Raw genomic sequence first — 72,089 nt, 5'->3', positions numbered from 1 at the left:
CAGGCATATTCACACTGGGACCACTTTAGAGTCCCCAATTAATTGGACATGCACACCTTTGGAGATTTGGGTGGAAAACTGCATGTTGTATAACTGAGAGCAGATCTGACGCAGGATAGTAGATCCACGAGACAGGGGCTACCTATTATTTGTCAAGCAACGGTCAAATAATTTAAAGCACTGGAAAGTGGCATACTTGCCTTATTGACACTGAATAGCAGCTAATGGCTTTTGAGTGATGCAATTTTCCTTGAAATCACAATTGTGGCATTTTCTGTTAAGTCAGAAAGGAATGTCACATGCACAGAGCAGACAGATGCATGAATCACTTAAACTGGCTACACGGTCCACTGTGTAATTTATTGAAAAAAACTGTGAGTCATGATGTAATTATATATACTTATTGCTTTATTATTATTGTATTTATTGGCTGATCCACTAGGCCATGTGCCTTAGTAGTGTCAGCTTTGCATCATTAACCATAAGGTCATCGATTCATCCCGTCAACAGACAGACTGACTGAGCAACTCATTCAAACCCACCTGTACTCCTCTTGTAGACATATGGAAACAATTGGCTTTACCTCTGAAGTTCAATGGGATGGTGGAAATTTTCATTTTGAAAATTTGGTCTCTATAGCAGAATAAGTTGTGTTGATTTTACATGGACATCTGTTTTACATTCAATGCGTTAAAACCATAGGCATCCTTAAGTGGACTGCAGCCTAAATGTCAAACATTCCTGCATTCATTCTGATGATCCATGAGCTTGGTAAACTTGTCACTGACACGACAATTATGAGTACTTGTAGCCTTCTTCTGGACCAGGATTGGTTCCTGGTGCCTGCACAGTGCTATCCAAATAGACATGGGCACCTGGTAACCCTGTAATTAGAAAATGAAAGGATGGAAGTTTACATAGCAAAAAAGAATGAATTCAGGCACTGGAAATTGCTGCCATATTAATTATTTTTAAACGTGTTTACACCGGACAACAGCAAAAATGTGATAACATCCATTAAAAAAAGAAAAACAAATCTCAACATTACTTGTTTTGCATAATACATATGTTAGTTTCCCACTCATATGCTCAAAACATGCAAAAGTCATGCTTCTTTGCTAAAATATTGTTAAATAGTTAGCTCCAGAATAATCACAACAAAACATAAACAGGAAACTAAAGCATCATGGTAAGGACTATTTGAATTGAAGACCCATCTATCCCTCTGGTTTGTTGGTGAAGAGTCCTGCCTTCAACACAACTTCAAAGTAATTCCCATGAAGCTTCAGGTTTCTTGAATCCTGGTTAAAATGATCATTTCAGGCCCTGTTTTAATGCTGGATGGACTTCATCTGATATAATCAGACAGAGTGGAAAGGCAGGAGGGGGACTGGACAACTGTGTGAATAAACAATGGTAAAAAAGTGAGCAAATTACATTTCATTTTTTAGAATGAAAATGTGCAATCTAGACTTTGTACTGCTGACTTACTCATCCACATTGCTAACAGAGATAAGTTACATCCTCCTCATAAATGTATATTAACTCAGCAACTAAAATGATTCACTCTGTTAACAAAACTCTAATGATGAAGGATTCTGTGCCTAGAATGCTAGTCACTTCAACCAGTTGAATTTTGGTTTCAGTGAACTACTTCAGCATATTCCAGTTGTGGACACAACAAACTGTATCGACTCTATCCAAATGGTAATGCCTTTAAATATAAACCTGTAGCACAATGGGGCAGATCTGATCACCTCTTATTGCTATGTATAAATCTGTTATCAGGTGGCAACAGCTCTCTAGTTTCCATGCCAGACGTTCTTACATGTGTTTGGGAGTATGTTGTGGTTTATTATAATATTTATAGTTCCCATTGTCTAATTTACCCTTGTAGAAAATTATCTATCTATCTATCTATCTATCTATCTATCTATCTATCTATCTATCTATCTATCTATCTATCTATCTATCTATCTATCTATCTATCTATCTATCTATCCTGTTTAAACTACCTGTTTATGTCTGACACTCAGAGTAGATGCTGAGACAGCAGCCATACCACATGCATTTCAGAACAGGTAATCCACCTGAAGCTAAGCATGCTCAGACCATGTCAGTACTTGGATGGGAGATCAGCCAGGAAAAGTTGGGTTGCTGCTGGAAGAAGTGTTGTCAAGGCCAGTAGGGGGCACTTACCCTGTTGTCTGAATATGGATCAAACTGCAGTAACAGGAACGAACACTGTACTGTAAAAACTTCGGGTTGAGATGTAAAATCAAGGTCCTTACAGTGGTCATAAAAGATACCTGGGCCTCCTTCGTAAAGTGTATCCCGATGATCTGGCTGAATTTCCCATCACAGCCAAGTTATTCTGGCCTCTTAATCATCCCCTCTCTCCAATAAGTTCACTGTCTCTCACCCCTTCACCACGTAACAGCTAATATGTGGTGAACATACTCGCACAAAATGGCTGGCGTTGCATCATCCAGGTGGATGTTGCACATTGGTGGTGATTGCAGTAGGTCTGCACTCAGTATGTAATGCACTTTGAGTAGAGTGAAAAGTGTTATATAAATTGTAAAGACGAATGGACAATTTTAAAGTCTTGGGGCACCTTGCAGCCACCATACAAAAGAAAGAGCTCAGAAAGCAAAATAAAATGTGCAAAAACAAGTCTTCCTTGGATGATTTCAATAGGTTGACTGTCCAAGGATTGCAGGCATTCTGGAATGGCGAGGTGGGTCCAGGTGGAATACCAGAAGTGATGTCAAAGGTAGAAAAGTGACAGTCTTCCTTTCTGCAGAGGTAAGAGAAGAGAGATTGTTATTATACAGTGTATTCTGATAAAGGAATTTGCCAATACTCTTTCATCATGTCAAGAGTGGTCAAGTAATGAGCCTTTCCATGCTGCTCAAGGAATTCATCCACTCGTGGCATTGGATAGGCATAGAACTGTGAGACTTGATTTAACTTCCATCTGGTTTAGGGACCAGTACAATGCGGCTTGACCAGGCACTAAAACTTTCTTCTATTACACTAAGATTCAGTATGCATTTGATCTCAAGCTTAACTTCTGCTTGTTTGGCTTGTGGGAGGTGGTACAGGCGTTCTCTGAAAACAACTCCTGGTGCCCTAATAATGTTGTGTGCAATCAGGGAAGTTTTTCTGGGTGGCTTATTAACTACTTCCAGGATGGTTAAGATAGCTTCCTTGAGCTCTTGTCATTGTTGGAATGATGAATTTAGGTTATTGTGGATGTTATTGTGGATGAAGAAGGAGCAAGGATGAGAGGAGTAGGGATCAAGATCCCTTTCCTTCCATGGCTTCAGAAGATGTAGGTAGTAAACTCACTTGGCTGATTGCTGGTTTGGTTGTTTAACCAAATAGTCGACCAAGCCCTTCCTCTCCTTAATTTCATATGGACCCTGACAAATGGCTAACATTTTAGAGTGAGAAGTGGGAATGAGGACCATGACGCAGTCTCTGGCATGGAACTCATGAAGTGTAGTGCCATGGGCATAGTATTGAGCTTGGGCGGATTGGACACACTCAATGTTTTCTTTCTGTTCTTTTAGAATAGGTCTTTTAAAATGTATTGCATAACTGTGCAATATTTTCTACTATATTAGTGGAAGCAACTGCCTCTTCTTCCTAGCCTTCTTTTAATATATCCAAAATACCTCTGGGTTGTAGTCCATACAATAATTCAAATGGTGAGAAGCCTGTGGAGGCTTGTGAAACCTCCTGATAATTGATGAGTCAGAACTATCGCATTCAAGGCAAACTTTAGGGAGTCGTCTAAATTGAAAACGTAATGTTGAGAGGAGATTGGTGGTTACCTCAAGGGTGGAGCAATGTCTCACACCTCAATAGTCACCACGTGACCCTACTCAACTACCCTCTTTTCATCATCAATTACCAGACCCAATGTTTTAACAGAGGTGGAGAGTGCTTTTCTGCCTTTAATTTTCTGATCACTCCTGCCTGAGAATCACTGGATAGGGAGGGCTGTGCCTAACAGCTACCTGGATCTTTTGAGTTGCACCCTTATAGATAATGATATACAGAGAAGACCTGTACCATTTTGTTTCCCAATGAATAAAGGTTAGACTAGACAGTGGAAATTTTGCAGCCAGAATCCATGAGTGCAGAGACTTTGAGCCCTTTTACCACCACCACTACATCATGTGGAAGAGGCAAAGGATTAGCAAAAAAACAGTACATCTTTCCTCGCACCCAATTGCAGTCCATAGGTCATCAAAGAGGGGTCAGGTGGGGATGGTATGTCCTAACAGCAGGGAGAAGTCATGTGCCTCTCCTTTGGGTGTACCACCAGTTCCATATTGTGAAGGGTGGACTCCAGATGTCCCTGACGGGACTTCTACTGATCAGCAGACCATTCCAAACACTTAGCTTGTAAGGCAGTTTGCTCATGCTTAAGGGCTGCTATGAGTGAATCAAGATTTTTTGTGTTTTTCACCTCTAGACCAGCTGGGCGAGATAGTTCTGGTCACATGTGACCATTTCTGTGGTAGTTTTTGCTGATTTATTTTCTGGCTTTAGCCATTGCCCAACTCTACTCCATACAAGAGTTTGGCTATGCACTTCAGCCTCAACAAGCTGGGTCCATTGTTCTCCCACCTTTACCTTCAGTGCCTGGATCTCAGAAGCCACAGCATGAATTATTGTGACATCATGGAAGCCGGCTATACTCCTACCAACTGTGCCACTGTTAAGATGATTACCCTGTGTAATTGAAAGAGCTCAAAAAGCATGTAAAGATTTACAGCGAGTCTTCCTCAGACGATTGCCTTAGGTTGACTGCCCAAGATGGATAGATAACAGCTCTTCTGGATTCCATCCATTTTGGCAGGAAGAAGCAGATCCATGTGGATGGACCCCAGAAGTGATGTCAATAGTGGAAAGGTCTCAGTCTTCCTTTCTGCAAAGGGAGGAGAAGAGAAATAATTATTATACAGTGCCATCTGCTGTCTCGGTGGTAATTACCATCACCAAGCTATTAAGGTTTCCCACATGCGTGTGTGAGAAAATGTGAAGAGTTATTATTATTCTTGATTCCCTGCTTTTGTTTTGTACGATGGCTCTTTCAGGCTGAACCCAATAGGTTTATACAGGTCACCCAGTCACTAGATGCTTGCTAGATGACATTCCTCCTGGCATTCTGGTCTTGCTTCATGAGTGGTTGCCAGCACCCCATTCCTGGCAATAATCTGTTTCCTTTCATTTGAACACTTTTTTAACACTCCTCCCTCTTTAGATTATTTTTTGTAGGTGACCCTACAAAGAGCTCTATTTTTCTAAAACCTCAAACCCTATGTGATTGTGATATTGATCAATGAATCACTACAGTAACAGTAAAGCTACAGGATCATCATATGAAGTTCTCAATTTACTGGTCAATCTATAGTTCATACAGACAGGAACTGAGGAAGACAGAAAGAGCTTGGGGGCACATGTGACATAAATGATACTGGGCTCATACTGTGTGACCAGGTGAGGAGGTCAACAGTCTGAAAACAGCTGCTGCTGCTACTCCAGCTGAGAGGTCTGAGCCTCTTGAGAGGTCTGTTTCCTGCAAGGTATACTTAGCAAGTCTTACTGGGAGGAGCCCCATTGACATACCTGGACACACTGGCCTTGGAGCAATTGCCCACTGGAGAGGGACAATGTTGATAGAGACATAAAAGCTTGTCCTGCCCTGCTTAACCCTCAACTGCAGAAGCAGATGAAAAGTAAATGAGCAAGGTTAGAAATTTTAAACTGGTATATGGATTGCATAATAAATCTCTTTGTGGTAATACCATTATATGAATACCAAGATTTAAAGGTAAAGAACAAACTACTGAAAACTCATTTAGCTATATAAGTAAAAATAGGTTCAGTCCAAAAATGGCCAGTGCAGCCTTATTGAAATTGTCAGTTTCAGATCACAAGCACCTAAGCACTGGGCCATTTAATCTTTAATCATTTTTCATAAATTTCTAGAATCTAGCATGATGCATTTAAAAATGATTTACTGAAGCTGATTCTAGGTATGATGTATGGATGGTAATTTCAAGATAATAAAGTCATCTGCATTTTAAACCTCAAATATATATTTGTCCAGGGACTGAGCAATAATGGCCATATTATTTTGTAGGAGAAAAAAAAAACAATTTGAACAAAGGTTTTCAAGGTTACTGGTAATAAAATGTAAAAATGCATGCATGACCACAGACCTGAAGATTGAAGTCGCCTACGTTTGGATATATAGGCAGAGCCTGATGGTTCATACCTGCATATAAATCACACATCTGTGGCAGGAGATTTTTAAATGAAGGATGACTTTCCTGACTCATATTTCGAAAAACCTTCACTATGATGATCTTCTAGTAAGACTGATTTGTTTGAAAGAGGTTATGATCCATATTAAAACTACACTGTGGAATCTTTAAAACTGTTAAAGTTCAACCCAATCCACCCCTCCCCGACGTCACACCATAATAATTTAAGCTGTTACCTATTCACGATTTGTGCAGTATAGAGATACTATGCTACAGCTTCACCACCTCTCTGACCTTAATTTGATGTGTGTAGGGTTTCCTTAGTTACTCTAATTCCATCCCAAAGTTGAGCACATAAGCGCAGCTAGTGCCTGATATGAGTGTGGATGTGCATGAGAGAGTATGACCTGCAACAGACTGCCTTCCCATTAGGTTTGGTTTCTGCCTTGAATCTGATGATGCATTAATGTAAAGAAAGTAAAGCACATAACATAACATAAATACATAGAAGTAAAGTCTGTTACTTTATATGTGGATATGGCAAACACTTTAACACATAAAAATCAATTAGTTCAAACATATGGTGTAGATGTTTCAATCCCTTAAATAAACTGTTCCTAACTTGAGTCATAGCATGGGGATCTTCAAGTGGATTTTGATGGGTGCCAGATACTTCCCAGGGCTCATCAGGTGGGCACCCCCCTTTCTTAGATATTTAATTGATTTAAGCCCACTACATCTCTAAGGGCTCAACCATGCACCCTCATGTCCCAAGTGCACCTTCCTTTATGTTTAGATCATTTTACGACCTCTCATTTATAACCACTGGCTGCTTCACTCAGCTGTCTCCGAAAGCTATTTATTAGCTTTCCATTGGTCCTGGCCTTGAACTTCCAACTACTTTAGCAGTCTGACCATAGAAGTAGCCACAAATTCTCTGCAGTGAGCCTGCTGAAATAATCTGCACCTTCTTTCCATGCTGCTTGCCATCCGTGGTCTACTCCACCTGTCTTAAATGTTTTCACTCTTATGCTTCACAGATTAGATCTTTCCAGGGCACTGTGAGCTCTGTGATTAATGCAGTCTTCAGGATGCTAGACACCAAGGTCAAGTCTGTTCTGAGGGTGGTAGATGCTATTTCTGGTGGAAGTATTAGTCTTTTATCAATGTCAACAATCATATTTTAATCACAAGCTAGTTCTATAATGCTTGACATAAATTGTGCTACTGTAGGAAGCAGAGACTATCCTTGACGAACAAAGAAGATCCTAGTTGCTCTAGTTGAACGGGGCACTAAGTTGTTTAGCCTTTGCTTCTCTACAGTGGATGCCCTTTATCTTGCGCAAGAGTAATCAGATGAAATTATAATGTGTATGGCAAACCTTCTATAATATTTATGTTTCTTCACTGGCATTAGTTTCTCACATCACAATAACTATTTAATGAATTGTAACAATATGCTATAAGGACCATAAATGTAGATGACTAAATAATTTGCAGGACTCGAATGAGGAAATCAGATCCCATGGTAGGTTGTGCACCAATATAATAACCATTTTATAAGTAACAATGACAACCATGTTATGGGATGCTATGCACCAATATAGTTAATCTGAGTTCATTTCTCCTGAGAGATTAGTACGGATGGAGGACACCGGGGGACATGCAGTGTAGGCTGGGAGTCTGTTAACTGTTATGTGATATCATAGAGATCTGTTATGTTATAGTTTGGCACCCTGCTTCTCTTCATTATGGGTACATATCTGGGGGAGAAGGCTATGGACCATAACTGGAGAAACACTCGTGGTTACTATGTACTGTAGAGTTCTAAGAGGATGGCTCCAGGATTTCCCTAGGACATTGTTGATCCCAGAGGTGTCAGCTGGCCTGCCCCCAGAAGTAGTTCCTGGCCTAGTTTTAAAAGACTCTTCTGGCTAGTCTTTTGCTGAGACTGAAGTTGGGAAGATTAGTGCTGGCAAAAGCTCACTTGGTGAGAGTGAAAAGAGGCCAGCAAATTGAGAGAAGGAAAATGAAGACTAATTTAAGGTACTGTTTGGATGGGCAAGGGGACTTGCTATCCTGTCTAACAGATGAAGCTTCAAACCTTGTTTAGGTAATCTCAGGCTTTCTAGTTTGCTGTGTTCTTCTGTTCTTGTTTATACTGTAGTCCCCAATACCATACACTCCTCTATATTATTATTATAATGAATCATTTTCTTTAATATATGGTATCTTGGCCTTGGTGACTTTGTCTGGGTTCAGGTTAGCTCAAGAGCATGTCTACAACCACAAATGCGTGTGATTAAAAAAATTGTGAAAAACAGTTTTAAAATGAATCTTTTATAGAAAAGGCAGATAGAGATGGTTAATTTCCACCAAATTATACTTTATGGGCTTCTCAGACCAGTGTTAGTGTTATTTAGGGTCTATAACACTGGACCTTATTCCAGAAGAGTGACAACCTTTTTGCTGCCTCATGTGACCACCAAAGCACTTCACCTCTCAGCACTTGAGTTGGGAAAATATGTGTTGTGGCCACCAGGGGATGCACCAGCTCCCTAAACCCAACACAGACAGACATCAGGCACAAGTACAGCAACACACAGGCTTTATTTAGTGGGGAACGCTTTTCAGTCATTCCCACCTACTCAGTACAGTACAACAAAGCACACCAATATATGCAGTACTTTGTCTTCTCTTTGTCTTTCTGCCCCCACTCCTCCTCTGGCAAGTGTTGTCCTCTCCCTCCCAACTCCCTATTATGCTGCCCCTGGGAGTACTCCTGGCGGCTCATTAGCATGATCCAGAATCACTCCCAGGTGTGATGGAAGCCCGACAATGTAGGGCTCTGCTCCTCGGAACCCAGCAGGGCGTGCCAGACTCCAACTCGCATGGAGCCCCGTGGGAAACTGAGGCACCACTGCAACCCAGGAGGGCTGCCATCTAGTGATCTGGGGGAGGCAGTACCCTGTGTATATCTGCTCCACCAGACCTTCTTTTAAGAAGGCATCCCAGCCAGGTGAGGGCCCTGGCCATCTGTCACAGTGTAAACAAATTTATTCTGATTTCTGTTAGCCACTTTGAGCACTGGCAAGGCACTCTTTAAGTGTAATATCTGTATTATTTTTTTCTCACATTACAGTTTCTATTATTTGCTTTGATGAACTGATGCACTACTCAAGGTTGGTTCTGATGTTGTGCGGATACTCTTAACCCTTACAACCCTGAACTGAACTGAGCAAGTTTAAGCGTTATATTATTCTCACATTTGATTCAGCCATTACACATGTTCTTTAACAATTAAAAAATTATTAAGTGACATGCATTATAATACTATTACACATTTTTAGACTATTAAGTAAATGTTCTTTGAAGGAATGTGAAGAGAATGTATGTGTTCTTCAATGACATCTCAATCGGAAGCTCTCTGCTAGGCCACCCATCAATAAGCGTGATTAGAAAAGCTATTTACAGATACACAGCCCTCAGCCCACTATCTTCTCTTGATTAGATAAATCAGTTTCAGTGTAGCAATGAGTCATTTGCAAGACACTCTGCAAATTTAAGAAATTTATCCTCCAGATATTGCTACTGTATCTGTTTTACTGTTACTTCAGGATAGCACACTGCGCTATAAAGCTCTGGCTAATTCATATCATTTCAAGTCGAGTTTATTTTAATGTGTATGCAATACAATAAAATTCATATTTGTTGGTTGCCTCAGAATAATTGTTAAAAATATAATACAAAATAAATAAATAAATATCTTATATTTAAACGTCACCACGTGGAAGTGTGCGTGTCTGTCTGTCTGGCCCGGAAGTGAGACGTGGAGTCAGGGTAAGGGCTCTGCCTCTGAGGAAACAGAAAACTCGCTTAGCCGCTAATACAGAAGCAAGGCAAATAAGTCTGCAAAACGAAACCTCAGAAGAAAGACAAAGTCACTTAGCCACTACCATCAGCAAAATGATATCCCTTTTACTTTTCCTACTGCCACTGATGCACAACCGATGAGAGTACATTGGCAAAACGAATCCTCCTAGGAGAGAGATGCCCAGAGTAGTTCCTTCCAATTAGCTGACATCTCTGCGTTTCAATTTTTTTTTTCGACGATTTCAATAGTTTCTAGGACGCCAGGCTTTTTACGGCACAGTCTTACACAGCTAGTATAGTATATTAAGCATGCAATATATACTACCGGTCAAAAATCTGGACACACCCATTAATTTTCTTGTTTTTGATAGAAATTGATACCTTTTTTAATAAAATACCTTTAAATTGATTTTAAATATTATAGCTAAGACAATACTAAAGTTTCTAATAGCTATTGTTGCTTGAAATTACAATTTTTAATGTATTATTCAATGGCAAACAATGTGAAAAATGTTCATGGAAAAAAGGAGAAAAATCTCAAATTACTCGTGTCGCATAATCTACACGTCAGTTATCCAGCCATATGCACAAAATGTGCCAAACTCATGCTTTCTTGCTAAAATAGTGTTAAATGTTTACCTCTGGAATAAACATGGCACATCACAGACAGGAAACTAAAGCATCATGGGAGTGACTTTGAATTGAAGACCTGCCTCCAACTCCAGCTTATTCATTGGTCAAGAATCCTGTCCTTTGTTCAAAAAAGTGACTCCCATTAGGTTTGATTTTCCTGTTTAAGAAATGTGCTGAATATTCCAGAAGTGAGTATGCAACAATGTTTTAGCGAAAATCTATGAGTTTTATATGCTTTGTACTTACGACTTTTTAACTCTACTGATATGTGGATTTTGTATCCTGAGTAAGGTGACATTTTTTTCTCTTTTTCCATGGACATTTTTACAGTATTTTTAGTTGTACATCATTGTTCACTCTTGGTTTCTATTATATCCTAAACTTTTGTCTCTACACTCTGCATGAAAACAATAGATTCAATTTTTTTCATGGCCACCACTATAAACTACATAGAGTAAGTAACATATAAAAAATATCATTTTTGGGTGGAGTATTCCTTTAAGCTAACATTAGCCATTCTATTAGCTACAGAAATGAACCCATTCATAAACCATCATCAGACCATAACTTACGATATGTAGATGCTTCATTGATTGTTAATTAATGCTGGAAAGGCATATATTTTTTATATTTTTAGGAAAGCCTTTCAATACATTTCAGTTCATTTAATTACCATGCCTCTCTATTTGAAACTAATCTAATATCCATTTTTCAATTGTTGGTAAATTGACCTGTTTAAAAGTTATAGTCGTTGTGCTATGGTGAAGGAACATTTTACAAAAAAGTGAATTTATGTAGCTAGCTTATGAAAGCTGGGTGGAAGAATCATAGAAAATTAACATCAGATGTAATCTGACTGTCAAAATCAAGTTTGTTTCACAACTGTGACAGTCTTATTTGTTAATTTAATATGCATATCACATGTCATTTGGGAGTTTCTTTTGCCCTTTGCCCTTGCTTATTTCTGACATTAGGCATAATATCTGGTGTTATCCTGGGTGAAGGTGCATTATTGAGCATTTAAAGCTTAAAGGCCTCTTCTTATTCCCGCTGTCTTATGCCACACTTGTTTATATTATAACCTTTCTGATAAATTGTCCATCTAGGCAAATTTAAAATGAAATGCATGTCTACAGATTGCACAGACTGACTGATCACCCAGGTGAGTTTTTGCAACTTATAGATCATTAGAGATGCCTAAAACAGTACCCGCTGATAAATCAATATTGTTTTCAGTACATGTTGATGTGAAAGCTTGCCTCCACTTGGTGAGCTGCAACCTTGCGGAAAGTCCCTTGCCTTCTTAATTATTTGAACCTTTTCTTTCTTTTTCGTAGTTTGTCTGTAAATTCCACTGTGAAACACAGTGTCTTGTTATCCTCTGCTTGTTGTGGGCAAATGATTAGTACTCCGTCTTTAAGACAAGCGTGCTGTTGACTGGGGAAATTTCTTCTGATTGCAGCAGTAAACAGAGCAGACTGCAGTAAACAAGGGAAAGTGATTAGGCTCCCCATAGGAACTCCTCTTCCAGCTGGAAACATGCAGATCCAAACAGCAGAAAACAAACAGCAAATTAACAGGCAGTCACCGTGCCTATTTGTGGGTTCTCAGATATCCTTTTCTGAGTGCCAAGTCACAGACTGAAAGCACTCTATATGTGGCAGTCCTGCACAAGTTCTGCTCTCAGGACAAACGCTGGGTTTGGCATAATAGCTTGAATAAACACAGATTAATCCACATGAAAATACATTCGACTGTATCATTTCACTACCTGCTTGCTGTTACCTATTTAGGTCTCCTTGATTATCACAAGGATTGTGCTTTCTTTCGATAAAGAGGAATGCAGGAAAGCATGGATGTAGCCACAGTCGACTGTTTGCATTCAAAGAAGTTCAACACCAAAAAACTGGATTTCACTGGAGAGCTGGGAAATGATTGATGGAAGTTTCGCACAAACGTTACTCTCTCCCCCAAATCCTGCTGGGCCATGCCGGCAGGAGTGAACTTGAAGGACCAGATGCTTGAATCCTTAGGTGACAGATTTAATTTTGCCTAATAGAAACCCCTTGCTTACACACAACTGCAGATTAAATGCCAATATTTGTTGTCAACAGCAATGTTGCATCTCAGCTGAATGGGAGCAGCGGGTGTCCACAAGTGCCATCACTGAAAGGGGGGAAGGGTGTTCATTCACTTTTCTCTAAGCTGTAGCAGCTGGAAACAAGATAAGAATGGAGATCCTGGCAAATGCATTTGTTAAAAGAAAGGAAATCAATGCTTCTTTATTTCTTTTCCCCTTCACTTCCATTTGTGATGTTCTTCAAATATAACATTTACAGAAGCCCATTGAGCACTAAAAATAAGAAAGTATGAGAAAAACGGTATTATCAATTTAATTCATAATTACTTCTAAGTTATGGTAAAATAAAAACATGTACAAATCATATATACATCTCATTTTCTATCTGCTTTCAGTCTTTTCACAGGTATTAGCTATCAACACTCAACATACTGGCACTCCTGTTTCATTGCTATATGGAGTTTGGAGGCTCTCCTTTGAACATTATGAGTTTCCTTTGGGTACTCCAGTCAACTTAGACATGCAAACATGCTTGCTTGGTATAAATGTTGCATGGGCTTTCATTTTACAGCATCCCACTTAAGATGAGCTCCTAAACACTTGCATGAACAATATAATTAGTGACACTGCATTTCAGTGGGTGAGTGTGCGAGTGTATGAATGAATGTGCCACTGCAATGAGCTGGTATCTCACTCAGCATTTATTGCTTGTGCGAGCTCTTCCTAAATAGGCTCTGGATTACTTGAGCCTGCAATAAAAAAAAGGTTTTTTAGAAACTTACAAGTGCAATCTTCTTCTTTTTTCGGCTGCTCCTATTAGGGGTTGCCACAGTGGATCATCTTGTTCCATATCTTTCTGTCCTCTGCCTCTTGCTCTGTCACACCCATCACCTGCATGTCCTCTCTCACCACATCCATAAACCTTCTCTTAGGCCTTCCTCTTCTCCTCTTCCCTGCCAGCTCTATCCTTAGCATTCTTCTCCCAATATACTCAGCATCTCTCCTCTGCACATGTCCAAACCAACGCAATCTCGCCTCTCTGACTTTGTCTCCCAACTGTCTAACTTGAGCTGACCCTCTAATGTACTCATTTCTAATCCTGTCCATCTTCATCACATCCAATACATATCTTAGCATCTTTAACTCTGCCACCTCCAGCTCTTTCTCCTGCTTTCTGGTCTGTGCCACCGTCTCCAACCCATATAACATAGCTGGTCTCACTACTGTCCTGTAGACCTTCCCTTTGACTCTTGCTGATACTCGTCTGTCACAAATTACTCCTGACACTCTTCTCCACCCATTCCACCCTGCCTGCACTCTCTTTTTCACCTCTCTTCCACAATCCCCATTACTCTGTACTGTTGATCCCAAGTATTTAAACTCATCCACCTTTGCCAACTCTACTCCCTGCATCCTCACCATTCCACAGACCTCCCTCTCATTCACACACATGTATTCTGTCCTGTTCCTAATGACCTTCATTCTTCTCCTCTCTAGAGCATATCTCCACCTCTCCAGGGTCTCCTCAACCTGCTCCCTACTATCGCAACAGATCACAATGTCATCAGCAAACATCATAGTCCACGGGGACTCCTGTCTAATCTCATCTGTCAACCTGTCCATCACCATTGCAAATAAGAAAGGGCTCAGATATATATAGAAAATATTTCAATAAATTGGAAAAAAGAAGATATTGTAAACAGATGGATAAACACTGTTTCAATATTGTAGCCAAACTGTTAATAGCATAAATTTAACTTTTTTACTCACTGGATTGATTATTGCTATTTTCCTGCTTTAAATCCAAATGATAATCCATAAAACACATTTAAGACTGTACTATAGTAACTTCTAAAATGTAACTCTCCACAATACATTTTTCTTAAGGAATTCATTGGAGAAATCCATAGCCATGTCAACAGCACAAACAACCCTTCAGCATCTTTTCGACATGAGGAATAACCACAGAGTATGAACTTCAAATATTTTGCATTTTAGGCAGTAGGAAGATTGATGAAGTAACTTGGGCACTTGAAACAAAATGCAATGACTTGGTGAAGAGGAGCACTTCTGTGAAAGTAGAATGTTTAAGGTTGATAAAGACATACACTGAAGAGAAGAGTCTCTGGAATTATTACAAGAGACGGAAAGAGCAGGAGAAATTAACATGAACCAGAATCATAGTCAGTGTTAGGGAAAAAGTCAACACTGGAAGATCACAAACAACACAAGCAACTGAAGAACAGGGTGAAATTGAGAAACTTAAAATTGAAAAATAGATCAAAACCATAACAAACCTACTTAACATTAAAAACTAACTATCCCTATTTGTTTTGTGATGTATCCACCTGAAGGAAATTATTTGACTTGTTCTGCAACCACATGTCTACCAGGGGTGACACAGACGCGATGGCCGCAGTCATGTGACTTGTAATTTACATGTCATTAATAAGAAATGTAATGGAATAAATATTTTTAAATCTTTCACAAATAGTCAAAAAAGTATCATGACTGTAGACAGTTTGAAAAGAAATCATAATGCTGTGGAAGAGAATTTAGAGGACAACCATCTAAATTTATGCAAATCCAAATAAATAAGAAGGCATACAACTTTGTAAAAGCAGTTTAACCAACACTTTAAGAAGCAAAATAGTAATGAAAGCACATTAGTAGATGTAGGAAATTATAAAAGTAACAGGAGACAGCCTTGAGGAAGCCTGGTATTTAAAACAGTTTCTTCTGAAAACAAACCAATAAGAAAAATATGCTGAGCTTCATCTATTATAAAACCCTGAATCTCGTAAAAATTAAAAAAAAGAAAAGCAAACAACTTTTCATTCTGAGTCTAATTAAGTATCTGTGGCAGAAGAATGTAAATTAAACAATAAACTAAAATCTATTTAAAACAAAGGCCACACAATTTTCTGGCTGCTGGAAGTTCTCAGAATTATCAGCATCAACTTTGTGAAAGTTAAAAACCTTGCAGCTAATGAGAATGTACATTTACAGCTCAGAGGTGGCAACTGCTAGGGACACCTCGATGTAATATTACCACTATACCTGGGTTGTGATTATTTTGCAAATTATTATTTGCCTTTATAATTGACATAACTAAAAACTGAATGCATATGGGCACAAATGTGTTAACTCTTTACATCTAATCAGAAATATCCTTAAGTTAATTAATACAGTGCATCCGGAAAGTATTCACAGCGCATCACTTTTTCCACATTTTGTTATGTTACAGCTTTATTCCAAAATAGATAAAATTCATTTTTTTCTTCAGAATTCTACACACAACACGCCATAATGACAACGTGAAAAAAGTTTATTTGAGGTTTTTGCAAATTTATTAAAAATATAAAAACTGAGAAATCACATCAGTACATAAGTATTCACAGCCTTTGCTCAATACTTTGTCGATCCACCTTTGGCAGCAATTACAGCCTCCAGTGTTTTTGAATATGATGCCACAAGCTTGGCACACCTTTCCTTGGCCAGTTTCACCCATTCCTCTTTGCAGCACCTCTCAAGCTCCATCAGGTTGGATGAGAAGCGTCGGTGCACAGTCATTTTAAGATCTCTCCAGAGATGTTCAATCGGATTCAAGTCTGGGCTCTGACTGGGCCACTCAAGGACATTCACAGAGTTGTCCTGAAGCCACTCCTTTGATATCTTGGCTGTGTGATTAGGGTCGTTGTCCTGCTGAAAGATGAACCTTCTCCCCAGTCTGAGGTGAAGAGCTCTCTGGAGCAGGTTTGCATCCAGGATGTCTCTATACATTGCTGCAGTCATCTTTCTCTTTATCCTGACTAGTCTCCCAGTTCCTGCCGCTGAAAAACATCCCCACAGCATGATGCTGCCACCACCATGTTTCACTGTTGGGATGGTATTGGTCTGAGGATGAGCAGTGCCTGGTTTCCTCCAAATGTGACGCCTGGCATTCACACCAACGAGTTCAATCTTGCTCTCATCAGACCAGAGAATTTTGTTTCTCAAGGTTCTGAGAGTCCTTCAGGTGCTTTTTGGCAAACTCCAGGCGGACTGCCATGTGCCTTTTACTAAGGAGTGGCTTACATCTAGCCACTCTACCATTCAAGTCTGATTGGTGACAGAGTGGCCATTGGGTCCTTGGTCACTTCCCTGACTAAGGCCCTTCTCCCTCGATTGCTCAGTTTAGATGGCCGGCCAGCTCTAGGAAGAGTCCTGGTGGTTTCGAACTTCTTCCACTTATGGATGATGGAGGCCACTGTGCTCATTGGGACCTTCAAAGCAGCAGAAATTTTTCTGTAACCTTCCCCAGATTTGTGCCTCAAGACAATCCTGTCTCGGAGGTCTACAGACAATTCCTTTGACTTCCTGCTTGGTTTGTGCTCTGACAGGAACTGTCAACTGTGGGACCTTATATAGACAGGTGTGTGCCTTTCCAAATCATGTCCAATCAACTGAATTTACCACAGGTGGACTCCAATTAAGCTGCAGAAACATCTCAATAATGATCAGGGGAAACAGGATGCACCTGAGCTCAATTTTGAGCTTCATGGCAAAGGCTGTGAATACTTATGTACATGTGATTTCTCAGTTTTTTTATTTTTAATAAATTTGCAAAAATCTCAAGTAAACTTTTATCACGTTGTAATTATTGGGGTGTTGTGTGTAGAATTCTGAAGAAAAAAAATGAATTTAATCCATTTTGGAATAAGGCTGTGACATAACAAAATATGGAAAAAGTGATGCGTTGTGAATACTGTCCGGATGCACTGTATCACTTAAATCTTTTATACATTTTTGAAAATCAAGTATTTCAGTCTCTGCAATAAAATGACAAAAACTTAGTTACAGCAACACGCACACATACATCATCTGAACATAGCAGTCAGTGATGCTATATGACATACTATGCTTTTAGCAACTATTGTAGTTATCTGTTCAAAAAAACCTAAAACATTGGTTTGGTAAGATCTTCCTCTCATAAACCCAATCTGGCTGTTATTTAGTATTGTGAGTACTGAACTGGACCATTTTCTGGCCTGGGTGCCATAATGGATGGATAGTATGGAAGGAGGCATAACCTGGCTGAGATGGAACTGAAGCAACATCTCTTACAAAGAGATAACTTAATGAATAAAGTGGGGGAGTTGGTGCATTCTCTCCCAGTATAATAGATGGCAGTACTCAGCTGTCGTGGACCAAGTAGAGACACCTGCAGGGCTGTATGGGAGTCGTATTCCTGAGGGACAATCCTGTTGGAATCATCTCTGTTGTTAGTCATTAGCACTAAAACATAAGTAACATGATAATTATATTTGAATACTAACCCTCACCTATTCTGTTTCTTTTCTCGGTACCCAAATGTGGCAATTGGTGCCACGGCCCACCTGCCAAGTTGTTTGCCTGCCTATGGTAAAGTCATCCCTGATGGAGGATCACAGGAATCATGGGAAAGAGGCGTCCTTTCATCGGAGCAACGTTTCAGCCGTGGCATGGCCAAATGGGGAGGCAGCTAGATGGATGAGGTCTCCAGGACTCTAAAAATACCCAAACCTAATTATGTCATATCATCTACTGTTAAACTGTACTTCTAAAATTTTTATTATTATGCTGTATTAAGGAATTGTTCTGTTCTGTGTATTGTATTGTATTGACCCCCTACTTTTGACACCCACTGCACGCCCAACCTACCTGGAAAGGAGTCTCTCTTGAACTGCCTTTCCCGAGTTTTCTTCCATTTTTCCCTACAAGGTTTTTATTGGGAGTTTTTCCTTGTCTTCAAGAGTCAAGGCTGGGGGGCTTTTAAAAGATAGGGCCTGTTAAAGCCCATTGCGGCACTTCCTGTGTGATTTTGGGCTATACAAAAATAAACTGTATTGTATTGTATTATTGTTGGAAGTACTCCCAGGTCTGACATAAAAGTGAGCTGTCCAGTCTCCTCCATGGAGTCAAAGTCAGGAGGCAGAAGGCAAAGCCCACCTGGAGGAGGAAAAGGAGGATTGTTTATTGGAAGACTGTGGAATTGACCTGTAAATAGGTATTTTTGTGAGAATAAAAGCCTTCATTTTGTACCTGGGACTGCTCAGTGTGGTGTGTCTGGGGGTTTTGGGGCACCCCATGTCTTTTACAGTATGTTATTTTCATTTAGGTTCTTTTCTAATATACTTCTTATTATACTTTCATAATTTAGAAGTAAGGCTTATTTTTCTGTAATTACCAGGATTCATTCAAAGTCCTTCACAAAGAAAACGCACACACATAAGTTATTTTAATTTTCAGTTTGAGTTATCTAGAATTGCAGAACTACACATGAAGACAATCATATATAAAGAGTGAACAAAACATTATGTTGATATGTGGGTGATGGAAGTAATTGAACAAAAGTAAAATCTTAATATATTTACATATATTTTAGATAATAATGGGGCAAATATATTTATGAAGGATAACAGAGTAGTACTATATTTGCTATGATCATCCATTATCTGAGAGGTTTGCACGTTACTTTTTGAACAAATTACTTTTGGAAAGGGAAGAAGCCACAGGTTTCAAAGTAATGTCCACATTTGACTAATAACACTGGCCTTGGTGATAATTGCACTAGAGTTATGTAATGTGTTGCATGTTGGTTAAGACATGCAAATAAGAATTTCACTATGCCATGTTCCTTGTAATTGTTTGTCTTTTAGTTTCAAACAGAAGCACAGCCCATTATATTTTCATTTGAGTCTGTTCAAGGAGCCCATTTAAATCTTCTTGTCTTTGGGCACCTCTTTTCTGTGCTCTCCAAAGTGCATGTTTCAGAACAAATCTATTTCCTGCTAACAAATGTGTGATACTGTGATACAACGTTTCTCAGACAAGGTCTGCATATTGACTTCCATAATATTGCCATAAAACTGATCCATGTTGATCAAGTCAGACAGATGATCAACGGTATCACAGGGAGGGCAGGTGTCAGAAAAGAATATTAAAATCACACAAAACCAACACTTTGCTGACCAGTAGTGCATTTAAAAATCTGTCAGTCATCCTGCTAGTAACCTCCTTACTGTATGGTCCAATTATATTTATATCTCTCTATTATAAAAGAAAATCTTGAGATGAGACTATTGCCAAGAGATTTTTTGAAGTCCCGCCCTCCTCTCAAGCATTTTCAACCACGCCCATGGTCCTCTCACCTCTCATTCGTGTGAATGCTTTTGTCAGACACAGTTCCTGCTCTCTCAGCTCTTATAAATTTTTACGTTTTCCTCACTTTAAGTTCCCAATAAAAGAAGACTTATCATGTCCAAATCTTATTAAAGAATTTTATCCCAAAGGGTTATCAACAGAAGAAATGAGTACACGGACAATCCTAGCACCAAGGAATGAATTAACGTGAAAATTGTCGATCGGTTACACAGCAAATTGGCTAAATGCGTATCAATAGACTATGCTTAAGCAGTTGGTGGTGATGTTGTGGAAGTTGAAAACATCAACTTACAATATCCCATAGAATATCTACAACTGTTAACACCGTTCGGTCTTCCACTGACCGAATTACTGTTTAAAGAAGGATGCATCGTAATGTTTTTGCGTAATTTATGTCTGAGTGATGGGCTATGTAATAGGACAAGATTAGTTGTATTCAAAATTGTTAAAATTGTAAAATTTTAACAGACGACAAGAAAGGTCATGTAGTATATCTTCCGCGGATAACATAAGATACCAAAGGAGATCTTGATATGCCATTCGAATTAAAATTTTACAGTTTCCTGTTAGAATAGATTTTGCTATGACAATTAACAAATCACAGGGACAAAGATTAGAAAAAAGTAGGTTTATTTGTTAGAGAGAAAGAAACAAAATTTACTCATAGGCAGTTATATGTTGCAATGTCACGATGTAAGTCCAAACATGGAATCAAAATTCAATGCGATATTGACAAAATTTAATTCAAAAAATTGTTTTTACTGAAGTTTTACAGTGAAATTGTAAGTTTAAAAAGTATTTGCATGTTAATTTCCAAGCCAAACAGAACTAAAATGTATAACACTACAAATACTTCTAACACAACAAGAAATGTCATTTTCTTTCAATTTATTACATTTTACTATTTTTTACTATGGTTAATTACTCGCTGTAATGTAAAATAGTTAGTTCTATTATGCATATGTAACAATTTCCATGAAAATAACAATATGTTTAAATTGTACATCTGCTTCCCCATATGCAAGCATCAGATCTGCGAAGTGGCTAGCGCATAGCGCCTGCCTGGGGGTTTGCAAACACAGCAAGCAAGGGGCAGAGCCCCCTAGTCAGATATAATATGTTTTGAATGAATTAACCAGTAAATTCACTGATATTGTTATCTGTTCATCCAAGTCACTTTTATATAGTATTAGGGCTGAGTTGACGATTTGAAACAGTCATTTTTTAAAATAGGCATTAATAGCAATGTATTTGCATTCATACCAAAGACCAGACAAGTAATGAAAATTAATATATTAATTTAAATCCAAACACAAATTCATATTAATGAATCCTAAAAGGGGGATTATAATTAGTATCCAAGTAATTGAGTGGGCCGACACGTGCTGTGAACACAAACTACTAGTTAAGGCCCAGAAGCACCAGGTGGTATGAAAAACACAGAAGACTAGATTTAAAATACAAACATTGCCCAACAACTAAAGATGGGAGAGTATAAAATGCAACCTTAGATGTTATACTTATTTAAACTGAAGTACTGATGTGTAACAAATACGAGGAAGTGATGCCTCTTACAAGAATGTAAAGCATGCATGACTTAACACTTCTGGGTTAGCTCTAAATTAAAAACTGAAAAGAAGTGATTCATATAGTGTTTAAACCAATTACTAAGACACACTAAATAAACTTAGCTGCATAAGTCTTTCTTGAGGCTAAAAAGACCCCCACCAGGCAAGTCCTTTTTTCTCTCTTGCTTAAACCAGTTCAGGATAGGTGGGGAGTTTATTCAAAAAGAATTGACAGCCAGGAAGTAACAAAGCTGGAATGGACAGCAGAATTAGAAAATGATAAGAGGGATGGATAATTAATTCAATGAAAAAGAGGCATAAATTTGAGCTTCTTATTTTAATGAAATCTATAGAAAGCAGACATTAGTTCCTCATTTAGGCTTTACTTAGGATGGCAAATATATTTTTGGCAACAAAATGTTAAAATATTAATTGGTATAATTTTTAAAACTACAGTAATCCCTTTGACACACACCTGGGTACTTAAATTTTACTTCATAAAATCATCATACACTATTCATTATGAATAATGTATTGTTGAATTCTAACTGCTTTATAAATGTATCATTGCTTAGAATAAAATAGAACTTACAGCACGACCACCTTTACCAGAAAATGGCATATTGAACCTTCTAAAAATTTAATTCATATGTCAAGACTGTTTAAAAAATGTTCTTGCATGTTAGAAGCTCCCTTAAAGACATCATCATTCATGGCAAAGAACACTTCTTCAAGGCCTTTCAATGAATATTATTTGATCAACCAAACAAAAGGTAATCTTATACTCTGACGATGGTGTTACAATCATTTGCAGTCCCTTTACTCTTTAATGTAACAAAGAGACCTTCAGGAATCTTTCTTGTGCCCCTTAAGTGCTTTTAATGTAATGGTTGCCAGGAACTTTAACAGAGGAATGATTACAATCATGAGTGTGCCTTTATCATCCTAATCAAAGTCATCATTTCTTAGGAACTGGGGTGCTCTAGCTTATGCAAAGTAACTTAAAAAGACAGTAATTTGGACCATCTACATGTTGGCTGCCTTTTAATGTATTAATAATAATAATAATAATAATAAGGATTACAATTAATGGAGCTGAGGGAAGCCGGCACCCAAAGAGTTGGTGCTGTCTTTATATTCTTAAAACAATGTGTAGGACACATTTCCACTTAAAATGACATTCTAGCTGAGCTGCTGTTGTGTTCTTATTAAATAAGATCAAAAGTAACAATTTTATTTTTTAATTAAAAGAATAAATTGTGCAGAAGTAAAGCAGGACAACATTCTTGGTCATGTATTCGATCTCAGGGTATCAAATTAAAAATGAAAGTTTTTTTCCTTTCCCAGGCCTTGAAAGCTCTATTGTACCCTACAACTAGTTTACAAAGATGAATGGTAACGGATGAGCAAGTGTGAGTGACTGTGGTTGTGTATTGTGATGGACGGGTAGCCCATCCATGCTTTGTCTCATCACTCTCAATACTGCCAGGACAGGCTTCAGCTTCCATGATTTTAAAGAAGGTACTTGAAATGGATTGAGAGACAGAAGAAAAGAGAGTGGGGAACTTGCAAAATTATGACGGAATCAAAGCTGTATTATCATGTAGCCAACACAACATTGTGATGAGCTACACTTCCTCAAAAATTTTTAATACTTTATATAGTCTTGGGTGCCTTTATTTCCACTATTTTTGAAGTCATGTATGTTCTATATGTGAGTAATTTCAGCTATTTAAGGACCTGCTAGTATGATATGGTGCTGCCTGTTGCCTCCACAGAAGACTTGGGCCTAAGTGTGACCTTCCTGCTCCACCATACACTTAGAGATATCCCATTACATCAGTTCTGGTTGTTCTTATTCAAAAAATTGTGGTAGAAATACAGAAACAGATCCTTCCATCCATTATCCAACCCGCTATATCCTAACACAGGGTCACAGGGTCTGCTGGAGCCAATCCCAGCCAACAGAGGGTGCAAGGCAGGAACAAATCCTAGGCAGGGCACCAGCCCAGCACAGGGCTCACACACACACGACAATTTAGGATTGCCAATGCACCTAACCTGCATGTCTTTGGGCTGTGGGAGGAAACCCATGCAGACACGGGGAGAACATGCAAATTCCACGCAGGGAGGACCCGGGAAGCGAACCCAGGCCTCCTTACTGCAAGGCAGCAGCGCTACCACTACGCCATTGTGCAGCCCACAAAAAGAGATGCAACTATAAATCACTGCTAATTAATAAAGGCATTAATGAAAATTGCCTTTACTTTCAGGCATACAGAAGCAAAATAAATAGCACTGCTATGATAATGCTCCAGAGTCCTGGGTTCATACCCTGACCTTCTCAGTCTGTGTCAAGTTTGCATGTATTCTCTCCTTGTCTGTATGGACCTTCCAGGTAGTGCAGTTTTTCTTGTGCATGACCAAGACATATATGTAATTTGATTGGTACCTTTAAATGAACCTGATAGGAGCGATTGTGGGTGTTTTAGAGTGTGCATTGCTTCAAACTCAAGCCAAGGGGTTAGTCCAGGCCTTGTGCAAGGGATAGGTGCTGGCCTTTGTGACCATAGAACTACATTGAGCAGGTTTAATAATAAAGACGGGATAATTTAAAGCAGAACTTCTTTCCTTGTATGAAACACTGCACATTTCATGGGCCGGCATTTGTTATTAAATCCTAAGCTCATATAAGAAGCTTCATGAAACTGACAAGAAACTCAGCCAAATCTGATCATTTTCTTGTGTTTTTAAATACATTTAGTGCTTAGTCTTGGAAGAAAACTAAACTGATGCTTTATTAACAAGCTTTTGTTACTGGGCTGCAAACTGCATGCTTTGTTCTGATGGCTGTGTGATTGTGCACTGCAAAGGACCAGTATACTGATTCAACACGTCTACTTTTTGTCTTACAGCCAGTGCTGCTGCCATAATCATTGCCTCTCTGGGATCCTAAACTAGGAAGATTAAATTTTAATCCCCAGCCCATGCAGGATTAAATGTATCCTTACAACCTTTGTTCAGTTCAGTTACAGTCAGAGCTTACATATGCACGAAGCTACCAAATAAACATAATATTTCTGTGAAATTATGCAGTTTTTTGTCAGGAATAAGCTTCAATAGACAGCAATGCAGTCTGTTGCTGTAAGTAGTGTTTGTAATTTTACTTTAGTAAATAAGCATTACATTACATTACTCATTACTTTAAATAGTCACATGATTATGTAACATATGTCAGTTTTACATGTTACTTCCAACACTGACAGTCACTACACAGTAAGTGGTTTTATAACTTCCATGGAGTCATGTGTGCCTCTAACTAGCAATGGTATATTTGTGAGGGAAGATTAGAAAATGTGTCTGTTTCTCTACAGGTTTGGAGTTGAAAATGATTCTATCTCATATAAAATCCAACTTCTGTCTGTCTGTATGTTTGTCCGCTTTTCATGAGAGAACGGCTTAACGTATTTAGATTGGGTTTTTTTCTATAATTTGCTTGAACATTCTGGTTGATTTTGCGACTTCTCTCATCGCGCTAAGTATCATAGTTCACTTGTAGCAGCGATTTATTTGCATCAATCCAAGACAGAGGCTGCGGGCCAAGAGAAGGGGGAAGCGTGACATCAGGAGTAGGGAGCAAGGGATGGGCCATCCTCACTCACCCACCAGCCTCCGATTAAGTTGCTGTACCTCTCACCACGTGTTGAAGCGTACCTCCCCAAACTAGCTAGCAATACCTGTTTGTTTATTAATTTTTAAAGTTTGGACGGTTAAGAGAAAAAGTCAGAGAGGCGATGTTGCATTGGTTTGGACATGTGCAGAGGAGAGATGCTGGGTATATTGGGAAAAGGATGTTAAGGATAGAGCTGCCAGACAAGAGGAAAAGAGGAAGGCCTCAGAGAAGGTTTATGGATGTGGTGAGAGAGGACATGCAGGTGGTGGGTGTAACAGAACAAGATGTAGAGGACAGGAAGATATGGAATAAGATGATCCACTGTGGCACCTCAAGAAGAAGAAGAGGTCCTTTTTCACTGCTTCAGCTAGTATGAAATAAAGGTGGTTTGCATCTCTGATAGCTCTTAGTGGTGATCAGATTAAATGATTCATGAAAATAAATTAAACGTTGCAGAGTTGGAAAGCAAAGGGGTTCACCCAGCAGACATCTCTTTTGGTAAACATGAAGCATGGCCGAGAGCTGCACATGAAATACAAAAGGACGTGGTTTGACACTGCAAGCCTCAAAAGGAAAAGCAGACGAGAAGATGAGATGCAACGAGACATGAGTTGAAATAATTAATTGTCGGCAAGGTAATGCTGTATATTCACACAACTAAGATTGCTTATGTGAAAAGATTCCATACAGTGTTTAAAATAAAAGTATGCATGTAAATGAAAGGTAAATTAAGAGATTAACACTGATTGCCTTGCAGTGTGGTATAGTGACTGAGACACTAAATAGACTTTAAAGGAGTGTTCCACCTAAAAATTATATTTTTTATGAGTTATGTACTCCCTGTAGTTTGTAGAAATGGCTGAGAAAAATATTATATTATAAGTGTCTGATGACCAATGTTGGACAAAGCAATATTAAAACATCCATGAAAACACTTCATGTTACTCGTATCACATAATCCACATCTGAAGCTGTCTAGTCATATGCTCACAATGTCCTAAACACACGTATTCTTAATAAAATATTGTTAAATAAGTCACTTCCGAAAAATACTCTGATGGACTAAAACAGAATGCATGCAGATGAGCGTTTGAATTGTAGATCTGCCTCCCGTATTTATATTTATAGTCATATCTACAAGTGGAGTACTACAGGATTATTTAGTGGCAGGCTGTAAAACTTCACAGTAGAACTGACCTTCTACTTCTTGAAGCATGTAGGAAATGCTCAACCCCACGGCATTTTCTCTTTCACCTAATGTTTGCACTTGCTTTTCTTTTCATCTTTAGCTGTACATGTCTCTCAGTAAAATTTACTACATGAAACACAACGTTAGCTACAGCGACACCTCTCTGTTAAGTGCCATTTTAAACAGGACTGAAGATTTTTGACGCGTTAAACTACTAGTAATTTCTTCCATATAATGTAAAGAACTTTATTACAAAACACAGGTAGATTAAACAACATACTAAACTTATTAAACTTGTTAACATATACTTCCAAAAATACCATAGCCTATATTTTAAACCTATATCCAACTAAAACGGTCAAATAACTGTTGCCCCCTGTTCTGCTTGACAGCAATTATCTCACCCAACCCCCTTAACAGAATTAAAGCTAGAAGCAGGACAGACTAATAGAGCACCTACTTATTGTACACAAAGGCATGCATGGCCAATCAACTGATACTTATACATTAATATAGGCATGTTCATATTATTATATGAATGGCTCTTGCATTAGCTTTTACTGGGTTGGACACGTGACTGTTGAATGAGGGGCATGAGGACGAGTCTTCAATTCCAATACTTGGGTACGTCTGAGTGTGTTCTGCTTTAGTTCACCAGAGCATTTTCTGGAAGTGACTTATTTAACAATATTTTAGTAAAAATACATACAGTATCTTTGGGATGTTGAAAGCATACAACTGGTTGACTTCACATGTGGATTATGCGACACTAATAACGTAAGATTTTTTTGTGGATGTTTTAATATTGGTTTTGTCCAGCGTTGGTCACCATAAGCTTAGATAGTAAGAGATGCTTTTTTTATAACCATTCTGCATGAAAACATGACATTAAATTTTTTTTCGCCCATCACTAGAAACTAAATGGGGTATGTAATGTTAGTCTTTGATAAACACACCAGTTTGAATGTCAAATATGAATTTTACTCGCAAAGCTGCAAACACATGAATCATTTGAGAGCTACTGTTTTACAATTACACATCTGCGCATGCGAACTAGAAAGAGTATAGTCTTAAAGGGGACAACAACAATAATCTAGTCTGCATATGTTTACCATAATGAACTGAACAAGTAACATATACAAAAAATTTAATATTAGCGTGTTACTGGGAGCATGTGCTGACATTCCTGCACCCACCACACAACAAGCAACCCAGATTGGGAACCCGAGTGCAGCCATGCAACGGGCTACGCCTCAGCATCACTCTGGACTAGTGCAAGGTTTTTTACAGTGTCTGGAGTACCAATCCTGCCAACGACCCCCAAATTTTCCCTGCAAGCTGGTGGAGCTGCTTACATGGATGGATGCAGATTAACGTCATACCCAGGACAAAGCAATTACAGGTTAAAGGCCTTGCTCCATGGCCCAGCAGATTCCTTTAAACAAAAAGGTTAGTAATTAAGGTCTTGACTCTACCTCATTCTGTGACTCTGAGCAAGTCGATTACCTGCCTGTGCTTGAACTTTAAAAAATGTCTGTAGACATTTCACATTCATTGTTTTGGTTTTGTACATCACCTTGGATGAAGTCATCATCTTAATAGAGCATAAAACAACAATTAATGAGAAAGGACGGTGACATATTTATTATCAAACAATCACAGATTCCCAGATGGGAAGATAGTTCTTGGTGACTATGCAAGTCCTACAGATGCAGAGCTGTCAGGACATGGCACCCCAGTCCAGGGTACAGTGAAGCAGCACCGTTTAGGCCGAGCTCCTATTAACTGCCATTGTGACCCTAATGCAAATGAACCAAAAAAGGAATGCAGCAGCTGTAGCAGAATGGAATAAAGACATCAACTACTATTGAAGATGCAAATGTGATGTTTCACACAATAAAATACAGCTAACTCAGCACTCTTCAATATAAAAGTAAAAAGAAGGAGAAGGCTAGGACAAGGAGGCTTATTGTTTTGGCAAGATGAAGACGTTTACCTTTGCAAACAATGTGCTGGAGTCTGCTGGAATGAATGAGGTTCATTAATGTGTAAACTGATGCACCCAAGAAGAGGGGAAAAGAGGACAGCTGAGCTGTTTAATACCTATGTGAATTGTCAGGTTGACTGACTCTAAATCAGCCATCTATTTCCCAACATGAATGTGTGTGAGTGTGATTTGCACAGAACTGGCACCCTCTCCAGGATTGATTCCTAGCTTGTACAAAATGCCACAGGGATAGGCTTTGGCCCCTTCAACACTGAACTAGATTAATGGACAATGGATCAATGGAGATCTGGGCTGGGTGTCAGATGAAGTGGATACCAAGAAGTTTAATGTCACGGTTTCAGTTTACATTTCATTGTCCCACCCTGTTCCTCAAGCACGGGGCACAGTAAGCTTCCCCAACTCTTACTGGAATAAAACTTTCCATGACACTGAGCCAAGCAAACTAACAAAGCTTTAAAATTAAGTGTTCTCATAAAAGTTTGGATCAGTGACACTGCAACATTTTAGGACAAATATATAATTCAGTTCTTTAAATAATAATAAGCGGCACCCATCTGTATACTTCAGCTGGCAGCTTTCTGTAGCAGTCAGCAACTCCGGCTGCTGATCTATGAAGCTGCGGAAATCTCGGTGCATTAGCAACTTCAAATCATCACTCAGCGGTGTTCTCAGTGCACAGCGTCATTTCAGAATGTCATATAATCCAAATGTAATATTGTAATGGAGAGAAAAAAAGGCAATATTCTAAGTTATTATGGGGAGAACTCCTTTATAATATTCATGCTGACGCAGCTCCTCTCTGTATCTTTATCTTAGGTGGCTTTTTAAAATCCCTATAGGCCTTGGTCCCCCATTAAGGGTGTAAAGCAATGTTGTGCCTTGGTCTGATAAGACAGTGAGAAAGAAAGAAAACATGTTACACAGGCAATCAGCTTACCAAGAAATGACAACAAGTAGAATATTTGTTCTTTTCAATCAGGAAATGCAAATAAGAGTGTTAAAGCCTGTCAGCTGGCAGCTCTCACATGATTTATCTTCCTGTCAGGCACTGTTTATATCTGTCTGCATCGTCTGCCTGGTTTGTGTTGCAGATGGACATTTGTCAGTTTAACTAAACCAGTTCAAATAATACTCCTTACTTCTTTTACCATGAATTACTCTTCATATTACACAAACACTCCGCTGAGTTATACTGTTGATAATACCAACCATCTGTTTTCTGAGCCCAGCATTTTCAGGAACACAGACAATCAGTGACCAGTGCAATATACTGTGCAATTACTCTTTACTTTTTTAAAAAAAGTATCTCAATATGTTATATAAATACTTATTCTACAATGTAGTGCTTTACAAGCAGTGCATTAATTTGTTTTTTTTTACTTTTATGAAAAACTAGACATTTCACTGACCAGCATTTATTAAATCCTAAGCCCATATAGAGTATGAACCTTCATGAAACTGAGCAGAATCATAGCCAAATATGATAATTTTTTTGTGTTTTATAAATACATTTAGACCTTTATGAGCTGTGAAGTAAATAAGATCCATCTCCTTCTTCCCTCCCAGCATTAGCCTCATGGTATGAGCACCAGTCACTGTGCCACCAGATCACACTGCTTGAAAACATCCACAGCAAATAGCTGGATTAAAGCTAAGCTGATATTTTATTAATATGTTTCTGTTACTGGACTGCACACAGCATGCATGTTCTTTTTGCCCAGCTGTGCAACCGAGCCCTGCAAAGGACCAGTATACCAGTCTACTTCATCTGCTTCTTGTCTTATACGCAGTGTTACTGTAATATTCATTGCCTCTCAGTGACCCTAAACTGGGCTGATTAATTTTGCCTCTCAGCACATGCATAATTAAATGTATTCTTATACCTTTTGTCCAGTTCTTGTCACTGGATTGCATGCTATGCATATGCATAATCTCTCCTTCTAGCTGCCACCACACGTGTGCACAATGTTATTACTAACCCCAGCAGGCAATGTTTTTGCAAAAAAGGCAATACTTCTGCAAAATAATATGGTGGGTTTTTTTTTGTTTTTGGAGTGACGGGAATAAACTTCTGTAGTAACACAGTAATGCTTTTACTTCAATAAAATAAGTATTGTCTTACTTACAGGGAGTGCAGAATTATTAGGCAAGTTGTATTTTTGAGGATTAATTTTAATATGGAACAAACACAGTGCTATCAGTCAATCCAAAATGTTAATAAACCTGAAACCTGAATGTTTCACAACGGAAATGTGAGTGTGAACATCATCAGGGGAATACATATGTGCGCACAATTATTAGGCAACTATTAGTGTGCAGATTTATTATGCAACTAAAGGAAAAATGAAAATTTTCCCATCTCACTTGTTTATTTTCATCTGTTATAGTGAGAATAATAAACAAACACCTCAAAATTTACAAATAAACATCTCTGACATTTAAAAAAAATCAATCAATCAATCAATGACCAATATAGCCACCCTTCTTTCCAATAACAGTCATAAGCCTTTCCATTCATGGAGTCTGTCAGTTTCTTGATCTGTTGACGATCAGCTTTTTGTGGAGCAGTGACTACAGCCTCCCAGACACTCTTCAGAGAGGTGTATTGTTTTTCTCCCCCGTAAATCTAGCGTTTAAGAAGTGCCCACAAGTTCTCGATAGGGTTTAGGTCAGATGAGGAAGGGGCCATGTCATTATTCCTTCATCTTTAAGGCCTTTACTGGCTGGCCACGCAGTGGAGAACTTCGATGCAAGTGATGGAGCATTGGCCTGCATAAAAATCATGGTCTTTTTCCTGTATCACTGTTTGAAGAAAGTGTCTTGAAAAACTGGCAGTAGGTTTGGGAGTTGATTTTGAGTTCATCTTCAATGCAAAAGGTCCAACTAGCTCATCTTTAAAAATACCAGCTCATACCAGTACCCCACCTCCACGTTGGAGTGGAGCTCTGTGCCCATTACTGATCCACAGGTCCATCCATCTGGTCCATCAAGAGTCACTCTCATCTCATCGGTCCATAAAACCTTTGAAAAAATCTGTCTTCAGATATTTCTTGGCCCAGTTTTGACGTTTCAACTTATGTTTCTTGTTCAGTGGTGGTTGGGTTTCAGCCCTCCTTACCTTGGCCATGTCTTTGAGCACTGAACACCTTGTACTTCTGGGCACTCCAGGTAGGTTGCAGCTCTGGAATATGAAAGTACTGGAGGATAATGGGTTCCTGGTAGCTTCACGTTTGATTCTTCTCAAATCTTTGGCAGCTAATTTGCGTCTTTTGTTCTCAACACGTTTCTTGCGACCCTGTTGACTATTTGCAACAAAATGTTTGATGGTTCTGTGATCACACACCAATATCTTAGCAATTCCAAAAGTGCTGCATCCCTCTGAAAGACTTTTTACAATTTTTGACTTTTCAGAGTCAGTTAAATCTCTTTTTGGCCCATTTTGCCTGAGGAAAACTAGCTGCCTAATAATTCTGCACACCTTGATATAGGGTGTTGATCTCCTTAGGCCACACCCTCCCTCATTACACAAATACACATCACCTGACGTGCTTAAATCCAATAAGCATTCAAGTTAATACAGCTTGGAGTTGGAATATACGCATTAAAAATGATGATATGGTCAAAATACTCACTTGCCTAATAATTGTGCATACAGTGTATTTTGAATGCATTACTCCCAACACTCAACTGGCCCATCACATATCTTTGGAACACTGAAGGGTATTCTGCTTTCCCATTATGGCACTTGAAACCTGAAAAACTCTTTATTCACTCTTTATCCAGGTGTATTTTTGCCATTTTAAGCAGAAATTGTAAAAGAAGCCTCACATTCATTACGTTAAACAAATTATCCGCACAGATATGGGGTAAATTACAGTAGCTATTATTGTTCCTTTTGCTCTTCTTACTTGATGTTTTTGCTTTCTGGGGGCAGCTTAAGTTATGTAGGGTACTCACACCTTTGAATTTTTTTGCTGTTCACCCAAATACTGCTCTTTGTTCCAGATTATATTTTCATGGTGTGTTGAATACTGACAATAAGTAATTACCCTTAATTTTTGGCCCCATTTGCTTGTTACTCTATTTTGCATTAAAAGCGACTGTCGAATAAAAAAAAAAATTACACCCTTTAAAGTCAGCTTTCTTCTTCTTCTTTGTCCAGATAATCATAAATAATGATTCATTACTACCAAGTACTGAATTCAGGGGTGTCAAACTCCAGTCCTGGAGGGCCGCAGTGGCTGCAGGTTTTCATTCAAACCATCTTCTTAATTCGTGACCAGTTTTTGATGCTAATAAACTTCTTTAGCTTTAGCTTTAATTAGCTTGACTCAGGCCCCTTAGTTGTTTTTTCCTTAATTAGCAGCCGGACAGTAATGAGACATAAAACAAGCAGGACATGACCAGCTCACCTGTACCCATCAAACAAAATCTGAAAATAAAGATGAAGGTCTCAGTACGGTTGATCCCTCTGGTTACTGTTACCCTCCCTGGCCTGGTGGGTGTCAGGGAGAAGTGTATTCCCAAACCCTGTAGTTACAAACAAAGAGGCACAAACTTTAGCTTGCGTTCCGCTTGGCTGCAGGATTTAATCTCATTTTTCATAACCACAAACACAAAATAAATATTCCAGATTTAACACAATATGTCCATAGTTTATGTGACACTAACTGTAACAACTCATGTTACAGTCTTTATAACATATTTTCAAGTACTGTATTATCAATATTACAGAACACATTTAACTCCATAGAAAAAAACACTTATAAAATTATCCCGTTAACATCTTTGTTTTTTTCTTTAAAAACCTATGATTGAAAACTTATCAATTATCAAACTGCTCATATTCAACAACCACATAATACATTGACATAAACCAAGACAAGATGTGTTTCAGCCCTTTAACGCGTCTGGCGCTTAATGTGAAAACAATCCTTGTGGCTTTCGCTCTTCCGGGTATAGCTAAACATCTTATTTTCATCGGATTACACAAAAAATACTTAACTCCCAGTTTTGCACGTTACATACACAGCTTCACAACACTCTTATGTCTTACTTGGGAGTATTACATCTTGTTTGGAGGAATATTAACCCACCTGTGTCCAACAGCATTTAGGCGTGCAGTACTCAGGACATAAGTCAATGGGTTGTTATCTGTGTATACTGTAAATGTTGGAGTGTAGTACAAATAGTCCCGAAACTTATCACAGATAGCCCATTTGAGTGCCAAGAACTCGAGTTTACCAGAATGAAGGTGGTAATTTTTCTCAGCAGGTGTCAAAGTTTTTGAGCCATACCCAATAACTAATTTGTTGTCCTGATGTTGGTATAACACTGCTCCTAAACCATCGTTGGATGCATCTGTGTGCAGTACAAATGGAAGGTCAAAGTTTGGATAGGCTAGAATAGGGGGATTAATCAGTATGTCCACTAGCTGGGCTACTACACCCCTGTGCTCAGCTGTCCATGTAATGGATGTCTTTGATGGCAACTGGCCTTTATCTCCCTTCCTAATTCTGCCTTTTCTTTTGCATGGCTGATGGTGAGTGTTACCTTTTCCCATGTCAGCAGGTGTTTGCAGCAGTTTAAACAGTGGCCGCGCCATCCGAGAGAAGTCTTGGATGAAGGAGCGATAATATCCAAGAAACCCCAGCAAGGACTTGACATCTCCAATTGTACGAGGCTCTTTGGCTTTCAGTGCCAACACCGCTTCCAGGTCCTGGGGGTCGATCTTCACTCCCTCTCCAGACACCAGTCGGCCGAGGTAGCGAACCTCTCTTTTAAACAACTCGCACTTGGTGGGTCTTAGTTTAATGCCGTGTTTCCTCATGCGACCGAGGACTAGTCTGAGATGGTTTACATGATCCTCAAAGGATATTGAATAACACAGTACGTCATCATGATATGGAGCGCAGCACTCGTCTCTAATACCTTCCAGCACGCTCTCCATGCACCTCTGCAATGCTGTGGGTGCATTTGTCAAACCAAAAGGAATCCGTATCCATTCATATAGTCCCCACGGTGTGCTGAAGGCTGTGAGGTGTCTGGATTCCTTGCTCACAAATCCTTGATGGTACGCACTTCCTTGGTCCAGTATGGAGAATCATGTACTGCCCCCCAAACTGTCAAGAAGGTCTTGGATTTGTGGTAGGGGATGACGATCTGGGATGGCCTTTTATTCAGCCCTCGGAAATCCACGCACAGTTGTAGAGTCTGGTCCTTTTTTTGGACACACACAACTGGTGAGGAATATGGAGACACAGACTGGCAGATCCAGCCTCTGTCCAGAAGGTTCTGTACATACTCTTTGACCTCCCTATACAGAGGCCTGGGGACGGAGTTATAGCACTTTTGGACAGGGTTGTTGTCCACTACATTGATCTTAAGTTGTAAGTTGGGGATACAACCTATGTCCCCCTCCCCTTGTGAAAACACATCTGACTCCTCAAAAAGCATCTGGCGCACGATATCCTGCTGCTGCTGGTCAAGATGTTTTAAATCCACAGGAGGATGCCATCTTTCTTTTGTGTGTGTCTCTGTGCAGCTATTTACATTACCAAAACATTTTAGGAGTTCTTAGAAAAAAACAGAATATCAACAGTTTTGGAAATGTCTGCTATGGCAAAAAGAGAGCAGCAACAAGCCATGAAATTGAATAACGGGTTTAATTAACAGCAAGAATCAGCTTCTCATTAAGGAACTGGCTGGAGTTTGAAGCCCCAATTTAGCTGGTCATCTGTTGGCTCGTTTCATGTCTCATTTCTGTTTGGCTGTCATTTAATGAAGGAAATAATCAATTCAGAAGACTTAATTCTTAAAAATAGGGATATTAAAATAGAGGGAAAAGAAGTTAATTAGCAGTGAAAACTGGACACTGATTAGGAAAAGGGTTAGAAAGAAAACCTGCACCCACTGCGGCCATCCAGGCCTGGAGTTTGACACCCGTGGAATAAAGGTTCAAACCTCATTAACCCAATTTAGCTATATTACACTATTACAGGGCCAGATTAAGACCTTTACAGGCCCTAAACACTTACAAGATTTTGGTGCTCCCATATATATGAGCTGCACTCACTCTCAGTGGAGGACTGAATGGGACCGCCGATAGGACCAAGACAAGAACAATCGTGTGAGCCTTGGTGGACCATGTGGCAGTTTCCAGATTATAATTCTGATGCATTTCCAAGACTAATATATATCATTAACCTCTATTATTATTTTATCATCCATCCGTTCATTATCCAACCCGCTATATCCTAACTACAGGGTCACGGGGGGGTCTGCTAAAGCCAATCCCAGCCAACACAGGGCGCAGGGCAGGAAACAAACCCTGGGCAGGGTACCAGCCCATCGCAGAGCGCACACACATACACACCTACACACACTAAGGACAATTTCGGATTGCCAATGCACCTGACCTACATGTCTTTGGACTGTGGGAGGAAACCGAAGCATTATTTTCATTATTGTATATATGTGTATGTCATTTTTTCATTTAATGCGGGAGCCTCTTTTTATGAAACCTGGTTCAGCTGCACCATTTGCAGTTTTGCACCACATTGTCTATGGTCATTCCTGGAATTGGAAAATTTCTGTCATGGCCCCATTCCCTTGATACTCTAAGCACATGCTTATTTTGCTTAATAGTTAATCCAGCCCTGCTTACATTATCAAATTTATTGCACACTTCTACATCTTTTAAGTATTTAAGGTTTTAAAAAGACTCCTATTCTCAATTATATTAGTAACTATTTTCTTTAAATTACTAAAGGATGGTCATTTTCTGTTTAAATTTACCAATTATCTTCTGTCTGACCCTACTATATTTCAAACACCAGACCATGTAGTGTTGCAAAGTTTCTTTAGTACAGCATTGTTCACATTTTCCTGTTCTTTGCCTGCCAATGTACTAAACTCTGTGTTTAAACTGGCGTGCACATTAAAAGGGATTCAATATGGGTTTGACATCTGGGTACAGTGGTGGCTACAAACAATCAGCAAACGCCACATCACCATGGCATTGCCGCTATCAAATTGCAGAATAGTAGCCAATAGGTGAAGCATTTTACCAGAAACATCAGGAAAAAAAGAGATAAGATGTGAACCAGACAAAGGGAGAGCATGCAAAATCAACGCACACAGTGTGATCTGAAACCACAACAGCAAATTGGCATCACTGACAACTCCACCCTGGACATTGTTATTTTCGTTTCAAAAATATTAAGCTTAAAAGTCCGAATGTCAAATGAATGTAGAACATCAAGCTAACTTTAGCACTTGCTGAAAAAACCACGGCGACATGTTGCGTGTTACTAAAACGTGAAATAAAATAATTTCTCCATACATGGGGCAATACTAGTAACACAATACTGAGTCACCTCCCAGAAAAGATTACGAGGATTTTAATTGCTTATCGTATTAGTAATTTTGTGACATGTTAACGATTGTTGTTATATTAGGGTGTATATTAACGGACTAAAGGCTTTCATCAATACTCTTTCCTAGCAAGTCTAAAGTCACAATGACAGTCACATTATTATTTGGAGAAGGCTGTGTGCATTGCCCCAGTGATATTGCATCCACGCATTGCTCCCTTGACAAGTGCACAACCAGTACTACAAATGCGAGAATTACCGTGAAAACGCACTCCAGAAAAAGTACAAGAAAGTCAAAGCTTGCATGCTAGCACTTTCTGCAGCTGGACCACTGTGGAGAAATGCGTGTGTGTGAGCAGGCGTGGGGTCTACAAGCGGTGATCACCTGTAGCATCTGTTGTAAGGTGTGACATTAAAATTTCCCACACATTTTTTGAACCACGATTTGTACTATGTTTAAAGAAACTGTTTTGAAATTCCGGCCTTGTATTTAAATAACATCAATATTTTTTTTTGGTAATCAGAATCCATTTTATGTACCAGTACTGAATGTACCAGAATTTGACTTAGTAGCTGCTTATAGCACAACACAACATAATATGCAAGTAAAATAAGTTAAACAACAGACATTTTAAACAGCTGCAGAAATAGTGCAATTATAAAAGGGATATTTGTACAGATAAAAGTTTGTACATATACTGTACATACACAAACTCGCACCTTCATACAGTGTATGAAAGAACACATGAATAAGGGATAAAGGCAGGCTAAATTTTTGGTTTGCAAGGGCTAAAAGCTGTTTAGATGTCTGTTAGTTTGAATTGGCCTAAAGCATTTACCAGAGGGGTCCTGGGTGAGATGAGTCACTGATGATCCTTTTGACATGGTGTATGTCTCTAGATGCATATACAGGTCTGATGGAAGAGCACAACCAATTATTTTCTCAGCAGAACACACAACATGCTCTAATTTGTTTTTGTAGTACAGTAGACTTTCGCTGAACCAAACTAGATAGCAATGTAGAATGTGATCACACTTTCAATTATGGCTTTGTAGAATTGGCACAAAAAGTTCATCTGCTGCTGAGCCTCCTTAGTGATGGGAGTGGTATTAATGTCCCATCTTAGAGTGTTTGTGAAAGTTGGGTCTAAAAATCTATAAGGATTCCACCATCTTAACTGTAGAAACAATCATTTTAAGTGACATGGGTTATTTGAATGCATGTAAGAATATTTAAAAAAAATAGCCCGTGTTTGAATTTAAACTGAGGTGCTGCTCATTTCCTTGTGCATTTCAATTTGACCATTTCATCCAATTTTAGAGAGCCTATCTTTTTAGCTCTTGGAATAAAGTAAGAGCCAACACCTGATGTTGCCCCGGTCCAGCAAAAGGCTCAAATATACAGTATGTTGGGCCAATTGACAATCATCAGTTAACCTTCTAGCACGAGGTACAGCCACCTTGACATTTTGCACCTTCATTTAGTCTACCACTTTTCACTTCTCACAAGATTCACGCAGTCATCTGCACATTGGCAGTATTTGGAACAAAGCAGAAGGCAGTTCTGTATGGCTTGCCAGTGTATTGCGAGATGACATTTAACACATTGTCACTTTTTATGTCAAACTTTTTATTTTCTGGATGCTCTGTACTTTCTTGTGCTGCTTATCTATTTTTTAGTCACAAGCAGCTTCACCTCATAGCTCAGCAACATCATTTTAAAGGCAGCTTAAAGGAGAATGGCCTGTGGCAGGAGTAGACACAGAGGGGTCTGACCTTGGAGGTCTGCAGCCAAACTCTATTGACTTAGAGTTAAAAGTTCATGAGAGAACAGCTGATTATTTTCTGGTATTCGTTTCTGCAATGATGCAAAAGTAGCATGCACTTTGTTTTCTTTTGTTTTGAATTACACCCACCAGATTAACACAAACAGATATTCAGGTAGTTTCAACAAAACAACTTCATATTATTTTTATTTGTTTTGAAAAGATCACATTCTTCTTAAGCACAAATCAAAAAGTGGTGGTAGTAGCTAAATATTTGGCAAGAATATATGATAAGAAGCACACTATTATTGTCCAATTATATTCCACTGTGCAGGTTTCCAGATTTCTTCATGCTGGGCTTCATGTTTTCAGTGCAACTAATCTCTTTATTAGACACTAATTCATTCACTGAACGGATGTCTTTGCTGTATTTTTGAGTAAAATGGAATATAAATGTAGCAAAAATTTATGATGCCTATTGTATTATTTTTTTGTTATTCTTTACCTTCCAAAAGTGATTATATTTGCAGCCTGATGTTGTCTCCCTCCTGCTTTGCTTTTTTTTTGAGTATGCATATACAGAAGCTTTGCTTGTTAGCTATTTGTAATGAAACACAGTAGTCAACCTCTTTGGATAATAATTTAATTTAACAGTACCGTAGTCAGGATCTTGTAGACCTTGTTCGAAACACGAATAATTACTCATCGCTGTTTGAAGTTCAATCTCGTGGCAGTGTCCAGTTTTCTGTTAATAGAGCTTTTCAATAGTTTACATTTGCATATTTACTTTTAGTTCATTCTGTTCTTAAAGTTTAATTTTATTAGTGACACTGCACCATTTACTTTTTGTTCCCTAGGAAACACTTTTTCACTTTAATTTTGTGTCTCTCCTTGCTTGCAGTTATTGCTCATTTTAGATAATACTGCCATCTAGTGGAAGTTTCAAAAGCACACAGGTTTTTCGGAGTCGGGAAACACTTAATTCTTCCTTGAAGACTATTAACAAGCAGGAATTAACATAGGTGCGGTGGGCTGGCGCCCTGCCTGGGGTTTGTTTCCTGCCATGCGCCCTGTGTTCGCTGGGATTGGCTCAAACAGACCCCGTGACCCTGTTGCTGAGCTGTTTGCTTTAGAATCAAATCTTTCTTAAAATCATTTTATCACAATGCTTACAGGTACATTTATTTATTTTATGACTTCAGTACACTTGGCAAAATAGGCAAAGTTTATTTGTAGCCCTTGAGGATTTTCATAAAGCATTCGGCTCACTTGATTGAGATGCCTTGTAGGGCATCCTGAGACTTTGCGGAATCCCCCACGAAGTTGCTGGATGCCATGGCTGGCCTGTATGCTGGTACTGTGAGTGCTTTGCAGAGTAGAGGTTTGTCAAAGGTGTGTTTTTGCTCCTACTCAGTTCATTGTTTGCATGGAGTGGGTGTTAGGCAGGGTCGTGGGGTCCAGCGGCTGTGCGGCGTCTGTTGGCGAAGAAAGATTCAGTAATCTTGATTTTGCTGACAAGGCTGTGATCTTCGTGGAGTCAATGGAGGCTCTGATTGTGACTCTCGAGAGACTGAACGAGGAGTCTGAGTGTTCTGGCTTCCAAGTGTCCTGAAAAAAGCCAAGATCCAGGCCTTCAATGACCTCTTGGGCACAGCCATCAGCGGCTCCCCAGAAGTGTCTGTGACATCAAACAGAACAAGTGATTGAAAGTCTAGTATTGTGCTTTGTATTTGATCAGTTTGGTTCCATAAACATACCTGCAAGGCAGATGAATATTTAAGTACTTCAAATGAGTCTGAAATCTATAATAATTTAGTACAAATTCAGTTCCAAACACTTACATTCAAGTCCAACATGACTTTTCAATAAAAAATAGCATCATTTTGTGAAGAAAACTGCATTCTTAACGTCATTATTACCCTCTTTCTTAAAAGAATCAATGTTAAATTTTATGTGGATGAAGATCGTGACTTTTGATCTTAATTAAAGTCTGTAAGCACTACCAGTAGTTAACATGTTTTTATTTAACTCATAATGCCAGGTATTCATCTGTCTTTTGCAAATATTGGTTACTTCTTCATTATTTTATGGGGCAAGGTGGCCAATTGGTTAGGGCTGCAGCCTCACAAGTCTTCTTAGGTTTAATGCCTGGCTTGGTGACTGTCTTTGTGGAGTACGCTCATTCTCTGTCTTTACTCATTTGGATTTTTTCTTCAGGTATTCTTCAGTTTTCCTCCCACATCTCAAAGATTTTCAGGTTAGGCTATTTGGGAAATGTAAAGTGACCCTGTATAGTGACACAGTGTGTGCCTTGCAATGGTTGGTTCCTGCTTTGTGCCTAACGCTGCTGGAAATCACCACCCAGAATTGGGTCAGACGTTTTTGAAAATAATTGAGTAGTTGGATCCATTATTTTGAAAATTGTTCTAATAAGTTTGTAACAATAATAAGCCTTTACAAAGTTTAGACTGACTGATGGCTAAAGTGTCCTTCTGCTTGTCTGAGTTAACCTGCAAATACTCTTCATGATACAAAATGCAAATAATAAATACATATGCATTTAACACTGAGCAAATTATTGTAAACCCTATACTAATATCCGGTAAGGCCTCATTTTGCTCTCAAAACAGCCATAATTCTTCGTGGCATAGATTCCACAGGACACTCCTTTGAAATTCTGCTCCGTTGCATCACGCAATTTCTGCAGATTTGTCAGCTACACGTTCCTGATGTGTTCTACGACATCCCAAAGGTTTTCAAATGGATTGAGATCTGGTGACTGCGAAGGCCAGTGAACAGCACTAAACTCATTGTCATGATCGTGAAACCAGTTTGAGATGACTTTTGCTTTGTGATGTTGGGTATTGCCATGCTGGAAGTAGCCATTAGAAGATGGGTAAACTGTGGCCATGAAGGAATGCACATGGTCAGCAAAAATACTCAAATAGTCTGTGATATTCAAATCTGAATATTAATCTGGCAAAATTTTACATCATGTCCTTCCTGACATAACCCTCTCCATTTATTTGAGCTTGGGACTGGCTGGGTTAGGACAGGAAGATGTTGAAGAAAATGATACACAATTGCGGCTGCTAATAGGAGCAGCCAAAAGAAGAAGAAGAAGAAGAGTCTGTGATATTCAAGTGATGAATGATAAGTATTAATGGGCTCAAAGGGTGCCAAGACAACCATCTCCAGACCATTACACCACCACCACCAGCCTGGACTATTGACACAAGACTGGTTGGGTACATGAATTGATGCTGTTAGCACAAACTTCTGAACTTACCATCTATGTGCTTCAGCAGAAATCGAAATTCATTAGACCAGGCTACGTTTTTCCAGTCTTCATCTGTCTAGTGGTGTTGAGCCCCTGCCCAATGCAGCCTCAGTGTTCTGTTCTTGGCTGTGAGGAGTAGAACCCAATGTGGTCTTCTGCTGCTGTAGCCCATGTGCCTTAAGGCTCAACATGTTGTGCATTCTGCTCACCAAAGCTGCAAAGAGTGGTTATCTGTGTCACCGTAGCCTTTCTGCCAACTCTGGCCATTCTCCTCTGACCTCACTCTTTAACAAGGTGTTTCCGTCCACAGAACTGCTGCTCACTGGATGTTTTTTTGTTTTTCACACCATTCTAAATAAACTGTAGTACGTAAAAGGAGATCATTAGGTACAGAAATACTAAAACTAGCCTGCCTGGCACTAACAATCATGCCAAATTCTGTTATTTAATATGAACATTAAACAAGGCTCCTGACCTGTATATGTATGATTTTATGTATTGTGCTGCTGCCATATGATTGTCTGATTAGATCATTGCACAGATAAGCAGGTGTGCAGGTGTTCCTAAAAACGTGTTAGTGTGTGTATACAGCGCTTCTTGAAAAATACAGATGACAACAGAAACGGAAAAAGAATTTAGTCCTGAATTGCAGCTGCCCTAAGTCAGTCAGCTCCTCAGATGCACTATGGCGACAATTCCAGTATCATATTAATTCATTTATTTATTTGATGATATTATTATTCCAGAGGAAAAATCCCATAAGAACCCAAACCTGGATGCCATTGTCATAGATTAGTACGAGTGTTTACTTGAGCCTCATGACGAATATTCTGCACATTTCATACCATGGATCAGATTGCACCATTTTTTGAGTTATATCTATCACACAAAAGTACTTTTTTATCAGATTTTCTGTTATTTATGTATGTATATGTTTATTTTTTGCAACCGGTTCTCACCTTTTCAAAATGGTTTGTATGGCTGATACGGCTTATGAAGTGACCTTCTGGAACTGACAACTTTGTGTTAATGGTGTTTCACTTAGAGTTGTTAATGCTTTGTAAAGGCAGGCATAGCTTCATATACAGAATTTGTAATTATGGCACTAATCTGAATTCAGTGTTATGAACATTGGGGCACAAAACAAATTAGATTTGTAAAATAAATTAATACAGAAAAAAAAAATAGTTTTTTATACAGTAGGAATTTCTCAGGACTGACTTTAGGTGACCCAAACCTCTAGCGAGTTATGTTACAACATCAGTTTCTCATGTACCCTCAATGGAGCTTTCAGTGGCAGCTTCTTCCTTTTCTAGCATTTCATGTTAATTTACTTGAGAGTCTGAAAAGACCTGGTGGTTTATGTGAAATGCTTCAAGTGACATGGTGAAATGGTACAGGGCAGTCAGACAGACAAGTAAGAATTTAATTGTATTGTGCACTTGTGACAATAAATTTGAACTTGAACTTAAACTGAACTAATCTAACTTCACTTAACATTTTCATTTTCAGATGTTAACCCTCTAAATGAAAAGCACAGCGTTTGAAATAAATCATTACCATTTACACTGAAATACCCCTAAAGGCTTATCTTGTCTACCTACACCAGGTGATGCAGTAACTAGCACTATCATCTCTAGAATCACATTTAATATTGATAAATTATTATTATTATTATTAATACACAGCTGAAATTTTTTCACAGACACATGTCCAAGCCTTCAGACAGGATAAGCACCCATCATGACAGCACAAAACTGTCTGACCCTAAAGTAGCAGTTAACCAGGCACTTATTATCAAATAATTCCATTATAAGTTTATGCGGGGCCACAGTCCTTTTCAGCTGAAGCCAACCCTGGATTAGACACTCTTCTCACAGCCCACATTTACGCCGAAAAATATTAAAGTTTTACATAAAGAATTAAAAATTTAAAATAAAATAAAGTTTGACTCTCACTTAAAGGAGTCTGTCAAAGGTTGCACATTTGAAAGGGAAGGCCCAGAATTCTGTTTGCTTACAGTTTCATCTGCCACATTGTGTGAGAAATTGTGAGCTTGTCATTACTCATTATTTCCTACATACTGTATTTGCTGCAGAATCATTCCATTGGTGAAAGTTTTTATGTATTATTCCACCACATAAATAAACAATTTGAATTTTTTAAATATAATATAATATAATTTTAACCATGGATATATTTGTTGGCATTGTCTAGTTGTACTGGCTTTGGTGAGAGGTCAGGATGTGGAGAAAATGGTCAAACCTGGTGATCAAGCAGAGAAATAACAACATCATAACACTAACCCAAAAATCAAAGTCCAAGTTCAAAGCAAAAGTCAATCCCAAAAGATTCTCCAAATGAGGCATGTATTTCGCAAATAATGTCTAATTGTAGTTAAAACCCCTTAACATGCACACGTACCGGTCCCGGTACATAACGACGATTTTACGACGTCACAATCATGTCACAGCCATGTGTGCATGCCCCTCTGTCATGCACCTCGACATACTACACATCAAATGAAACCTCTGAGTCTCGTCTTTCTGATGATATAAACCATTTTGACACACAACAACCACAGCACTGACACTAAATCCTTTTTTACAGAGAAGTAAATACTTTTAAGAGCTGACTTTTCCTACCTTTGACTACCTTTGAAGGCTCTCTGCAAGTCAAACATCAATATTTCCGAGCAATATTGATCTCATTCTGTCCGTAAGGCTCCAGGGAATATAATCCAGTAAAACGATTAGGTCCAAAACACACGATAGATCCTCAAAGGGACAAAAACTCCAGAAAACGTTTTTTAACTCGAGACTATTTTTTTTTCACTTCTATTGGTCATATCAGACGTAATTTGTTTCTGTCGGCAATAACCATGCTAAAGCATGTTACACGGAAGTGTTAGCTTCTGATTGACACCTAAGTTGGCCAATTAAGATGGATCTGGGGGGTGACTGGCACCTCGTATAGCCAACGAGTGTCACAGACAGCTGAACGATGACGCACAACTCCAAACCCTGGTAAAATCTACCAGTTTGATTGGACGCTGTGAGTGACACTCCAAACTTACAGCCAATGAGCAGCTGAGCACGCCGATATGTAACTTGCCATACCAACTTGTAAACAAAACCGATCGGAGCTGCGCGAAGCTGGCATTTGTGCCAGTCTGCAGACTTGGTGCATGGTTGTTTATTGTGATTTCACCTAGTTTTTTTGCATTTTAAATATGGATAAAAGTACAGATAAACGTAAATACACTCTCGATTAAATAATAGATGCATGTACGCGGCATGACAGTTATCGATCGACCAGGAGACGTCTAATGGTCTAAACCATAGGTCCCTCTAAAAAGCACCTGGACATGCCCACATAAAAACTGGTGTAAAAATGTCATTTTTACAAGTATTCTTTTCAAATTTGAAATGTGAGTAGTCAACAAGTTATTCTGTTGGTACATAGTGTGTTTCTGTCCCCACCTACCTACTGCAGCTATAGAGGCCTTTATTTTCACAAAAAAATTCATTTTTTCTGTGAGTTCTAATGTGCATAACTTTTTATCAGTCACACCTACAGTGATTCTGACTACTAAGGGTGAAACTAGAGAATGTTACCTTTACAAAGAGACCAAACGTGTTTATACTCCAGATAGTTCAATAACAGCAATGATTCTAATTTGGAGAGGTCAAATTACAAGCGATTTAGCAAAAATGACCCCGCTTGATAAGGGGTGCAGTGTCGTGCAGTCTTGGTGCATTTTGGGAAGGGTTCCCATGTCAACAAGTAACACATGAATGTCAACATAGTGCTGCCTGGGAACAAAAAATGACACTGAAAAAAACTGGAAAAAAACTGGAAATATCAAAATAAAGACTTCAGGAAAACAAATGCAAATGGGGAATTTAACGCTAATAATGTTCTCTCATAGCTTTAGAATCATGCATTTAAATTCTGATGCAGCCAGTCCACGTATTCCTTCCCATTTCTGTAGGAGTTACTCTAATGTCTGTCCTCATTCAACAAACAAATGGGATTGGTTGATTGTCAACCCCGAATTGGCCAGGTGTGGGTGTACAGTATATTGCAATAGTTTGACATGCTGTCCAGCGATTGCTCATGATTTACTTACTCTCCTGCCAGGATAGGCTCACACTCAAAGGAGGTTTATAATATGAATGAATATGTTATATTTATAATGCATTTAAGTTGTATTACATGAGGCAAAGACTACCTGGCCATGTCTAACTTTAAACAATAGGGGGTCAGAGAAAACTTGCATGACTACAAAAAGAGGAACAAAACGTGCATAGGCAGCTTTCAATACAAAAGTTGCGATTTACAAAAGAAAATGGGAAAGCTTGTATATATTTATGGCAACTCTGACCCATTTATGTGCCACATTTTGGAGAAACTGTTAAATGGCAACACCCTTGATCAAGTAGGGCAATTAAGCCAAACTAGCTAAATGACAACTCAAATGCATAATAAGTTTCATTACCAACCCATTATTATAGTGTGTGTTCACGTGACAAACATTAAAACCCAAAAGTGATGAATATTATATATAGATTCTAATTTAGTTCCCTTTTAGGAGATGAAATACTATGTATCTGCACTGAAGAACTCTTTTAGTTTTTTCTTAACGTTATATTAGTTACCTGTTGTCACCCCTCAGGATTAGAAACCAAAGCGCAGTAAACACACTGGCATGATTCACTCTCTCCCTACAGAATACTATAAATCTCATGAACTATATAGCTTGTGCATAGCCTAATGTTTTGACTCAACATGGCCTGCTTGGCCAATGCTTGAAGACTATGCAAATGGTCATACAGTTGACCCCCGTGAAGTCAGAGTTCGCAGACTCAGATGTTTGTGGATTTTTCCTTAGAACCTAACTAATAATTGTTCACGGGAACCGCCAATATCCTCCGCAATTTTTAGTGGCTTTTTTTGTGGCAATACTGTACTGTAGAGAGAACACAAAGCAACTAGCAACCGGTTTGGGATGGTGAAATACTCCTGTACTCATGGAGGTTTGAATTTTATCAATCTGAGAGCATTATTCATTTCTCCTTGCTGCTGATTGGCTGCTTGGCTGCTGCCCTGTGACACAATATTGGCAGATACAGCCCAGCATTCCTGCATCATTACAGTTTGCCACGTGTAGCTATCTCGAGTGTTTTGCTGAGTGTTCTCATGTTTTTCATTTTGTTCTTCTTAAAGCCCTAACATGCCGCTCAAGCGCCTGAAAAAGAGGCACCACCCAAGGAGCTGTAAATCCTCTGCTTTGCCGTGCAGTCATTATCTTCATTACATACCTTCATCGTACTGCACAGCTAATTCATCATCATCATCATCTTCAATCAATATCATTCAGTGAGTACCCATATATGTTACTGTATTTTTACTAAATTAAATTAAATTATTACTGTATTTAATTTACTTATACCAAAGAAAATGACAGCGCATACCAGAGAAAACACACTTGCATGAATTACAGTATACAGTATACAGTATAGGGGTAACATCTGTATTTTACATTCTAGCACTGCGGGAGACATAGCATTACAGTACTTTACAGTATACGAGTTTACCTTTACATTCTTTTCTTAGGATAATGTATTAAGCTGAGTTTGAAATGAAATAAAAGTGTTTTGGGGGTATATTTAGGGTTTAAACTATAAAAATAGGCATTTTTTTGAACACATCCAAAATTCGCATTTTTTCACAATTCACTGGTGCTCTAGGAACGTAACCCCCACAAATTTTGAGGGTCGACTGTATACAAAGGGAACAAGCTTTTAGAGACTGGCAGGATTTTTTTGCCTTTCAAGAGCCATTCACTTGGAAATATGTGCTGATTTCGACCCTGACATTAGAAAAACAGACTGCTTGAAATCAGGCTTTATTTGTTCATGTATAAGTTTTAACAATGGTTGCCTTTCTGACAACAGGCATCTATCACAGTGAACCGGTCGACAGGTCAGGAATATCATGGTCAAATGCTCCATCTAATCATAAACAACAAAGTGTTACATTCAATTTCTGTATGGTTTTGTTGTACACACCAACATAAAAAAGAAATTTGCAGCAGTGCCTGGTTTTCATAATGTAACTGAGCAATTGACAGTTCTCATGTTGCTATAAGGGCACCTAACGAGAATGACGCTTCTTTTGTTAACTGTAAGCAGTTACATTCCATTAACACCCAAGTCATCTGTGGTGCCAAGATGAGACTGACAAACATTGTGGCTTGGTAGCCTGGGACAAGCAATGATTTGTTTATTTTGAGGCAAAGCAGCATTGATCAGACGACTTGCTGATAGTGCTGAACATGGTGGCTGGCTTGTTGGTAAGGTAACTGGTTGAACTCTCACATGCCCTATACTATTCATTGTAACAGCAGTCATGTCATTACATGTGCCAGGTGATAGTGGCTACACGCTGAGACATGGGCACCTTACACCTTTAAATGACCCCAGCGCACAGAGTAGAGGCACATTAATGATGAGTGGAGTTGCAGCGCCACTTTCTGAATGTATCAGACAGTATGCTGCTCTACTAACCAATGGAGGTCTGCAACATTGCGATTGCATATGTAGGAGGTTGATTAGCATGGTCCATGTATGTTTATTTTAAGGTGGCGACTGGGTGGTGTTCGAGGCACATTTACGTATACACATTTACAAGATGATTCTGGCTTATAAAGGTTAAATTGTGTAGAACTGTGCATGTGCTGGGTTTTATAAAACAGATTTTTATTTTGTTGCACACATTTTGCCATTTTTGATGTATGCATATTTTAATGCTGAAAAGTTTTGTAAATGAGGCCCTCAACATCTCTTCAAGCATTTTATTTGGCCAACGAGAATATATTTATAGCTTCCAATGAAACAATGAACTTCTGAACTTATTTTTTAATAGCGTTCACAAGCAAAACCTTACAATACATAGACACACAAACACCGAGACAGAAAGCCTCCGGGCTGATTAGTTAATTGCTGCCAGTACTGCTGGGATTGGCTTTGGATTCCATAACCCTAAAATTAGAAGAGGATAAATTGTGTATTTCACAAAATACTTTCAGATCAAAAGGAAAATTTAATTCATGTACCCATTATTCCTCTAGTTTACTAAACAGCTACATGTACTCTTGTAAGTATTGAATACAGGAATAAATAATTAAAGCTTTATTTGGTATAAACTCTCATGAAGCATTTATAGGACATAACATTCTTACCACTGCTGGGAACGTCGTTTATCCAGGCAGCATTGGGCACAAGGCAGGATCCAAACCTTGTTGAGGTGCCATCTGTGACATTTGAATGTAGAGGACGAACTGTTGGAATCTCATGTACACAAAATGCTAAGCAAAGTGAGAAACAGTGAAGAAAGCTATTGCTGTCTCATGGTAGTGAACAGTGTAACAAGGTATTCTTGGCTGGTCAAGTTCAAAGCATTCTGTTTCACCAATTCATCATTAATTATATATAGCAATTTTTCATTTTTCACTAATCATTTTAGATGATTAAAATGAACATATCATCAGACATATTAATCCATGCACATTCAAAAAGATGAAGTACATTCAGTAGCCTAAAGAGAAGCATATTGTGTTGGGAAAGATGGAGATGCTGCTTTTTGTTCATGCAGTTCTTTACTTTCTGCCTTAAAATGAGTGAGATGTCATTGCTGTGAAGTGAATTCCATTAGCTTTGACCAATAAACAAAGTAACTGATGTTTTGTCAAATAAAAGGCACCACATATCTTCACCTACCCTGTATTTCCATTTTGTCACAATTTACAATTTAGTTTTGTATTATGAAATGAATACTGTAGGCTTAGGACTTATTCAACAATTAGATTAATATAACAACATAAAGAGGGGTGGGGGTGGATAGAACTATGCCCCATGGCTTCACTAGACTAGGTGCTAAATCTCAGGCTGATCAATGAATGTCTGTTTTTGCACGTTCTCCTCGTATCTGCACAAGTTTTCTCTAGGAGCTCCAGTCTCCATCCCAAAGATAAGCATTTTCAGGTTCATTGTCAACTCTAAATTAGCGCAGTGGGAGATGTGTGCATGACTATACTTCATGATCATCTGGGGTCTCATCCAGGATTAGTCACTGCCTCATACTAAATGGTGGTGGGACCCATGTGAACTTTTAAATAAAAAGCAGATTCAGACAAAATGGTGATAAGTACAATATGTTGTTTATCAGATTTCTTTTTAACAGTGCCATTCACAGTGAGCACCATTCATTTCAATCTAAGAAAGAGACTGCAATGAAAAAAACAAGAGAAACTGTCTGAACTTGGGACAACCGAGCATTGCAGGAGGAATTAACACTCTGAAAAAAGAGGCCAGAGAAACACTGAAATACTGAGATGTCCAGTTTCAGAGAATTTCAGCAAGTCACAGATATTTATCCCCAACACTCTGAACTGGATTACATAAATGAGCGAATGCATGAATGGGTAAAGGGATATAAAACTTTTTGTAAGTACTAATAAAGAAAGGTAATAAAGTTAGTTCAATGGCCCAAAACATCTCCTGAAATGGGGAGTTGGGTAGCAGTGAGACCTATGTGGTGGTACATGAAGAGGAGTCTAGCTGCAGACCTCCAGTGGACTCTTGTAATAGATATCATTCAGGGCCCTGTGGATGGAGGTGGAAGTGATGTAGATTGGAAAGGTGTGTCTTCTGTTCGAAGTGGAAGTTTTGTTAATATTCAGTGCCCTTAAATGCCTTTCATTTTGCATAAAGCAGCCACAGATGCATCTTCCACTGAGGTTTTGCAGCCATGAGTCTTCTTGAGTACACATGCCAAACAGAAGGCTGTCACAACAAGAAGTTCTCAGTCTGAAAGTGCTCTAACAAAGTAGTAAACCCCATACTACTAGGGAGCAGTAGCCTATTCTTTTTAAAGGGTTCAGATTCATGCAGAAGCTTTTAGGAATTGTAGTCTTTGCAGGAGTCTCCATGTGAGTAGACTTGACCTGAAACAGCTACTTGGCAGGCTGAAGGGGCATCAGAGATACTCTAGGGTCAAGCCTTATTAGGGACTTCACTTCCTGAGGTGGAAAAGATTGGAATCGTTAGAGGACCAGAGACAAGACATAGTCTGGCAAAAAGAAGGTAGAAGAGGTGGTCAGTCAATTGAGGAAGAAGAAAAAAGCTGGGTTGTAGGTAGGAGCTCTTAGCATTCAGGTAGAAAACCCTGATGAATATAGGAAGGCCCAGAGGAATTATTTTGTCATTCCTTTAGTAGTGTGTGTACTCCTTACCTTCAACTTTCCTTGTAAATGTTATGTTATTTAATTGAATAGCCTTCTTATACCCATTCCTGCCGGGAATACAGGGAGTTAAAATGGGAATAAATGAATGTCAAGAACCTTTGATGCTCCACACTTATTTCCAGCAACATCAGCAAGCACAATGTAATGGAATTTGATAGTCTATTGGTGCCAAGTAATTCAGAACCTATTTGAAATTTTCAAAATAGTAAATTAATGGGACAAGCATGGTGGTGCAATGATTCTGGTGCTGGATTTTATGGCTTCCAAGTCAATGTGTGGCTCTGAACAAATCAATTAACCTGTCTGTACTCCAACTGTACAATGCTTATTTAAGCAGTTTTACTATGGGTTGGACCTCTGAAAGTACCTTATGATGATGTTTGCAGTGGAAGCCTGCTATACAAACTAAATCTTGATTGTTTGTTTGTTGTGGTGTCCCAGTTGCAAATTCTGGCAAATTTGTATATTTGACACTTTGACTACAGCCCCCAGCATGCTGTTCCATAGCTGACTAATCCCTGTAATGCACCACATTATTAGTATTTAATTGTTCACTTTGAGTAGTTGTAAATCTGCTGCAATACTCCTTTAATAGAAGGATCCAGAGAGTGTGGCATGATGGGTACTTCCCAGTCATCTATAAATGATGATGAGGTTGCCTCTGCTCACTTTCTGCCGCATTCTGACTACTCACCTTGGCTGAACTCCATGTACTATTGACTCGATGATCCTTAACAGAGCAATCTGTTATTAGCATAACAGTGTAAAAGAAATTAGTGTCTGTCCAGGTGACTGCACCAAACACCTAAGCTCCTTGAAGAGCCCATTTGAGCAATTCACCCTCACTTGTTCAGCCATGCTTGAAACATACACTTCGTCTCTTTCATTCTAATGGCTTTAATATATAAATAGGAGAAAATGCTAATTCTGTTGCTGGAGGATGAATGGGAATAAACCAAACAGTCTTGATGAATCTGCTTTTACAAATTTGAATGTATTCAATTTAAAGAACATCTAGAGAAATGCAAAAATGCTGATTCATGCATAATACTTTATAGTCTGAAGTGTTCCAAATGAGAAATGCAACTCTCTTTTAAATTGGAATTGTACGAATTTGAATAGGCAGCTGAACTTGGAGTTATGAAGTAGCATATTCTGTTCCAACACCTGCTTAACTGTATCATGCTGAAAGCATCCCTTAAGATAACTATACTGTGTGCAGCATCATATGTTACTGTATATTAGGTTAGATAGATTGGATAAACTTTAATCATATGGGGAAATTCAGATGCATACAGCTGCAGAAACATAAAAAAATAGAAAACTAGAGTCATTGAGTAAATAATACAGGCAATCAATCAATCACTTGATAAGTAAATAAATTAATAAAAATAAATGTAACAAGTACATCAGGTGGAAGCATTGAATTGCCTGATAGCAGGCAATACCCTTGGAGGCACTTTTTAGCACACCATGGTGGAATGACTCTGTAGCTAAAAGTTCTCCAAGAGGGCGCCTCCTGGCGAGGATGGGTGGGATTTTTCATGATGGCTTCCAATTTTGCCATCTTTCTCTTTTCCACAACAGTTTCCACTGTGTGCAGGGTTCTCCCTGTGATGGAGTAGGCTTTCCTGATAAGTTTGTTCAGAAATAGTGCTTCTTTTGTGCTCAGGTTGTGCACAGTAGACCACAACATAGAACACCACACTGGGTGCTATGGACTGATAGAACTTTTCCAGCTGCTTGCTGCACAGATCAGAACACTTGGGTCTGCTTAGCAAATTCAACCCTTCATGTCCAGCGTTCTTGTGTTGTCAGGCAAGCCCAGTTTGACGCCCGTGAACCCACAGGTATCTGTAGCTCTGCACCATTTCCACACACCCCCCCCCGTGAATGACAACTGGTCTCACAGTTCTTTGTACACCACCAGCTCTTTTATTTTGCTCGTGTTGAGTTGTAAGTTGTTGTCCCTGCACCACAAGACAAAGTAAAATGTAAAATAAATAATATTTGAACACTGTATTTATTTTTTCATATCAAAGATTCAAATAATCCTCTAGGGTGCTACATAAGGGAAAAAATGTTTCAATATATACACTGTTTAAATATAACTGTTTTTTGCGCACAAACATTTTTGTTGAATACAATGCAGAGATAAATTTATTTAATGGCTTATAAGAACTGGAACATGACATGAAGAGTGCATTTGTTCTAAAATTGTCCAAGACCTTTGAAACAATGATTTTAATTAAAGAGTTGCTAGATTGTTATTAGTTTTGAAGTTAAAAATGTCACATTAAACAACCTGTGAGTCAAAAATGAAAGACAAGATTGAAGTCGAATCAAAATGAAGTCTCTTTAAAGTAGGGCAGAATAGTGCACAGAGTCAAGCTAGTAATCCTTTGGAGTAATGTCGATCTTGGTGGGCTTTCCTACTGGTGAGAGATCCATTGTTAAACTTTCTTTACTAATTGCCAAAACAGAAACAAATAGAAAATCCAATGCTGTTATCATAAAAAAAATATTATTTTGTTTTTATTTTCATTAAATTTATAAGAAATCCTAGGAGTCTGTTCTTGTACTAAAAGAAAATCTATGCTTTCTAGCTGCTTAAAAATAAAATGACTTCTGTGGAATTGGGTAAAGAAAGGCACAATGCAACAAAAGCAGCATGCAGCATGTCGACATAACAAGGAAAAGGAACTAAACTCCAAAAGGAAAGGGTACTATGGCAAAAAAAGAATTTTAAAGCATTTTGGAAATGTGTTCCCTATTCCCAAATCCTGAAAGTAGGATTGAGCAAGAACTGTCTGAATCTGTTTGATAAAACAGTAATGTGTCTATAAAGAGGCATGAAGTCACCTTTTCGGTCATCAATTAAATAAGAAAGTATCTGACATTAATCAAAGTTAAGTTGATGTTTTTCACAAGGGTGAAATTTCAAGTTTTCAAGTGTGAGGTTAGGGCTAGGGTTAGCAGCCAACCCAAATTCCCTAATGCTATATATTTGTATTAGGTTATACCAGTGATTCTCAACCTGTGGGGGCCCCCCTAGGGGGGCGCGAAGTAACAAAAAGGGGGGCGCAAAGATGTGAAAACAAGAATCAAAAATATAAAAAAAAACATCTGTTGAAACCAAAACAAATTAACTTAAACTACATTCTGATACTAGAACAATAAATACAGAGTTAGATAAATGTCGATAAAAGTTAAGTAGGTATAATAAAATATGCATCTACATTTCAAAAAAATGTTAGGGGGGCGCGATTAAAACTGCTACGAAAACTCGGGTCGCAAATACTTAAAGGTTGACAAACGCTGGGTTACACATTTCTGTTTCATTATTAACTATGGCAGTATATCATCAAAAAACAAAGCATTGTTTAATATTTTTTTTCAACCTGAGCCTGCCTTAGCAGTTGGCCTTCTGAAAGAAAGTCTCATGGTCGGTCAGTTGTAAGCTGTCTGCCAATTGGATAGACTCACTTCAACAACAACAACAACAACATTTATTTATATAGCACATTTTCATACAAACAGTAGCTCAAAGTGCTTTACATATTAAAGAATAGAAAAATGAAAGACATAATTATAAAAAATAAATCAACATTAACATCGAATAAGAGTAAGGTTCAATGGCCAGGGGACAGAAAAAAAAAAACTCCAGACGGCTGGAGAAAAATAAAATCTGTAGGGATTCCAGACCATGATACCGCCCAGTCCCCTCTGGGCATTCTACCTAACATAAATGAAACAGTCCTCTTTGGATTTAGGGTTCTCACGGAAGGGCTTGATGATGATGATGGTCACGTAGACTTCTTCCTTTTAATCCGTCCATCATTGTTGGAGCATCATGAAGCTTTGAGTAGGTGGAGGTGGCGCAGGCCACCACCACAAAGAAACCGGAAAAAGAAACAGAAAAGAGAGTAGGGGTCAGTACCGATTTTAGAGCCACCATGAATAGTTGTTATGATGAATTGAACATACAGAGTATCAGGATTAAGTTAAATTACGATTAAAATGAAGTTATAAAAAGGCCATGTTAAAGTAATGTGTTTTCAGCAGTGTTTTAAAGTGCTCTACTGTATCAGCCTGGCGAATTCCTATTGGCAGGCTATTCCAGATTTTAGGTGCATAACAGCAGAAGGCCGCCTCACCACTTCTTTTAAGTTTTGTTCTTGGAATTCTAAGGAGACACTCATTTGAGGATCTGAGGTTACGATTTGGAATATAAGGTGTCAGACATTCCGATATATAAGATGGGGCGAGATTATTTAAGGCTTTATAAACCATAAGCAGAATTTTAAAGTCAACTTGATCAACTTGATCAACACATAGCTTGTTCAATCACAGTTTAAATAAATTATATATTAATCAGGTTTGCAAATTAACGGATGTGTGTTATATCAGTTATTACATTTTCGTTAAATGTTTATTTCAGTAAAAGATCTTGGTTTTTACCTGATCTCTGATTGGGGCTCTCGAGAGACTGAGTGAGGAGTCTGAATGTCCAGGCTTGCGAGTGTCCTGGATAAAAACCAAGATCCTTTATTGACCTCTGGGGCACAGCCATCAGCAGTGTGTTTGTCTACAGAGAGAGTGTCAACCTTTTTGAGAGGTTTACTTACCTCAGCAGTGACATTCATGTCTCTGGTGACTCTTCCTATGAAATCAGTACATGGATTGGGAGAGTATGGGGGGTCATGATGTCACTGGAAAGGGGTGTGTGACGCACTCGATATCTTTGTAAAAGGACGAAGGTCCAAGTCTTTAGAGTCCTAATGCTTCCTGTTTTGCTATATGGTTGCAAGACATGGATGCTATCCATTGACCTGAGATAAAGACTGGACTCCTTCAGTTCTGTGTCTTTTCAGAGAATCCGTGGGCACCACTGGTTTGACTTTGTGTTGTATGAGCTGTTGCTCATGGAGTCTCGAATGAGGCACATTTATGTGCATTTTGAAGGAGCATCAGTTACAGCACTATGACCATGAGGAGCGATTCAACAAGGGTGACATACAGGATCCTCATCGTTGAGGACCCAAGCAGCTGCACCAGGCCAAGGGGACGCCCACATAACACCTGGCTTCATGTTGCTGCCTGGGAGGGTGCCATCTGGGATCTCAAGCTGTTTTGTCATGTGGTGGATACAGCAACGCGCTGTACCAGGTGTGTTTATTTCAGCCCAGGCTGCTGGAACATGCTCTGGGTCAAACTCCAGTCAATTACTGATAAAGTATATTTTATATCCAAAGTTCTAAATTTCCCCATTTTATACATTTAGTAGATTTTAAACAGTGTCATTTTGACTTTTTTTACTATATTTGTGCAGTAGCTTTTCATTGCTTATATGCTCCAGTTTAATTTACACTTTCCTTTGCTGTCACTCTGATACATGTTTGCAGTGCTGCTTTCTGAAGTCTGTTTTCTTATTTGCACTTGACTTGTTTGCTTTTTATGCATATTGGTGAGGCAATAATATGTTAAGTCCTGTAATTTACTTTGAGTTTATTATTTTTTTTTCTACTATGATGTCTCCATCCCATTAAATTGCACCTGCTCCACAGATGAAATGAAAAGAAGATAAAACAAAACAATACATTAGAAGCTTTCTGGAGAAAGCTAGGTAGATGTTACCATAGTAACTATCATGACACTCTAGGATAACTTTAGCAAGACGAAATCTAAAGACAGGAGCGCTTGACTGCTTGAATCCTATTATGAGCATACATATGGCGGCTGTACTTCTTAGCAGAACTTTCCTCAGGGACTCTAAACTGGAAGGAAAACCCTCTATCTGAAACATATTACAAAAAAATAAACTCTATAACCCCTTAGCTGAACAGCACTATCTTTGAGATTCTGAAGGAGGATGATCCTATAAATGTGAATGTATTTTGAGTGCTTTGTCACATCACTATAACCATTGACCTGTTGGGGTGGCGGCCCACCAACACTGAACATAAGAACATAAGAAATTTCACAAACAATAAGAGACCATTCAGTTCATTAATCCCGTTTGTTAAGTTAAGAGCTTAGCGGTCCCAATGTCTCATCCAGATTCTTCTTAAAGGTTGTCAAGGTTTCTGTTTCAACTACATGTCTCGGTAGTTTGTTCCAGAGTCCCATAACTCTTTGCATAAAGCAGTGTGCTTCCTGGTTTCACTTTTACATGCATTTCCCCTTAATTTCCACTGATGTTCTCAAGTATGTGATCCTTGAATTAGTTTTCTGTAATGAGATCGTGTTTCTAAGAATTATTGCTAGTGAACCAATTGACCATAAGATAAGAAACACAAGGCAAAAATTATACTGAGGTGAGGTAAGGTCAAAACCATAGGATCACAGAGTTAACTGAGTGAACAAAGCACAGAGGGAAAGCAAAAATCAAAGTCAAAAATATTTTGGTACTGATACGAAACCTAGCGTTAGGCCTATTTATAATAACTCTGTCACTAAAAGTTTTTGGTTTGTTGATTTTCCAAATGAGGGATAACTTAGACCTGACTTTCCATCATATTTACTCTATACCGTCACTTCCTGTTGATGTAACAAGTGTAACGGTCGTAGTCACATTACCCATCTCTATCGTTGCATAAATAAAAGAACAGGAATAAAAATAAAAACATAATTAACATGTAATATACCAACTTAGAAGTAATCACATCATGCTTGGAAGGGAGATTTCACATTGAATCTAGCTAATAGTATTTCAGTTCTCCCTTAATGTGGCACGGGTCCATCTGTATATTTCATATAAGAAGAAGGCAGAAGTATTTTGCAGACAACTTTAGCATTTTGAAGACATTACATCATGATAATTTAATAATTCCTGAATATTAAATAAGTTCTAACTTTGCAGTATGGTAGTTTCTTCAGAAAACGAAGACAGAAATTTCAAGATAAGATAGTAATACTTACTGATGATAGTGCCAAAGACTGGTGATGTGTTACTTGTTGAACCTATGCACCTATGAGGAAATTCAGTCATGACAAGACCTAGATCTAGGCTACCATGGGTGGCACATGCGGAATTGGAGTTGGAGGTCAATTTTTGTATGACTGCACTGCCAAACTAATGTGAGCCCAATGTGTCTCAGGTGAAGTTTTGTGTATCCTATACAGCTCATTTCAGGAAGGCTTGGGGTGGTCTTAAAAATAAAGTTGCAAATATGGTTCTTCAGAGTGATGCCATAGGAGAACCTTTTTTGGTTCCCATAAGTAACTCATTTACATGGCAACATTCACTACTGTGGATTGTGGCTCAGTTCCTTAATAAATAGGATGATAATCTGACTACCAGTTTAATCATCATTGGTATTGCACAGGAGGCCTTAGTCCATAAGCAGTTATCTTCTGTTTTTTTTATATTTCACAGTGGACTAATGATTTACAATATATCAGTCCTTTCCCCCACACTCAGATGAACACAAGTGTAAATTTCAAACTACCAGAAAATAATACTACATCATGTGTCAAGGTTTGGAAAGCAATACTCATGGTCTCTTTGGTCCCATGTGGGGTTGCTACAGTTTATATCCATATTATATGTCAAGACTCTCATGTGGCAAATTTGCTCTGAAGTTGAAATGTATTGGTGAGATATATCCTGCTAAGTTCATTGTTTCTGTTAACACAGAATACTGTATAGGTAGTCAATGGTATGCACATTGTTACATATTAGACATTATTTGGGCACTAAAACGTTCTGTATTTTATTTGCTTTCAATTTTTATTACATCTTTATTAAATATAGACTGCCTAGTGTTATAGGTATGATATGTTCCTAGTTATTATCAGTACCTTAATGCAATTGCAACAGGTGATACAAATGGTCAATCTGCATGTTCTCCCTGTACATGTATGGAGTTTTTCTCCATTTGCTCCTCTTTTCCACCAAATCCAAAGAACATGCATATTTGATTATTTGGCATGAGTAAATACGGATGTGTTCATTAGTGTGCCGTAAATTGGACAGACACACTTCCAATCTTGGGTCCTGCAATAAGTCCATAGATGTTGAGAAAGGTTTTACCCCCCACTCTGAGATGATCTAAAATAGTTGAATACGTAGATTCAGAAGACTGATAGATTAAATGATTTAGGGGAATTTATGTGAATCTAGTGGATTGCATACCCATAATGAACATGGAGAATGTATGCTTCTAATGGAAAACTAAAACTAATAACAATGGGCAATGACAATTTAGCAATTTGAACAATTTTTGGTATGTTGCATGGATTTTGTCCTTTAAATTTTTTATCACATATTTTTGTGATTTCCTCTCATAGTATAAGTATGCATATACTGTAGAACATCTAAAATTGGAACATCTGTGGTGATCTAAATGTAGTGGCAATGCTACTAGGAAAGCAGCACAGATATGCCAAATACTGTTGTCACACTTGTCGATGGTACAGCCACGATAAAGAGTTTTATCACATTAAAAAGAAGTGGCTGCCACATAAGCCTTTGGTTCCAGGGAAAAGAAGTGTGGCACATAAATGAAACTTTAGCCAAAGAAAGATATTTTTGCCTGTTCTTCATATAAAATTTGGGCTTATAAAAAAATTTATTAAAAAAAATTCACAGAAGTGCCCAGTTTGTGAATTCTGACCACAGACTTGTTGTTGCTACTCTTAGGATCCAGCTTAGGTCCAGAAGGTTACCACCTACTAGGAAAATTAGCCTGGACTTGTTTCTAATGAGTTTGCACACAGTTTGTGTGAGAAACTTTCAGATCTGGGTACAACTGCCAATCCTAATGTGATGTGGGAGACCATCCACGGCAAGACCCTGAAGGTTGCTGAGGGTTGTGTTGGTGTTGCCGATGTTCCCAGAAGGAGGTGTATCATCTCACAGGGCACTCTGGATATCATCGAGAGGAATCACAGCGCACGGCTCAATGGCAACTCTGGCCTGTACCGGGAAATGAGAATGATGGCTGCGTGGGCTTTGAGGGCAGATAAAGAGGCATTTGTTAGAGGAACCTGTGAGCAAGTGACACACCATCTGTGGTCTAGCGACCCATGTCCTGCTTAGAGAGGATTCGAAGGATTACGCACATCTGAATCTGTTCCTCGGAGAGTCACAATCAGAGCAGCTGATGGAACGGTCCTTATGGATGACACTGCAGTTGTGACCCACTTGGCTGGCTACTTTGAGCAGTTGTTCAAAGCTGATCCTCCAGCTAGGACGTTGGATATCTCTGGGTCCATGGTTCTTGCGGCTGATCCTCCAATTAGCTGAGGGGGGTAAAGGCTGCAGGGATCTGTGGTATCCGGGGTGAACTTCTCCAGGCTGGTGGTAAGGCTGTCCTCCTGGCATTGCAAGCAATCTGCTTCCATTTGGGAGACTGGCATCATCCCAACTGACTGGAAAACAGGACTTGTCGTCCCTATCTGGAAAGGGAAGAGTGATCGCCTAGATTGCAGCAACTACAGGGGGATAACACTGCTCTCAGTGCCAGGTAAGGTCCTTGCTAGGGTTGTCCTCAATAGGATCCGTGATCACTTGCTCACCTACCAGCGACCAGAACAGTCTGGTTTTATGCCTAAGAAGTCTACCATTGACCGCATCCTGGCACTGGGGGTTCTCATGGAGTGCAAACACAAATATCAGAAGAGTTTTCGCAAAGCATTCGACTCAGTTGATCGAGCTGCCCTTTGGAACATCCTGATCACAGGATCCCCTCGAGGTTGCTGGATATCATGGCCGGCCTGTACACTGGTACTGTGAGTGCTGTGCAGAGTGGAGGCAGGGCCTGCGTTTTTCCCAGTTGATTCTGGGGTTCGTCAGGGGTATGTTCTTGCTTCTATTCTGTTCAATGCTTATATGGACTGGGTGATGGGCAATGACGTGAGGTCAAGTGGCTATGGGGCATCTGTTGGTGAAGAAAGATTCACGGATCTTGACTTTGCTGACAAGGCATTCGAGAGACTGAGTGAGGAGTCTGAGTGTCTGGGCTTCCGTGTATCCTGGATAAAAACCAAGATCCTGGCCTTTAATGACCTCTTGGGCACAGCCATCAGCAATGTGTCTGTTTGCATAGAGAGTGTTGACCATGTTGAAAGGTTTATTTACCTTGGCAGTGACATTCATGTCTCTGGTGAATCTTCCTATGAAGTCAGTGGACGGATTGGGAGAACATGGGGGGTCATGAGGTCACTGGAAAGGGATGTGTGGCACTCCCAATATCTATGCAAAAGGATGAAGGACCAAATCTTTAGAGTCCTGGTGCTTCCTGTCTTGCTATATGGTTGCGAGACATGGACGCTATTCAGTGACCTGAGACGAAGACTGGACTCCTTTGGTACTGTGTCTCTCTGGAAATTCCTTGGGTACCATTGGTTTGACTTTGTGTCGAATGAGCGGTTGCTCAAGGAGTCCCGAATGAAGCACATTACCTGCATTGTGAGGGAGCGTCAGTTACGGCATTACAGCCATGTGGCGTGTTTCCCAGAGGGTGATCCAGCTCATTAGATTGTCATTGTTGGGGACCCAAATGGCTGGACCAGGCCAAGGGGTAGCCCATGTAACACCTGGCTGCAGCAGATAGAGGGTCATTTCCAGAGGGTGGGACTGGACCGCATGTCTGCCTGGGGGGTTGCAAACCGGGATCCCAAGTTGTTTTGTCATCTAGTGGGTGCGGCAACACACTGCACCAGTGCATGCTCCCCAACTTGAACTTGATGAATAAGAAATGTGAAGGATTTTGATACCTGAGACAGACATTTCCACAAATAACTGATGCTAATATGAAGTAAGACATTTTTGTTGGTCCACATATCAAACAAATCATCAAGGACAAGCTATTCAAAAATCTGCTAGTGGGGCTGGAGGGAAGCTCTTGGAAGATATTCAAGGATATTAAGAATTTTCTTGGCAAATATAGAGCACTACGTTCAGGGGTTGGCAACATACTTCAAGCACACAAAATCATGAAATGCAAAATGTTGCTGAAGATTAATTTTCTACATTCATAAGAATGTTTCCTTGTTAATTCTGGTGTACAGATGACTCAAAACAAGTCTATACAGTCAACAAAACAGTTTGGAAAAAATACACTGCAGGGATTAAAATTATTTGGGGTAGACAGGTATATTGGCAGTGTTCAGGGATTGATGTTCAAAGGTGAAAGTTCATCTTTAATTGTGGGAGGTTTTAAAATTGTACATGCTACTGTTCAGATACATGCAACATTTGCCCAAGAAGACAGAATCATATTATTTTGTCAACAAAACTGTTTATACTTAGTACAGTAAAATCTCACTTATCCTACCTTCACTCATCCAACATTCTGTATAATCCGACGTCTTACCGGAAAAAAAAAACAAAAAAAAAACGCATCAATCGGCAACAAGAACTTCAAGTTGCGAGCGTGAGTGTAGACTATTTTTTGTTGTTCGCGACTCTACCGCAGCAAATTATAGTGGAACCTCGGTTTGCAAGCATAATTCGTTCTGGAAACGTGCTCGCAGTCCAGAGCACTGGTACTGTATATCAAAGCGAATTTCCCCATAAGAAATAATGGAAACTCAGATGATTCGTTCCACAACCCAAAACTATTCATATAAAAATGATTAATACAAAATATAAAGTAAAAATACATAAAAAAAATTAACCTGCACTTTACCTTTGAAAAGAATCATGGCTGGTGTGAGTGACTTTCTAAACTCTTGTGGGATTCCAACCAATGGGACCACATGCGGAAGAGCGTCCCAAAGCAATGGCAGTCTCCCAGCGCTGTAGCAGTTTGCCGTAAAAGCGAATCTGAAATGATCACAGACATGCTATAAGCGCCTGCCGTCGATGGGTGATACAAGGAACAAGGAACATTATAAATGTGCAGGGCACAGTATTACTTGGCCATGACCCTGCCTGACTGCTGTGTCTGTGTATAGGAGAGTGGCAGATGCCGCTACAATAAATAACCGCGATGTTGCTGTTTCGAGCTGAATAAAGCTGGTGTTGCTAAATTACTGAGACTCAGCTTCGTGTTTTCGGGTGCAAGACCGGGACTCGCACGTCACAACACACACGTCACAGCACAAACCAACACACACGTAGTCACAACTCTGTAGTAAACAGTATACACTCGTACGGATGTTGACTATATTAGTGACGGAGTTAAGGCTCTAGAAACTGCAATTAAATACATCAAGCAACAAGAAGAAGCTACAGGAATCAACATAACGATGCTGCAAAGATGGCGGGACTTGGCAGGGATGAAATGGCACTCGTCAGGAAAGCAGACTACCATCAAAAATTTCTTTAAATCATCACAGGACTAAACTTTTTAAGTACAGTACATACTGTATTTAATTTCAGACAATTCTGTAACTGTAAGTTCATTTTTTCAGTTAATTTTTTCTGTTGTGATGATTATTAGGTTCATAATGTGTAAAATTATAACATAGTTTGACGTTTAATAGTCTTTTTCTTAACACCTCCCATTAATCCGACATTTTCGCTTATGCGACGTTCTGCCGGCCCGTTTATGTCAGATAAGCGAGACTCTACTGTATTACTGTAATTTTCGTTAGTAGATAGATAGATAGATGGATAGATAGATAGATAAATACTTTATTAATCCCAAGATGAAATTCACATACTCCAGCAGTAGTATACTGATAAAGAACAATATTAAATTAAGAGTGATAACAATGAAGGTATAACAGACACACAATAATTTTGTATAATATTAACATTTAATTCCAGGTGGAACTGAAGAGTCGCATAGTGTGGGGGAGGAACGATCTCCTTAGTCTGTCAGTGGAGAAGGACAGTGACAGCAGTCTGTCGCTGAAGTTGCTCCTCTGTCTGGAGATGATCCTGTTCAGTGAATGCAGTGGGTTTTCTATTATTGACAGGATCCTGCTCAGTGCCCGTCGCTCTGCCACGGATGTCAAACTGTCCAGCTCTATGTCTACAATAGAGCCTGCCTTCCTCACCAGTTTGTCCAGGTGTGACGCATCCCTCTTCTTTATGCTGCCTCCCCAGCACACCACTCTGTAGAAGAGGGCGCTCGCCACAACCATCTGATAGAACATCTGCAGCATCTTATTGCAGATGTTGAAGGACGCCAGCCTTCTAAGGAAGTATAGTCTGCTCTGTTCTTTCTTACACAGAGCATCAGTTTTGGCAGTCCAGCCCAATTTATCATCCAGCTGCACTCCCAGGTATTTATAGGTCTGCACTCTCTGCACACAGTCACCTCTGATGATCACGGGGTCCATGAGGGGCCTGGGCCTCCTAAAATCCACCACCTGCTCCTTGGTTTTGTTGGTGTTCAGTTGTAGGTGCTTTGAGTCGCACCATTTAACAAAGTCCTTGATTAATTTTCTATACTCCTCCTACTGCCCACTCCTGATGCAGCCCACGATAGCAGTGTTGTCTGCAAACTTTTGCACGTGGCAGGACTCTGAGTTGTATTGAAAGTCCGAGGTATATAGGCTGAACAGAACCGGAGAAAGTACAGTCCCCTGCGGTGCTCCTGTGTTGCTGACCACAATGTCAAACCTGCATTTCCCGAGACGCATATATTGAGGTCTGGCTTTAAGATAGTCCATGATCCATGCTACCAGGTATGAATCTACTCCTATCTCTGTCAGCTTGTCCCTAAGGAGCAGAGGTTGGATGGTGTTGAAGTCACTAGAGAAGTCCAGAAACATAATTCTTACTGCACCACTGCTTCTGTCCAAGTGGTAGAGGGATCGGCATGGCGGACCTCTGGCCTCAAGTGGTGAAGCAGCAGCCGCTCCATGGTCTTCATCAGATGTGACGTCAGAGCGACAGGCTGGAAGTCATTCAGGTCACTAGGATGTGATACCTTTGGGACTGGGGTGATGCAAGATGTTTTCCAAAGCCTCGGGACTCTCCCCTGTTCCAGGCTCAGGTTGAAGATGTGCTGTAGAGGACTCCCCATGCAGCTCCAACTCACAGGCCTTCAGCAGTCGTGGCGATACTCCATCTGGACCTGCTGATGTGCTGGCACAAAGTCTCCTCAGCTCTCTGCTTACCTGGGCTGCTGTGATTGTGGGTTGGGGGAAACTCTCTCCTATGCTGGTATCAGCAGAAGGATGGGTGAAGGGTGCAGTACTCTGAGGTGAGAGTGGGTTAGGGTGGTCAAACCTGTTGAAGAAGTTGTTCATCTGGTTTGCTCTCTCCACGTCTCTCTCAATGGTGGCACCCTGCTTCGAGCTGCAGCCAGTGATGATCTTCATCCCATCCCACACTTCTTTCATGCTGTTATTCTGCAATTTCTGCTCCAGCTTTCTCCTGTACTGCTCCTTCGCCGCCCTGAGCTGGACTCAGAGTTCCTAATGCACGCGCTTGAGCTCATGCTGATCTCCGCCTTTAAAAGCCCTTTTCTTCTGGTTCAAAAGGCCCTTGATGTTACTTGTAATCCATGGTTTGTTGTTAGCATAGCAGCGTACTATTCTTACTGGAACTACAATGTCCATACAGAAGTTGATGTAGTCAGTAGTGCAGTCAACAACCTCTTCAATGTTCTCACTATGTGACCCCTGCAGGATATCCCAGTCTGTAGTTCCAAAGCAGTCTCTCAGAGCCTGCTCTGCCTCAGTGGACTACTTCCTGAATGAGTGTGTGGTTGTAGGTAGCTCCATCACTCTTGGTTTGTATTGAGGAATAGAAAGAAGTCATTTATAGTATTTCTTTTAGTACCTGTGTTGTTTTAAGCAAGAAAGATCCATATATTCAGATATAGGAGTATTTTAAAGTGGGACTCCACATTGTGGAATGACTTGTTTACAAAATCGGGGTGTGTATAGAGAATTAACTTTTGTAACACCTTCAGAGAAGTGCACTTTGATATGTATGGTAAACAGAAAAGTTCCTTATTCTGTTTGTCTGTTAATAGCAAACATGTTCTGAGATTTTTCACATAATAGAGACAGTGGTTTTGAAATAAGGTGGTTCTCAGTTATCATGGCGCCAGAGAGTGGTGACATATTCATTGTGATTGGCACCTACAAGTGCTCTGTACATGTGACAATAGATAGATAGATAGATAGATAGATAGATAGATAGATAGATAGATAGATAGATAGATAGATAGATAGATAGATAGATAGATAGATAGATAGATGGAAGGGCCCCGAATTCCAGCAGGGCCTCATGGAACTTGGAATTTTTCTCCACAGCCTTGCTGGATACCATGGGGGCCACCGGAGGACGGTGCAGGGAGGCCCAGGGACATACTTTTCTTATAGCCCAGAAGTATTTCACAATCGTGGAAAACGAAGAAATTATATACTTCCGGGCTGAAGAAAAAGAGAAGATTACCCGACCTGGAAGTGTTGGATAATCACATGGACTGAGGGCTCAGAAACACTGTGTGTGGGAGATCCCAGACAGACGAGCTGAGTTGGAAGGCAGGGTGGCTAAGCGTCTAGGAGTGGAGGATTGGTTTATTTGTGATTTGGGTTATTGTTTATTGTTATTGGAGAACTGTGGAGAGGAGCGTGCTTTGTGCATTTTATAATAATCTAAAATTATTGGACTTCTACCTGGTGTCTGACGTGTGGTCTGAGGGTACAAGGGTGTGAGAAAGCCCTTATCTGTCACAATAGATAGATAGATAGATAGATAGATAGATAGATAGATAGATAGATAGATAGATAGATAGATAGATAGATAGATAGATAGATAGATACTTTATTAATCCCAAGTGGAAGTTCACATAATCCAGCAGCAGTATACTGATACAAAAAAACAATATTAAATTAAACAGTAATAAAAATGCATGTAAAAACAGACAATAACTTTGAATAACGTTAGCGTATAATAATGACCCTGTACACCCATAAACCTAGAATGTTATGAATAATCACTGAGGAGATTGAATATCAAGGGATGGTTTGACTGCAGTTACATTATTGTTTGACTGCTTGAGTAGTCTGATGTAGGCAACAAATGTTTAGCCGCATCAACTGAAATCTGTCCTGTGGCACAGGTGATCTAAGTGGTCATCTAGGACAAACCACTTGAGCAGACAAATGAAGGCAGTTCTAGCCTATTGTTTAAGCTGATATACATTGTCACACACGTGCGAATAGGAGGCAACTAAAGGGCTTACATAATTGTAATAAAACATCCGACCAGGAGCCAGTGGGGTGCACTGACCGTCTTTCTCAGTTCCCCACAGACCTTTCCCTGGAAATCCTGCAAGGTTCTGGTGCCTCAGAAGACGTCAATTCCGGTTTTTCCACTCCCGTTGATGATGTCACTTCCAGTGAAGATGATGTCAATTCCCATTTAGGGGCCTTTGATGATGTCGCTTCTGATCCAGACAACATCACTTCCGGTTCCGGGCCCTTTGATGACATCAGTTTCTATACGGGCCATTAAAGCCGCCATCTTTGCCACATGTAATCAGTTCTGTTTTGGACTCAGTCTGGTGAACATCTCTGTTACTAAAAAGCCTTTTGCAGACAGGGATATTATATGGGTGGCTGCCCTAAACCTTTTTTTATGATGCCTGTACTTATTATCACAACAAACTCAACCATTGAGTTAAAAGAAGTCAAAGGATGATCGAACAGGATCTAAAAGCTGCCTTGTATCTACAATATTTGAAAATATAAGAAACTCTTAGTAACTTAAAGTGAGGTATGTTAAATATTCCCATAGTCAATTGATAGCGCTGCAGTCGCTACCTCCTGTTAAACCTATTCGCAGCAGCAGCTTGTCTGTAGAAGGAGACAGGAAAGAGCGAGAGCAATGACAAAATTAAGGTAAAAAGGATTCAGAACTGGACTGCCTCCATATAATGAGGGATGTCTGATCACTTTTGAATAAGGTGGAAGAGCTGCCACCAGTCCACGTTCAGCATATTCAGGTACTGTGGCATTTTGTGTATTGTGGAGAACTGCCTTAAATTTCTTAAAGAAGGTGGGGCATTGGAAAGATATGTTGCATCATCCTGATTAGTATTTTTATTACAAATTGAGACTCAGAAACAGAATTAATTCACTCTGTTTTCAAAACTCTGATGATAAATTATTCTGAATATGTCGTAACTTCAACCATGGAACTTTGGAAGGAACAATGACATATTTCCCTTACTATGTGTCATGTTTCATTCGTGGACTCAACAAGCTGGACCTGCTTTATTTATCTATCCAGCATGAACAGGTAATATGCAGCTCTAAGCAAGGTATAAAAGATCCAGCAGTTAAAAGCTTTGACCAATTTCTGTTATTTGTTTGATCCATGGAAATCTATCTATCTATCTATCTATCTATCTATCTATCTATCTATCTATCTATCTATCTATCTATCTATCTATCTATCTATCTATCTATCAGGTTGTCAAGAGTGCCTTAACCTTTTGAAGGGACTAAGGAAAATAAAACATAATACAAATATACTTTAGTAAAAAATACAATATAGCTCATACATTTGAATGTTCATATGTTGACATGAAGAACCACTCATAAAACATGTCATGGTAGTAAGTGAGGAGAGATGGTAATGGATATGTAGAAGTGAAAAGTCAGTCCTACAATGTATAAACTGAAATATAAATTCACTGAATTAAATTTCCCAATTAATAGTTAACTTTTCTAGGTTTACACAGAAATAGATGCAAAAAATATGTTTTTGTTTTGTTGGCAGACACAAATGACACAAAGATCTTTTTATTGTGAGGCTGATACAGCAACAGTTAAATGTTGTATGTGTCAATTTTTCAGCTGTCACAAAAACTCCTATGCTCCTTATAACTCGGGCTTGCAACAAGAGTTTCAGACACTGTTTCCACCCACAAATGAGAGCATTAATTCTTTATCATAGTATGAAACTGTAAAAGAAAGAACAAAAACAGAAAACAAGTGGAAAGGCTGTATCATAGCCAACTGAAACTGCATGAAGACAAATGGAGAGTTCAGTATGCTAGCACAGATGTTCAGATGGTCTGATTCATCTCATTCACTTTCTACAAGAAAAAAAATCAGGCACTTAAGAAAATGCTATATAATATGTTTCAGTGAAGGAATAAATAAATAAATAAATAAATAAATAAATAAATAAATAAATAAATAAATAAAAATGAACATGAAAGAAACAAATTAGAAGAGAAGAGTGACCCTAATGGAGTTTTTGAAAATGGCAATAAAACTGGCACCATATGCTTCAAGAATGTTTGCACAGGCGCTAAAAAAGCGAAGTTAACACATGCAACGAGTTGTCAAATCATTTACTTAATGTGCACACATCAGGGGGCCTCACATCACAGCACATTAATCTTATGGAACTGCTAAGTGAACACAACAAGTTTGGTTTGTGTTGCAGAGCTGGCAGGTTTGTTCTCATTATCATTTTAATCATTAATATAGTTTTCCCATTATTTTAATGTATTATATTCAGAAATGTTTATGAAATACCATATACATTCACTTATTTAGCTGATGCCTTTATCCAAGTAAACTTATAGCTCTTCAGAGATACAGTACATTTGGTACATTTCTTTCACTTTTCCAATTGGAGTACAGACAGGTGAAGTGACTTGCTCATGGACACACAGCGTCAGTAGTAGGATTTAAACACATGCAACACTGCCTTCCAGAATATACCAAATATTACACCAAAATATTTTAAATATTTGCATACTTACAAATACAATATTAGTAATACTGCTTATATCAGATGTATTGCTCTCAGTATAAAATAAAGCATATAAAAGAGAAGGATGAAGAAACAGAGAGAGAGAGAGAGAGAGGTTAGGAGCATGCACTGATACAGCACATTGCCACACCCACCACATGACAAATCAACCCAGATTAGGACCCAAGTGCAGCCATGCAATGGGTGACACCTCAGCACCACACTAGTTCAGATGGAATGGAACCAGTGGGAGGTTTTTTATAGTGGCTGGAGTGCCAATTCTGCCACCAACCCCCTGGTTTTTCCCTGCAGGTTGGAGGGACTACAGGCATGGCTGGATGCAGAGTAATGTCATACCCAGGACAAAACAATTGCAGGCTAAGGGCCTTGTTCAGGGGCCCAACAGAGTAGTAGTGTGCGTTTACGAGAAATAAAGAACTGAAGTAAAATTAAATTAACAAAATCATGCTGACTTACACTTACGGAAGAAGATGATCTGCTGTGGCAATCCCTAACGGGAGCAGCTAAAAAATGAAGAAGAAGAAGATGCTGACTTATACTAATAGGTTATTAGTCTGTCTTTCTAATGGTGTGGCATGCTGACTTTCCCTCCTTCTGATACCACATTATAATACTCCTATTCACATCCCATCTCAATCTCCATCTCTTTCTTTATCTAAATATTTCTGAACTCCTTCCTTCCTGCTAGTGGATATCTGCTAAACCTCACATTTTCATGTTAGATGCGCTACCTCTGTAATAAGGGTGGCCTTTAAAGACCATAGTAGGGTCTGCAGTTAGACGTGGGCAGATGAGAGCTATCTTTATGGACCCTGGCCTGCCTCTAAAAGCCCAGATGCCTCTTTCTCTCTCTGGGGTAGTAAGGTCATACCTTACCCTAATGAAATCTCTCCAATGGCACCTGCAAATCTCAAGGAGTTGGCTTCATGCTATTTCTCCACAGCTTCACTTTTTGTCATAGACAGTCATGTGCCATTGCATAGCTTAGCGGCCTTGCTTCTAGCATCCTGACAGAATATCACAGACTTTTTTTCTTAGGATGCTTTTTGTCTCTTATATTCGGATGACTTCAGATGATATATATGATATATTCTGAAGCACCATTCACACTGATAAGGCATACCACCCCCAGAACATGACACAAGAACATGCTCTTCAATCACCAAGATGTGTACAGTTTTATATGAGATTTTGGAAAAATATGTGTTAAGCGTATCTACATGTATTCACTAATTAATTCACTATAGATATGTCCCAAATATAATTTCCAAGTCACTGTATAATTCCTTAATAGCCCCTGTAACTTCATAGAGGTTCTTGAAATCTTCATAAAGAAAAATTCCAGTAGAATGAGAATTTAGAGTATTGTCTAATTCATTGTCTGGATAGATAGATAGATAGATAGATAGATAGATAGATAGATAGATAGATAGATAGATAGATAGATAGATAGATGGTACTTTATCTCAAGGGGAAATTTAGCTAACCCTTACTGTTCCTAATACACGTCACCTCCTCCTTCTCTGTTCGTTAATTGCAATAATAATAATATATATATATATATATATGTGCCTCATCCATCCATTTTCCAACCCATTGAATTCGAACACAGGTTCACGGGGGTGTGCTGGAGCCAATCCCAGCCAACACAGGGTGCAAGGCAGGAACCAATCCCGGGCAGGGTGCCAACCCACTGCAGGACACACACACCCACACCCACACACCAGGGACAATTTAGAATCGCCAATATATGTGCCGCATGAACAATAAATTCTTTCACACCAAATAAAAAAAAATGCAAAAAATACCTTTTTAGTATCAATATACTAGTAGTAGTCAGTGAGTTGCCGCTTTGTATCCATTTTTGTGTATATTGTGATGGAACATTTGCCTAGATTTTTAATATGTTTCAGGAAGCATATAGTAATGAGAGCATTTTGTGAAGACAAGGCAAGTGTGGCACAATTTTTTTAAGAAATAAAGTTTAGATATCAGAATATAACAATATTCATCAAAATATACTGTATATGCTATTTTTTTTTTAATTTAAAAGAGAATCTATCAAGTAGAGACTAGAAAAGATCATGAGCCAAAGTTTTATAAAATTTCACACAAAAAATTATGTTTTGCTGCTTATAATGCATCATGTCCATGATTAACTTGGTCTTTCAAATGATACTGTCTATGATGTGCATTTTATTAGTAACATA

This window comes from Polypterus senegalus, chromosome 7 (genome assembly GCF_016835505.1).
Source record: "Polypterus senegalus isolate Bchr_013 chromosome 7, ASM1683550v1, whole genome shotgun sequence".
Lineage (NCBI taxonomy): Eukaryota > Metazoa > Chordata > Cladistia > Polypteriformes > Polypteridae > Polypterus > Polypterus senegalus.
Note: the sequence above shows the minus strand (reverse complement) of the source record.